General features: G+C 39.6%; 1 protein-coding gene across 1 annotated transcript; it reads left to right on the plus strand.

The window, feature by feature from the left end:
- The first annotated feature begins 22,981 nt into the window (after positions 1-22,981).
- DKK2 (dickkopf Wnt signaling pathway inhibitor 2) lies at positions 22,982-60,399 on the plus strand. The gene is made up of 4 exons (XM_014878356.2): positions 22,982-23,960; positions 56,672-56,822; positions 57,977-58,126; positions 58,653-60,399. Exons 1-4 carry the CDS (start codon positions 23,703-23,705, stop codon positions 58,901-58,903), a joined length of 810 nt encoding a protein of 269 aa, XP_014733842.1. The 5' UTR covers positions 22,982-23,702; the 3' UTR covers positions 58,904-60,399.
- The last annotated feature ends 11,690 nt before the right edge of the window (positions 60,400-72,089 follow it).

A 72,089-nucleotide genomic window follows, 5' to 3' on the forward strand; every position in this document is an offset into this window, starting at 1 on the left:
GTTAAGCAATCCCAGAGAGATGTTTTGCACTAGAAATGTGATGGAATAGAAGGAACACAAACAAGTCAGGATATTAACACTGTTTCAAAGAGTACAACTATGGGAATAGATAAGAAAAGACAAAGCAAAGTTGGGAATGTCTTAATAAGTAGGGAAAACTTCAATATGCACTCTTCTGTGATCTCTGTTCTGACTTCCCTTTAAAAAAGACTGTAGACATTTTATCCATATGTGATGGAACTGTTTATTAAAGAGGGTAGCAGAGTGTGAACAATGGGGGTGGAAACGATTGATCAGTAACAGGATAAACATTTACCATACAGAGATCTTATTTCCAAATAGGCTGTATGCTTTCTGTAAAAAAAAAAAAAACAACAACCTCTGGATGTCATCTAGTCTAACGCCCGGCCAAGACACCTAGAGCAGGTGACACAGGAACTTGACCAGGTGGGTTTTGAATGTCTCCAGAGAGGGACTCCATGACCTCCCTGGGCAGCCTATTCCAGTGCTTTGCCATCTTCAATGTGAAAGAGTTTGTCCTCACATTGAGGTGAAATTCCTTGCATTTTAGTTTATGGCCATTTCTCTTTGTTCTTTCACTGTGAACCACTGAAAGGAGTCTGGCACCCTCCTCTTGGCACCTGCCTTTGAGAAATGTATAAGCATTGATGAGATCCCCCCTCAGTCTTCTCTTTTCCAGACCCCAAACCTGGGCCCCAAAAAAGGCCCAGCTCCCACAGTCTCTCCTGATAAGAGAGATGCTCCAGACCCCAAATCTCTTTGTGGCCCTTTGCTGGACCTGCTCCAGGATCTCCTTACCTGTCTTGTACTCAGGAGCCCAGAACTGCACACAGGGCTCCAGATGTGCCTCTCCAGGGCTGAGTAGAGGAGAAGGATCACCTCCCTCAACCTGCTGGCCACACTCTTCCTGATGCAACCCAGGATACCATCAGCCCTCCTGGCCACAAGGGCGCTGCTGGCTCATTTCAAGTGAGAGGTTTCTTTAAATTATGCTGCTTCAGTGATGGTTTTCCTTGTCCCAGGTGTTAAACATGAGGCATCACTTGAAACCTAGGATGTTTCAGAGTAAAAACCAGTCTTTCTTGTTTTCCTCCCCATGATGCTAGAGTGTGAGACTTTGAGGTTACTGAGTTTTGGGGAGTGATTTTAGGAAGGGAACATGCCATGTGTTGCTTTGTTTGGTTAAAAATGATGACTCAGGCATTTTACCTCCAATTCCTCAAGGGATGAGCTCCCACAGTTGTGTACATCCCTACATAAGCTCTGGGCAAAATTGCTGGTATTGCAAGTGTCGCAATTTCTCAAATCATGAGACAAATACTCAGTTTGGGTTGCTTTTCTGATATTTGAAATTACAGAGGCATCTGCTGTCCTATTTTTCTGTTTGTATGTTAAACCCCCTCCAGTTTACCTACATGCAGGCTGGGACATGCCATGTGGTGTCCCTGCTGGTATTCTTCCTCACTGTGAGCAAAGGGGGTTTGTTCTCCAGCTGTCTTCTGCTTCCCTCACTACAAGAGCACTCAGCTTCCATCCTATACCTTGGAGCAGGATGTGGCTGAGGCAAAAACCACCAAGGGTGATTTTACAGCTTGGAATTTCCCCATGGCTGTTGTGTCCATCTTCTAAATATAGCAGCAGAAAAACATTCAATCAGCAATTGCTTTTATTAAGAGCTGATTTTAAATGCTGAACACTGCTGTTGTGAACTCAGCTTCATGTCATTGCCATGATGTACCATCATTGGTTGAGCACCAGGCCTATCTGAGCTCACAAAGCATTTGGACAAGGCTTTTAGAAACATGTAGTGAGTTTTGGGGCTCTGCTGTACAGTGTTGGACTCTATGATCCATGTGGGTCCCCTTCAGCTCAGGAAATTCTGATTCTATGATAACTGCTCACTTTGTTGTGTTTTGCTGAGAGGTTTTTTGGTGTCACATATATCTTCAGGGGACTAAAATACTCTGTGTGAGCTGCTGTATATTATTTTTCAATTTTTCATGGCAAATACAGTGCTTGTTAAACCTCAAATGCCTCTGTTAGGATGAAGTTACAAGTGAAGTTACAAGGCAGTATTTACATGTCTTCTTCATGTGAATGAATGTATTGGTAACTTTATTCCAATAATAAATAAAATCAGGACCTCTCAAGTGTTAGCCTTAAGCAGAAAACCAGACTCTTTTACATGAGGTTGCAGAGGTGTCAGAGCTAAATTCTTGCAATTCAGAAGGGAAAGCATTTTAAACAATATTAGAAGAAATCTGTACCATTTTTCAAGCCTCTGTTTAAGTATGCTTCTTACTAAAAGAGATTATGTGATTCTTGGCCTCATTAGAAGTCTAGTCAAGCAATTTTAATTTCACAGCCAAGTGAAACAAAAAAAGTGTGCTTTCTGTTGGTAAATTATAGCATTTGTTCTGGCAGTTCTAGTCTAACACACCTTAAGAAATGCATTTAAACCTTTATTTTTACCAGTTTTAAAAAACTTTTTGTTTCGTTTTTGTGGCGTTTCTTTTGTTTGTTTGCTTTTGTTTTTTTTTTTGTTTTTGTTTTTGTCTGTACATGCAGCTATGGGTGGCAGCTGACATAGCAAAGCATGTAATCAGGTGTAGTCAAAATTGCAAAATTCCTCACCAGGATGAGAAGCCATCATCTCTTAAAGCTAGAGCTACAAATTTTAATCATGAGTTTTTCCTAAGCAGTGCTAAGTATCTTCCCAGCTCTGCTTCCAATGATATTCATAGGACTTGTTTTATCATTAGTAACATGCATTATTATGTCTGAGAGCCTGTGATCACAGACAGCCTTCCCTGTACCACCCATTGCTTGGTCTTCTGACTCCAGCAGTTTCTTCTACTCCCATGCTGGCCCCCAGTACTGCTGGTGCTCCTGTCATGTGGCATGGCAAATGAAGTAGTTGGCCAGCCCTGGCCTAAAATAACCCTTTTTCTGCTTTCATCTGTGTAAGATTATTTTTGTAAACATTCCTAACTGTTCATGTTTGTGTAAAATTATTTTCTTTTCCTGGTTTTTCACATGGTCCTATGGAAAGCTGAACCAGCTCAGATGAAAGATAGCATGGCAAGAAGGGAGTATGAGGAAGGAGTTGCCTAAACTGGCCCTGATGCTAAAAATTGAAAAGCTGGGCTGGAGCTTCAGTGTATAGGTCTATAGCATAGTGGCTTAGCTGGCAAAGCCAATTTTCTTGTTCCTGCTCTGCCCCACCAGCATTCAGAGACTTGCCCTATCTCACGTGCCAACGGAGCTATTTTCCCAGGGTTAGTAATAACCTTGCTACTATGCTTGTGGACTTTAAAACAGAGCATGTAAAACATTAAATTGGTCTGCATTCCTATGAGTCGTTATGTGTGAATTCTTTGTCTTAAATGACAATTTTCGAAGTATTGGTATTGAAGGAAAGAAGAGCTTTCTGGATGTTTTGTGTCTAGTGATCATCCTTCTAGCTCTGTTTATTTTACATATCAATGATTTTACATAAGAAACTACAAAATGAATGCATGCTTTGTGTGCACTAAAGGGAGCAGCAGACTGGACCTCAGCTATAAATGGTCCAACCATTGCTGCATGGAGCCCTCTGGGAACTCATTTACCCTGCAATGCAAATTTGTACTCTTTTGCCTGCAGCCTGTGCTTTGCTTGTACTACAGGACTAAATATTGACCTTCTTCATTTCCTCTCTTTGTCAGACTTTGTTTATGGCTCAGAAGTAGCACATGGAGGGTGGAGAAGTGTGCATTTTTTTCCTGCTTGTATTAGCCATTGGGTCTAGATCAAGAAACATGTGATCAACATTTATTAAACATGATCAATTACAGACAAGTAAGTTCACATCACTTCCACTAACATTTTTCCATTTAAACTCTTAATTCTCCCTCTTGTGACCTCAAAATGGGAATTTATCACAATCTGCTAGCATTTGAACATTTCTAATGTTCTAGACAGAGATTTGTGGGTGTCCAGGGTCTAGAGGATCTCAAGCCAGACCAGCAGATCCTAGATCTGTTAATGTAAACTTTAGGGACTGTTTTTTACAAAAAGAAGCACTCATTTCAATGAAAGCTGACTCTTTTCTCAGGGTTACAGGCTGAAATGTGTGCCTGTACTGAGCTGTGTAACAAGCAGAGCATGTGGAAACTCCCACTGAATAAGCCAGTGCAAAGGACCAGGGAGACCTCTGCTCCAGTGCCTTGATTATTTTATAAGAACCTGTATCGTATTATACCTGGTGATTAGTTAAATTTGCATTCGAATTTGAGTTCAAAGCTGAAACTGTGGCCAGCCTAAAGTCCCCTGGAATTTTGCATTTGACTTCAAAGGGCTACACTTTTTATCAGTTCTACGGTTACTGAATGATTTGAAGGAGTTCTTTTTTAGCCCCTCTGCAGAGACAGGTCTATTTGATGTAGAGCTCTCCACCATGGCAGCAAAATCCTTTCTCTATGAGGTTTCTGTGCTCTTCTCACTTATTCCTTCCCCTGAAGTTATAAATCTCTGCTTAGGGCACCAAAATCTTTCTCTGCAACAGCTGGTACTGATTTCAAGGATGCCCCAGGTAAAGAAAGAACGTCAGCAGAGCAATATAATTCCTGTTGGCAGGCATTTCCCCCTAGATATTAAAAAAAGAGAAATGGATCTTTTCTCTCTGTCATGCTTCTTTGTTAGAAGAAAAAGCATGAAAAAAATATCACTTGCATCCCGAAAGCAGTGACCAGAGACACTTGCCATCATCCTCCATCCTGTCCCTCTGGGAAATGTTGGACAGGTAGGAGAACTGCAGAAAATGGTGGTGTGGAGGGATGCAGGACTTGCCTAAGGAGTGATAGGGTAGATCCCTTTTCCTGTGGATTTTAAATGTCACCTACAATAACTCTTAGAACAGTCCTGCCTCACTGCAGTCCTCCTGGCTGAAATACCTAACTATGCAAATAGGCAGGATACTTAACAATTTTCCTTCTTCCTTCCTCTCCTCCCCAAAACTGTTATGGAGGCCCTGGCTGTTCTCTTAGCTCAAATAATGTTTGACAGTTCAGTAACAAGACAAAAGACAACCTTCTTTTTATAAATCCAGATAATTTAATACAACAAAGAAGCAAAGACATCAAAGCAAAGAAACCATATACATTGTACAAAGCGTTGGGAATCTGTTCTCTTTTCAAAATTTTGACATATGCTATGTACTGTGGTTATAGCTATTAAGAAAATACAGACATCTTTCCGTGCAGCCCTCTTGCTATTTAAAACAATAATGTGAAATCTGTTTTGATGCTGCACAGAGACACACACACAGCTTTATTGCTGACTTTAGTGAAGGTGGGTACAATACGTTGGCCTTGTACTTCATTAGAGCAAGAGCATGGCAGTTCAGTCAGAATGAGAGACGTGCATTAGATTTATGACACAGTGCAAGTTTTGTGTATGCAGACTGCTTTCTTGTTCCATCTTCAGAGCTCTGCTTAATTTCTTTTGAAGCATGTTTCATTATCCTTTATTGCCCGGGAGAGTGTTTTCAGAGATTTTCCTGCCCTACCCCATAGGACTTAGGCAGGAATGCTATTGGGACATAACATGGAAATGCACAGGATCTACTCTTATGATCTCTCATATCTAGAGGACACCATGTAAGCCTCTACCAGCATCATCTCTAATCAGCTCAACAATTCCTGAAACAGTTGGTGGAAGCGACAAATGTTCCAACATTGCTCACAATTTTTCAGAAAATGTCTCTTTTATGGACCAGGTGATGTCCATAAAAGCTCCCATTTACCTTCAAGCAGTTACATTTTTTACAGACTTGAACACAGCGAATTTAGTCCTCTTGAAGATGCTGAGCTGTAAGTCATCTCTTCTACTGGGATTCCAAATACAACTTACTGGCTTGTTTATTTTAGAAGTTGAGACTGAGTTATCTCAGTTACCATGTTGATATGCTTAATAGGTTCAAGTTGTTTTAATTATCATCCCCATAAGTGTTCTACAACTGTGGGGAGATGGTTCTAGAAGATAACTAAATATTGAATTAATGAGAAGGGATGGGATACTAGGTTTCAGATGAGGAGGGATGAATGGTCGTTGTTGGGCTGTATTATTTAGCAGTTCATAAATTAATTATTTTGCCATATTATGTTGCCTGTCTGCAGGTTTAGGCAAAATTTGATTGTGAAAATAACATTTCCACACAAATTTAATAGACAGACAGTGTCAAATTCCACAGTCCTGCTTCTTGCTTAGGTAGGAAGATGAGAGAACAAAACTGATCTTAAAAATAAATAGGTATTTGTGAAAATGATGTGTGAAAACACCAGGTCAAGACTCTCTTGAGAAGATTTCCAACTCCCTGGGTTATCTCAGGATCATGAACTTTCTAGTAGTTTGTAGGGATATATGGTAGATAGGAAAATTTTATAGACCATTTTTAATACAGGAGAGAAGCTTTTCTTTCCTATCAGGTATAAATGTAGTTGTACTTTCCTCTGAACACATTCTGATCTCTGCTTCTGGGTGAAAGCTTTGGAAATAAACATTCATCTGTTATGAAGGCTTCTAATATGAAGAGTAAATCTTTGTGGGTTTTTATCCCTTTGGTTATGAACCATGATGGGCTACACAAAGAAAGGAGACCATATTTGGTAAGGATCAGACTTTGTTGTTAGCAAATTTTATTCATATAAATAATATGACTTATTGCTATAAAGTATTGACTAGAGAGACAGGCTAGACATTGACTAAAGAGATAGGCATCCATCAGCAACAAAACTGTGAATCAGACCAAGGGAATATAAGCAAAAGAATGGGGTTGTTTTCATCTTGAAACTTTAGATGGATTCCTGAGATTATTTAGTGCTCTTTTAGTTGCTTAACTTCCCATTGAACTTGGATTTTTCTTGATCTAGTCCATTCCAGACATCGTTACTTAATCCTTTACATATCCCAATATGTCATTTGAATTGCTAACCAGACTTTTTTATGCTGTCAACCATAATTTCCCCTGGAATAACTGCCTTGCTGCATCCAGATAAACATCTTCATATGAAGAACATTTATTGTTGCCCAACATGGAGAAAATCCAGCTCCTACTCCAGTTGGGATGACGAGATTTTCAGATAGCAGTAGTAACTTCTAAGTAAACACTTACTTAAAGGATATAGACTCATATTAAAATCATATTTATAATCTGCAGATATTCCCTGTAGAAAGGGGATTTGAGGACTGATGCGTCTCTTTGGGTTGGTGAGCCCATAATGTCAGGCTGAAATACATTCAAGTTCACCTGCACAGCTGAACCTGACACAGCTAAAGGAGGACTTGGGGCAAGTGTACAGATCACAAGTTAATAGTTGGAAAATATGCCAAAGTCTTAACAATTGGAAAAGACATTTGCTATGCTGCTTTTTGGTATGAAGCGGGTAAAATGGAAAAGGAGGGAGTGACAGTTACTTGTGTTGCATAACTGGATACAACAGTTCCCAATTTTTCACAAGAAAAATTAAATTACCATTTCAAAAAGATATTTTATACTTTTCAGATGAGACTGGGATTCCGAATGTATTATAGAATCTGTAAGTCAGAAATTCATTTTTCTGATGTGTTATGTCATTTTTGAGCATATCTAGATAAACAGGATTAATTTGAAATTTCTCTCTGTCTTTTTATTTGTTCCTGCTTTTGGTATAACTGTACTGCCATTTTTATTAATTATGGAGAATGATAATCATAAAACAGGAATCCTTTGTTCTGTGTATCACTAATTTGCATCATGGGAATAGGATACTTCATTATTACCACTGGCAGTAGCAACAGCAAGTCTTATTCTTTTCATATGAAGCAGGATTTATTAGCATCAGACCAAATATTATAGATTATGGAAAAGTAAGACTCTTTAAGCATGTGGGTAATGATGCATTGTAGGGGCACGAATGAGAAGAAAAGAAACTGCAGTAAATTTTGGGTTTACTTTGTGTTTTAATACAGTCCTGTAAAGTTTCAAGCACATGTTAAACTTTGCTCATGTGAGTGGTGCAGCTGCTGGCTAAGAGCTAAATTATCTATGGAGGACAAGAGCACGGCTTTAAAGGCGAGCTGCCAGTCTGTGGCACAGGAGGCACATGTGACCTGTGAAATATCTCCACGTATCTGAGAGCACCCTGAAGAAGGTGACTGAGTATCCTCCGGCCAAGTTTTAGCCTGGGACAAACCTGCTTGCTGCAAGCACAATTTCCTTGACACCAGCAGGGCTCCATTTCCAATAGCTACTGCCTAAAAGGAGACAGATGAGCCCTCCTGAAAGGGCATGATACAGAAGATCCTAGTCCAGGTCGTCATGCTGGAAGACATTCAGAGACGTGCCTCGATCCACTTCACTCAGTGGCATGTAAGGAGGGAGTGATTCTTTCCAAAACAAGGAAGAGCACGTCCAAGCCATGATGGTACTATGTATACTAGTATATTTCTTGCAGCTTCTGGGCATTTATTTATTAGGTTAGATTTTTTTTTTTCCCAAAGAAATATCAAAGCTCTTAGGAAAATGTTCTTGGTACACTGTTCCTTTGATACTTAGCTGAAGCTACAGGGCTTCAGTAGTTTCCAAGTCTAGCTTTGCTTTAAATACTGCTCACTGGACTAAGTATTTATTCCCTAATTCAGAACATTTTGTTTCCTGGACTCAAAAAAGGAACTCTCAGAAAACTGGAAGGTGCAGAAGGCTTGGGCATAAAACACTACGAATACCTTTGTGAGGAAAACAGCACATGGTAGTGTAAAGAAGCATCTCAAATGAGGTGACACTCTCCACCTACCAAGATGTAGTTGTTGTGTAGCTCGCTAGAGGGCATGTGGCCGTGCTTTATAATTCTGAAGATAAAGAAATTCTTATTAAATAAGGGATAAGGGGGGAGGAAAAAAGAAGTATTAATCAGCTCTTGCTCCATTGCAAACAGAAAATGTTAGGAATTGCACCCCTTAATTCAATTGCTTATTTGAATACATTGTTTGGAAAAGAAGTTTAGATTAGTCTTGCAGTATGCATATAACGGCTTTTCTTTACCAGGGAACGGAAGCAGAGGTATGTGCTGCAATTTACTTTGAATTCAATTTATCCTATTCTTTTTTTTACTGTTTTTCCTGCTGTTTCTCTGGGAGAAGAAATGTAGATACCATAATGATCCCTTCTTATGGAAGCTGCCAGAATAAGCAATTCAGATATTTGCCATAAGTATTTCAGAATATCTAGCATTTCTATTTGTAACCACTTAATCTTGTACACATGTTAAAGGAAATCAATTTTTAAAAACAATTATTTTAGATTTAAGTTTTCTTTAGGCAATAGAAACTAGAGGACCTGGTTATTTTTAATATGCCTCTACCTTGGAGCTTTAAAATATAGAGACATTTGGGTCATTGTTTTCATTTGCTGCATAAACAATGTATAAATCTCCTGAATTTCCTAAGTATTTCCAGTTGTTTTCAATTTTGGGGGTAAAAAAAGGCATAATCCAAATAAGTCTAGCAAAACCAGTTTCCCCCTCATTTTTCCATTGTGTCTTGTGTTAAGCCTGAATGCAAAGGTCTTTGTCCTTTACAAGTGTAGCCAGTTTGCATTTGCTGAAGTAAGAGGACACAGGTATAGCACCTATCAGTTAAGTATGGATGCAGAATGAAACATGGAAGAGGACATTGCTTTGGGACCCTGGGCCAAATTCTGGACTACTTCACTTAGCTTTTGTTTTAGCTCAGCCTCTAACTAGTACAAACAGAACTTCGTTGAGCAGTGGCCTGTGTTTTTCCAAAACATTGTTCCTCATCATCTCCTAAGACCTAGATCTAAAAAGGAACAAAAAAAGAAAAAAAAAGTCCAGGAGTTCTATAGGACTAGAAAAGGAGGGGCATAGCAGAAGGACTCTAACTTTGTTGTTTGCTGAGTTTTTTGTTGCATCTGCCTTCCATGTCTAAAGAGGCAAGTGGTGAAATGTTTTTGTGGTCCATGAGCGGCCACTGGAATCTGTCAGCTCCCCTCTGAAATGCAATCCAGTTGAAATATAGCTGCTGATTTTTTCTCCCTGATCCATGCCACTATCATGGCACTGCTCGTTGGTTTTTTGTGTGCTCTGGGTACTGGTTTCTGGTCAGCATCCAGCCCCACCTAAGCTTCCAAAGCTCTTTAATTTGCCTTCCACCCCTTATGTATGCACTGTTATTTTTCTGAGCTCACTCCTCTGTTCAGCCACTGCATCACCCCAGATCTGCCTTCACACAGCTCACATAGCTTTTGTCTCCTGCACTGTTAGTGTAGCCTTTGTGAAGCGATAGCTCTGAGTTTCATGGGGGAAAACCATAATGCATCTGAACAGAGAATGTTAAAAGCAGAAGGGAGAGAAAAAGCTAAAAATTAGAATACATTACCTTCCTTTATAATTTCTCAAGGTTCTCTATTTCAGGAGTGCCTACAGAAAGCTCCTGAAAGATGCCATGTCAGAGGAGAGCAGAGCTCACTGTGGCTTTAACTGTAGCAGAAAAAGACGTAAAGCACAAACATATGAAAACCAAATATCAGTGGTTATATACTGCTCTCATATTCTTCATATGCCATTTTGAATGGTCTCCTGTTTGGGCCACAACCTGTGGTGACCCCTGGACTGCAGGATGGTGGCTTTGAAACAGCGAGGGTAAGGGTCACACCGGTGCTGGTAGCAACTGAGGTGGGGCAGCTGTTGGGGCAAACCACAAAGCCTTTTGGCTAGCAGGGCAGGTTCACCTGCTTTCTGCTGAAGCCAGCACCGGCCAGCCTGCTCACAAACAGCTCCTGTTGGTTAATGAGACATTGCCCTTTGCTCACCTTGTCACATCTGCCACCCGGAGAAGTGATGTGAAGCTGGCAGGTGGCTTTGGCAACAGCAACATCAAATAAAAATCTGCTCTGGGAGATGGGACAGTGGTGGCAGAGCCTCTGCAGAGCGTATTTGTCATGTAACAAAAGTACCTTTTGAGTATATTCTCCATCTCATCTGCATTAAGACAAAAAACAGCCGAGGTTAAGCTGAGGCACTTCAAAATTGTATGTAAAATCAGCTAGTTACACTAATGAAGTACTAATACCAATCATCTCCTGACATTACCTTACATTCTAACTCTGGGAACACAACAAACCTGATGCCGTTCAGCCATAATTAAGAAATAAAAGTATTAAAAAAAAAAAAAAGCAGTCCCTTTGCTGAAGAAAATAAATTTGATGTATCAAAGTAGCAACAAAACTTTTTTTCCCCCTATATTGTTTCCCTTACTAAAGAACCCTATTCTGCATCTGCCATGAAGATTTGGATGGTGGGTTGAGATCACACTGAAAGTCAGGGTGGCCTACATCAGAAAAGTTGCATTTCACAGAACATTTGCTATTGATATGTTGAGAAAGTGTCAGACTTGTGGGAGGACTGGAGAGTATTTGCATGATACATTAATAAGAAACAGTTTAGTATACTAGATTACTAAAGCATGGTTAATTTTGAAGCCAAAGCCCACACATTCTTAACTTTGTTTCCCAGCTGAAGAGCCAGTGTGCTCTCATGTATCATACAGAAACCAGAGTGTTATTCTTTGAAAGAAAACCCAGTGTTTAGAAAACTGAGCTAACAGCCCAGCATATAGGCATCACACAGGATGTTATTTTAAGCTGTAAAGGAGAAATATCAGTACAGTCAGTATCTGTATTTGCAGCATGTGTGTTTTGAAAAAGCAGCTTACATACGTTCCTGCTTTACAAGTCCTGAGAAACTGAGATAGTTTCATTTGTCTTGGGAAATTCAGTATCCGACAGGCTGATGGGAGGTCTGCTCAACAGTTCTTAGAGGCTTTAAAAAATATAGGGACATATGCACCAGTTTTGATGGGGAGCTGCTTTTTGAGACTGTGTTCCTCCTCCCAGGAGTATTTTGAAACAAAATTTTTAGAGCTTCTGAGCTTAACTGACTTTAACCAAGTTTGCTCTACCACATCCCCAGCTACTGTACTTGTCTTCTGGAAGCATTACTCATCTTCTTCACCTTGAGAAAAGCACTGGGCCTATAGGAATGTATGTTTTCTAGAGCTATTTTTAAATATAGTATTGAAAATGTGGTCCTATTTCCTAAGATCATATGAAGAATTAGAACTAGAGTGGGTTAAGTATCTTCTCATTTTAGTCAATGCAATAAAAAAAAATACAACCTCGAAGTCAAAGTTGGAGTGGCATTGTTGCTGGAGAATGAAAAGCTATCAAAAGCTGCTGTGATTAGCTGGTTACCAGTAAATTCAGTGTTTAGGAACTGAGAGATAATAATATTAAAGTCAGAGAGACATTGCATGTGAGTAAGCTTTTAATCATCTTGATTATTTTTATTTTTATTTTTTGGGAGGGATTTTTCTCTCTTTGATTATGAATGCATAATAACATTGAATCTTTCATTAAAGCAGCAGAGCTCCACCACCCAGATGCTTCATGCTGAGCTCTTGCCTTACAGTTAATGTCACTGTTGCTCTTGAGTTGTAAATGGTGTCCCCTCAAAAGTACCTTCTTGCTCCTTTGGTTTGTTAGATTTTTTACATCCCTTTCTGAAAAATACCTAACTCTGGGAGTAACCATCTGGACTGCTTTGATGGTTTGTTGCCCACCATGTGGGTTGTGTGTGGTAGCAAATGAAAAGAACAGTCTCTTAGCCACGAATAAACAGTACTGTGCAATTTGGAAGGGGGTTATTTCCACAGAGAAGCTCCCTGCTCCTGCCCCAGAGATACTGAGTTGATGATCATCTGTCAGCTGGTGAAGACAGAGATAACAAAAAATCTCACATAATAAAACTATGTGAATGTTAAAAAAATAATAAAACAGATACATCAGTAAACCCAAATTATTTTTTCTTTGATTATGTACAGAATCCCTGTGAAGAACCTTCTCTTGTTCAGTTTTGGATAAAGCATTATGGTTTTATCTCAATAGTGTTCTTGTGATATATGGTGGCATGGATAAAAAAGACTTTTTCAGTAAGCCTATGCAGAATTTATATATTTATGTCAAAATTGATGCTTTCCTTTAGTAAGAACTAAAAGTAGAAGTTAGTACTTTATTTTTTTATTCATCATTCCCCTTGTTTCAATGTTGTGGGCTACTTACTGTTGTTTTGTGAAAACTTCCTAACCAAGGAAAAGTAAGATTTAGCATGTATCAGTACCATATTATTTTTCACTTGGTATGTAAAATTGGGAAGATTGTATAGCCTAGACATAAAGTATGGGGACAAGTGAGATATTCTTTCTCACTAGCAATCAGAGCCAAGTCTAGGCAGATGCATAGAAGTAAAAAATTGGAGATTTGGAAAATATAAGTTAAACGTCCAAAGTTGATCAGACTGGTGAAGAAAAACAGAGTCAATGTATTCAGCTGCAGGTTTGAAACCTTGGGGACACCACCTGCAGTGCTGTGTCCATCTCTGGGGTCCCTACCAAAGGAAGGACACAGACCTGTTGGAGTGAGTCCAAAGGAGGGGCCACCAAGTTGATCGGAGGAATGGAACACCTCTCCTATGAGGAAAGGATGAGAGAATTGGGATTGTTCAGCCCAAACCAGTCTGTGATTCTGTGACTCTAATTAAAACCTTCTCACCCCCTCCATAAGCCATACTTAGACTATTATCTGGTTTACTTTTAGTGTTGACTCTCTTAGTATTTATTCTGTTTCCCTATTAGAAATTGCTCTCTTCCTAATAATTTGAATTCCACTGTTTGAATAATTAATGTTCTCTCTACTGATACTTATACAAAATTGAGATGGCTAGTAGCACCTTTTGTTACATTCAGTCTTTTCATGGGGATTCCAAAGCTATTATTATTGAACTGAGCAATATCAGTGATTTTAGTACCTTCTGTGTCAGGACAAAAGTTTATATTTTAGACTATGAACTAATGCTTCAAACCTCTCGGGAAGAATAAAGGATCAAGTCTGGGCTGAAAGAATCAGAAACTTGAAATGAGAATCATTCTAAAACCTAACATTTCCATGTTTCCGTTAATTCATTATGTTATCCAAAAAAAGGAAAGTAACATTCCAAGGCCGAAGTCCACATAGTTTTCTACACACAAACTAGCATTTCATCTAGATTATACATGTAAATAAAGTTGCAGCTTGCTCCTAAGATGTAAAAAGCAAAGGTCAGATGATGGAAATAAAGGGAAAAACATTGTAAGTCTGTTCTGCATTTCTTGGCAGCTAATATATTCAGTATTCTGGTACTTGTTATGTAGAAAAATAGAGCTGCCTATTGTGGATAACAGCAAATAAGGCAAAGGACCAGTTTTGTCCTCTTGTAACTCCATCAGCGTCAATGCACTTAAACCGGGAATTCATTTAGCATGGGTCTCTGAGTTACCAGCTGAGGTTCAAATGCTAACTTCTTCTAAGACCCAGAAAAGTTACACTGAATAAGGCTGGCAAAAAGGTTCAATTAACTCTTTTAGGTGGAAAACTCTGGGACAGAGCAGGCTTTGGGGCACAGTGATAGAAGGAGCCAAGCCTTGGGAAGGCAGCTAAGGCTGAGGTTTACATAGTCATTGTCTTTGAATTACCAAAGGCCAAAGTGAGGCTGGGTTACCAAAGGCCAGAATGGGAGTAAATTTAGATGCTCCCAGGATTATTTGTGCTTTGAGCAGTGAAGCAAGCTCCTTTCTTGCTAGCAAACTGGGCTGCACACCAAACAGGAGAGCCTCCCTTACTTCCCTTTCTCACCTTTATATGTCATTTTCTTACAACAAGAGAAAAACGGAGAATTAGCTGCAGCCAGGGAGCTGAGTATAAATATACACTGCAAGAGAAAAAACACAGCATGTTGTTCTGACCTGTAACCATTGAGGTTCACAGTTGCTCTCCATCACCTGTGCGTTGAGCCAGGAATGAAGCCTGAATAGTTCACTAAATGGCTATCCTAATTTTACCTTCTTCTAAGGTTTTAGGGAGAAAAACATACCATAATCCTGCATTTTGCTTCTACTTTATTTAGCAGCTATATAGACAATGTCTTTAAAACAATATGGACTGAACTCCTTATTTTATTGCTGCCCACTTTCACTGGCAGATAGATCAAAGAGGCATGGTATCTTTAGTGCTGCCTTGAGGTTCTTTTTTCTCTGCTATACAAGCAGAAAAATCAATTACAGTTGTATTAACCTGTTAGTAGGACAGATTTTCAGTCTATTTAATGAACTAACCATTCAGCATAAATTCTTATACTGTGGACAAGGAGTTTTTGCCCTGTCATATTATCTCCTGATTCTAAAGCAATATACTTGTGCTACAAAAATTGGGGGGGGGGGGGGGAAGTGTGAAGAAACTTATTTAAAACTATTTATCTCTTTGTCTTTTAGTTATTTTTAAAAATAAAGATGGTGTAAATTGAACAGTCATACAGAGAAGGAAGCAATCTCACTTACAAAGCAGAGGGTCTGCTGTTACCCTGAGAGTGGGATATTTATTATAACCTCTAGATACACCATCCTAGTTCCAAAACCATTTATTTAAGTTAGGTTTGAAAGCCAAAGCGTATGAACGAAGATATTTTTGCATTTGGTCTTTTATACAATCTTCAGCTGTGACTGCTGAAGACAACATGAAATCTGTTTATCAGACAACATGAAATAAATGTAATAACAATCAGTTTCTTCAGTCCCTATTATAGCTAAGGTTGCACAATGGTTTCCATTCTAACCTTTTTCAACCTCATAAGTTTCTACTGCTTTCATTCCAGAGAAGAGAGTTTTCCTTATGGTTATTTTTCTTTGGAAAGTTTGAGTAACTTGGCTCAATATTTCTAAAAATATTGCAAAGAAAATGGGTGTATGTAGGCTTACTAATTATAGCTATTTTTCTTGTTTTAACAATTCTTCAACATATGCAGCTGGGGGAGGGAGAGAGGCTGAAATTTCAGCTATTTCCATATCAAGCCAGCCATCTTTCTGAGCTACCGCGGATTCATGTTTTGGTTTGTGAGCTGTGATCCTCTGGAAAACCACGTGCTGAGCATTCCCAGTGTAGCTCACATACATCTTCCCCATGGCTTCTGGTGCTGGGGAAAGCTCTGGTGGGGCCAGCAGCATTCCTGCTCGCTCAGGAACACAGGAAAATACTGCCTGGCCATTGCTGCTTCTCTTGCCCTGCACATGTGACTGGCCCCTGTCAGCTCCTGTCAGGAAGACTGGGGGGTTTAGCCTGTAGCCTCCCGGGGGGGACCTGTACCATCACTGTGTTTCACTGAAACTGTCCTTTTGGAAAGAACTTTGTCTGATCAGTGCTAAAATACATGTGGGTTTGGGAGTGTGGTCAGGTGGTATTTAGTTTACTGACATGGTGAAGGTGTTTTGGAGAAAATAATGAAATGGCTTGAAATAGTTTAAGATGACCTATTACTGCATTGGCTTTTGAAGCAATGTTTATCAATGGTTATTAATTCTGATGGACTGGGAGTGCTTCCCTTTTCTTTGTCATCCTTCCAAGAAGTTGGTTATTTGTGCTCCAAAGGGTTAATTGTTAGAGAGGTGGATTGAAATCCTGGCCTGTGAGCAACCAAGCTAGTCACAGTACACTGTGTTGTGAATTAACTCTGACACTATCCTGGACTGTTTTAATCAGGAAAAGGAGTTATTTATGAGGAATAACTGTAACATTCAGTACTCATATTTTTCAAAAAATATCAGCAGGAGAAAAAATATAAATAAGGATTTCAAAACAGTTTTATTGCATCATTTGCCTTCCTGCTCACAAGGAGCATGGTGTTAGGAATTAGACCCAAAAATACAGAAATCAAAGGATGTGATATTTCTCCTCCTCTTTCCGTGCCCGGGGTTGCACGCTGTGAGCCTGCCTCTCTTCAGGCTGCGGTCGTGCCTCCTGCTCGGGCTGCAGCTGGAGCCTCGACTCAGCCGGGTCAGGCGGCGATTACACCAGTGGCTGTGCTTGCTGACAGTTTTGGGGCGAGGAGAACCTTTGGAGAGGAAGAGGTGAGCTGGGACTGCTTGATGTGGCCGGGCACGACGTCAGCGGGGGGATGCTTCGCAGCCGGCATCCAGCCTCTGACAGGGGTGTTGTGGCGGGAGCCCAGCGAGTGCTGGCTGGCCTGCTCCCCGTGCTGGGAATGCCACCAGCACCTCCCTGCGCCACCCTGCAGGGCACCGACAGCGTGTCCCACCGCACACAGTCGTCAGGGATGAAGGCAGAGGAGGAGGAGGAGGAGTTTTACTTCTCTGACCCAGCATCCGCAGCAGAGTCTCCACGGCACTCTTGGCTTACAGGTTTATGGCTGCGGCTTTCATACACCATCTGTCAAGAGGGAAAAAGGAGGTGGAGGAGCAGGGAGACAGTTCCTGGGGCAGCAGTCCCACCTATGGACTTCAGTGCAACGTGGCATAAGCTCTAATGAGGGGTTTCCCTGGTGGTAATACAGAAATGTTATCTGTGGAGAAGGGGTTTGTGGTGGCCATGGGCTGCATTACTGTGGATTTCCGGACACCCATGTCATGGCTTCAGGCCCCAGCTTGTCCTCTGAGTGCTTTGCTGGGGCCACAGTCCCAGGCCATGGGACATTTGGTGGAAGTGCTGGAGTGAGGGATTCCTGTTTCCCTTGGTCCCCATTCCACCACCAGTGTCTGCACACTCTTGCCCTTCTACTGCTATGCAAAGCCTTTTCTCTGAGAAGGTTTGGTTGTGAGCTAAATATAAAAATGGTGGAAAAAGGAAATCAATGAACCCTAAAGTCATCCTCAAGGAGAGAGGGAGGACAGAGGAGAAAGGAGGAGATCCTTGAATGTACTTTAAAAAAAATTGTTGAGCTGTAGCCTTAATAAAAACTAGTTATTGGTTGATGGTCTTGATTGGATTTTTTAGTCAGAAATTAAATAAAAGACAGAGTAGGCCCCAGGAGCAATGCTAGGAGAGATTTGGCCATATCCAAATTGTTAGAGTTTATGTGAGGGGCAATGGAAATTCAGTGCAGCTGGTAAACGTAAAAAAATAACAAAAAACAATACACCTCTGTGTAATAGGATGTCTTTCGTATGACACGTATTCTTAAATGCTTTATATAGTATTAAAAACAGATTTAATTTGAAGAACAGGTAATTTTGTTTGTTTAAGGGAAAGAAAAACATAGGACATGAGACTTAACTAAAGCTGGTGTAAATCAAAAAGGGTTCAACTAAAGTCACTTAAAATACAGATGCTGTAAAATACACAGGATTGTAATCAGGCCCATAATATTTTACATTTACAGTGTGTAATTTTGCCCCTTTGGAGGAGGTCAGGTAAAGGATCTCCTCATTACATCCTATTTCCCTTTTGTCTTTAAACTGAGTTTATTAATTTCTTGTGTTCCTTCATTTCTTGCTTTTGTCTTGACTTCTGCTAGATTCTGCCCTTTCCAAATATTTTGTCTTTTAAAACTTTCAGACTCAAAGGAGAGGGAAGCAAGAGGACCAAAGGTTGCTTTTCTTTTCCATGTCTCTCCTGACACTCTCCCCCCACCAAATCCTATTCTCTTCCCAAGAAAAATGAAAAAAGGACTACAATTAACTTAGTGGAATTCCCTGGCAAAGAAAAACAAAGAGACAGTAGAAAATGAATTAAGATATTGATTTTTTGAATGAAAATACCCCAAATTTAAATAAATTTTATGCCTTTTTTGTCAAGAATAAGTTGTATAACTGGAAAAATTCTACAAAACCTTTGCTTGTTTGAGGCCACTCAGTTCTCTCATTAAATTTATGAATAATTTTAATTAAAAGAAACACCAAAGCATTTGTGAAATAGAAGTATGTGTTTGAACCATTAAACCTCCAACATTTGTTCAGGGTATGAATACCTGGTTTAGAAATTAAGAGAATCTTTATAGTGTGTCTCCTCTCCATGGGTGCAAGTGAGACAAATGAAAACCCTATGTTTCTTACAGAAAGCGTGCTAGTTTAGCTCCAAAGAGACTTCTGTATTGGAATAAATATGTTTTTTATCATGAAAGGAGAGCTGATCACTGGTGGCCCGCTGATGTAGTTCTCAGTGTTTGCACTGGAGGTCTCACTGGCGTTTAATAAGTGTGGCCCTCTTGGCTGTCAAGCTTCTGTGCCTGGGTTGTAACCAGCTCAGCCTCTCTCTCCTGCCTACTAGAATTCTTCAGGAAGATACAGCACTTAATGTGGAACATATCCTAAGTCGAGGGATAAGTCCCACCTCTGGAAGATCTCAGGAAGATTTCTGTTTATGTACGCAGTGGTGAGGAGCAGGTTCAGTCCCTGCAGGATGATACTTGGTTAGAGATTTCTTGTGACCTTCCCACAGGTGATGTGGGATTTGCCATTGACTCTGGTTTTTTGGGGTAGTGCTGCTTCCATTATTCTGTATGGTTCTGCAAAGGCTCCTTTTGGGCACAAAATACTGAATTGCTCTGGGTGGTTTGGCTAACCACACACAAAGTATGTGGGCCTTAGCTTCTCCAGAATAGGTATCCAAACTTAGTGGAGAAAGAGGTAAACAGCGTTTCTGTGTGATCTATAGTGTGACAACCTCTGCTGAGTGTGCTCTGTGCAGTTGGCCACGGTTTTTCTGGCTGGTTCTCTGGTAGAGGAGCCCCATGGAGAAACACAATGTGTCCCATAGCATTTTAATATTTTAGAAGTTCTTGATGTTTCTCAAAACCAAAGTTGCAGTCATGAATCTGAAAAGCAGAGATACTTCTTGATATTTTTGCCTTCATATTGACTTATGTAAGTGGATATTGTGAAATAAGTCTGTGTACAGACTCTGAGGGACATCAGAGCTGCTGCAATGAGGAGCACAGGAAATTTACATGTCTGTTTGGAAGTCTGTATTTGACCAGTTTGAGGAAGAAAATGCATGGGCTGAATGCTAGTTAAAGGAGGGTGGGGACAAAACAAAAAACTCCCCATCAAACTACCAAATAGCTTGTTTCTCTACAAGTATACCCATGTATCACACTTCTGTTAAGGGGAGAAAAATAAAAGCTCCTTCCCAATACAGATTTGGTGTCCTGCCCATCTATTTTTGCTTTCTGTGGTCTTGAGCATCCTGTTGGTCTGGTAGCAGCTGCCCTGCAGTGAAGTGGGTTGTTGCTTACTCTGGAGGGAAATGTCTGTGATGTATCTTCTGTAATAAAGCAAAACCTGTTCCCATTTCCTCAGAGATGCTGCAAAATATCTTCCCTTCATAGGAGTAAGTCACATAGGTCTTGCCCTGTTGGAAAGTTACCTATTTCTATTCCCACTAAATTTAAATTAATTTAAACTGGAAATTTAGTTGAATACAACTGACTGATGAACTTCATACTTCACTGAATCTGGACCGATTGACAAAATGAGTTTGGGGTACCTGTTCTGAGATAGCTGAAAAGCTTTGATCATTCCTTCCCAGTTTTCTTCAAATTTCTAAATGTTACGGATATACAAGGAGTTTGTTATTTGCATCTAAACACTTGTGACTTGCATTTTCCATTCATTAACATAAGTAAAAAAATTTTCGTAAGGTATGAATAGAACATATATTTATTTAATTTAGACAGAGTCTACTTACTATCTGATCCTTCAGGTGCTGTGTGCCTCTTTTAATACCATCCATGCCCATTTGTTTCAAGAAGAGCTGTATGATATTTGCACGAGGTCATTGTACTGTGTTTTTATTGTCATGAATTCTCTTTGCATGTCTCATCAAATTATTTTGTTCTCTTTGTAATCTTCCCTTATTCCAAGAAACTCTGGTGGATAATACTCTATCACTGACTTAAAAATTTGTCTTCCTTCCTGGGCAAGAGAAACAGAGAGATAAGACATGACCTTACCTATTGGAGTTTTTCATGTGAGCACAGATAGCTGTTTGCTTTTGGGTTTGGGAGGGCTGAAGCACCATGAGGGCTGGGTGTTAAAAGCCAAGTTAAAAACAGTCAAAAAAGACTGGCTTATGTCTCTTTCCTGTGAAATAGCAAATTGCTTTCTGATTTTTCAGAAACATTTCCTTAAAAATGTCTTTGAGCATTACTGAAGATGAAGTCAGAAAGGTAATTTTAGTTTATTTGAAGCTGCACAAAGATAGAAAAAAAGAAAATGCTTGTGAAGACAAGCTTGGGGTTTTTTCCATTCTTTGCTCTTTGCTAAGCTGATTTAAAATAAAAATTAATTCTGAACCTAAGTTTTTTAAATCAAGTCCAGTAACATTTCTTCCATTTTCAAACCCAGTAAACATGAACTTATCTGAAGCCTGAGTCAGACTAAGTGCTATACTCCGTAGAAGAGTTTAAAACTCAGTCTTGGCACTGATATGTCATTTCAGTTGTTACTTTAAAAAAAAATAGTAATCCCCTAAAGTAAGAAATCATATGATAAGGAAGATTAAAAAAACCCCCCAAAACTGCCCCAGGAGATGGGATTTAAATCCTCTCAAACAATTCTAAGGTTTGAGCTGTGGATAAAGGCACAAATTACTCCATTCTTCACGAGATGCTCTGTTTAATATAATACAACCCATGAGATTAGGACACATTGCTAGCAGTCACATGATGCTGGCTAGACAACATTTGAAAAAACATTATCCAATGTGGTGTGGTTCCTGGGGTATTCCTGCAGAGAGCTCCCAAGTGCCCAGGAAGGCTTCTGCTCACTGGAGGGAGCAGCAGCACTGGAGGCCAAAACGGTGCCTGGCTCCTTTCTGGTTTTTCTTGCCTTGGCAGCTGCTGTTTGCACAGCAGTTAATACAGAATAAATGAAATTTGAAAGTACGCATTTCTTGTTTCCCCCCCTTCTATGAAGGGCTAGAGTAAGAGGAAATGACTGATAGATTAGAGGAGGGACCCTCCAGAAGAGGGGAAAAGCATGAAAATTCTCTCTACTGTTCCCAGACAAGGTAATGTTCATACAGGAATATGTGGGACAGCAAGAACGCTGTTGCCCTCACCATCTTGTGTTCCCTCCACCCCACTTTCACATGTTCAGGGGAAGGACAAGGGCTTGTAGCTTCTCCATGGCAGGAACTGAGTGCTTCACGGTGATGTTCTCTGCTGCTAGATCTTTTGCAGGAAACAGTTAAGAGCTGTACCGTCCCGCTAATTTTATGCTCTGTGTCCCTGTTTCTGAAACGCACTGTTTTGATGCTGCAGCGAGGTGATGCGCTGGCTGGTGTGGGTGTAGTTCGTGGCACTGAAGGTTTTATTACAGTCGGATGTGCGCTCATGCCAAGAAAGTGGAGAAGGTGGATACGAAGAAAGTGTCTCGGGTTGATGGTGCCACCACTGTGGTACTGAGAAGGGTCAGGTGTGGCAGAGTGCAGCGCAGCCTTCTCGGCTGGACGTGCCCTTAACTGGGAAGGCGGACATCGCTGGCTTGGGCAGCAAGTTCGGCAGAATTCGACTGCCGGTCCCGCGGCCTCCCAGCTCTGCGGGAATGACGATCTTTGCGCGTCCGAGCGTGTCGGGGAGCTGGAGCACCTTGACACGCGTCCCAGTGCGGCAGCCCGGTGCCGGCGAGGGGGCACGGCGGGGCTGAACCCCCGAGCGGGGCTGGGCACGGCAGGAGCCGCAGCCGGGAGCGGGGCACGCCCGGCCCGGCTGACCCCGCCGGAGAGAGGGGGACCCCGCCAGGCTGGGGGAAAGGGAGGACGGAGGGGACGGAAGTCGCTGCGCGGCGTGTCCCCCCCGGGGATGGGGATTGCGGGCTGCGGAGGGGCCAGCGAGAGAACTTCGAGACCACCGGCTGCGAGGGACAGCAGCGCAGAAAGCCCGACGGGGGCTGTGCCTTTTTTTGGGGTCCCGGCGCTCCCGCCGCGAGTGGGGCCGGTCCGGGGCTCCCCCGCCACCGGATACCCAGAACCCTCGCCCCGCACCGGCCGGGCTGCAGGAGGAGGAGGAGGAGGAGGAGGAGGAGGCAGCGGAGGAGGGAGGGAGGAGACCGGGTGCTTTCACTCCTGCTGACTGCAGAGGCTGTGAGGCAAAAGACAGAAAAAGGAGGAGGGGAATAAAAAGTAAAGACGCGGGGAGAGAGAGTGAAAGAAAACTAAGCCCAGCTTTTGCCGGTGCTGCTTGGATTGGATCTGGTTTGAGTTTCCTCTCTGCTGGCTTGAGCAGCAAGAGAAGGAGGAGTGGGGGGAAGTAACTCGCTCACTCTTCCTCTGAAGCTTTACAAACGTGCTGGTGCCTGCGCTGGCCGGGAGCTGCCCGGCTGCAGTTTCCTCGCAGCTTATTGCTCTCAGTTTCTAGAGAACTGCCTGGACTTCTCGAGGACCTGGAGGAAAAAGATATCACAGACCTGACAGTTGCTCACTGCCTATAGACTTGACTTTTTTTGTTGTTGTTTTTTTTTGTTTGTTTGTTTGTTTTTTTGTTTGGTTTTTTTTCGTTTGTTTTTGGTTTTTTGGTTTTTTGGTTTTTTTTTCCTAGGGGATTCTTTTTTAAAAATATTTTTCGCCCGTGTTCTCAGAACAGCAGTTCCTTGAGTGGCTTTGAAATCCATTGCTTCCTTAATAACTTCGGGAGATATTTAAAAAAAACTTTTCCCCCCTCTCTTCTGTTTTCATTGCCAAAAAAAAAAAAGAAAAAAAAAAAAGGCGGGGGGGGGGGGGAAAAGAAAAAGGAGAAAAAGAAGCCTGTCCTTTTGGGGGAGGGGAGATGATCGTGCTGATGTGGAATAAGTGCTCCTGCTGTCTCCTCTTACTAGCCGCGGTCCTGATCGTGGAGAGCTCCCAGCTAGACAGCTCCAGCTCCAAGGTGAACTCCATCAAGTCCACCCTGATGGGGGAGGCTCCAACTCAGGCAACCAACAGATCTGCAGGCATCCACCAGGGACTGATGCTTGCTAGCAGTAAGAAGGGCAAAATGCTAGAGCAGATGGGAAAACCTCCCAAGCACTATCACCGGCAAGGAGAGGTAGGACATCACTTCATTGCTCGAGTCTGTCCATCTGTGTGCTGTGTGTAAATAATTGCTAGTCTTCCTACACACAATGTTTTCAGAGCTTTAATGTGCTAAATTAATTAATTTACTTAATTAGGCTTGCCTGGGACAATATAATCTCCTAACACGTGTTAAGAACTGTGCGAATGGGAGGTTTAAACCATTTATTTTTCTCTGTAGGGTTAATAACTGATGGAAGAAAAAGCAACCTAAAAAGCTATCATTCTCAGCATTTCTTTATTTGACTCCTTCAAAAGACTGCCAGAAGCAAATGACGAAATTTCTTGTAAATTCTCAAGATAGTAAATGAGTTGAATTTTAATAGGTTAGGAAAATTCAAACGTGAAGTAAAAATTCACAGCAGTGTAACTAATTTGGTTTTAGATTTCTGTTAAGGTGACTTCTGTTATCTTGGTCCTTGGTGAGAATAAAAAAGCATGCTATCCCTGTGGCATAGTTTAAGGTACAATCATTCATTTAATAAGACAGGAAACAAATTCTAGGTTCCTTGTCCAGAATATACTCCAGTGGTTGTGGAAGTTTTGTTTCGTTATGAGAGTTTGAATGTAAAGAAGATAGAAAAGGTTATAGAAAAAAAAAAAAAAAAAAAGAAAAAAGAAGGTTAGGGGAGGGGCGGAAAAAGACCCTGATTTGCTTGTGCAGTCTTCTTTCCTCTCTACCTGCCTGAAAACGTGGAAGTCTGATAGAAAATAATCTTCATTAAGCTATCTTTGTGCTAAACCATAAAGCAGCATTTTAAGCCATCAGTCCTGTTCTTCCCTCTCAAGTCTTAACTTGGATGGTATGAATGTTGCATGTTGTGATGTTGAAAGAGGTAGACTTCTTCAGAATATACAGATTTTATTGGGTATTATTAGAATCTCTAAATACAGCCATAAGCAACAGTGTAGCAGCAAGAAAGCTGCCAACATTCAACACTAAAAAGACAAAATACCCAATGCCTGAAGGGTGTCTGTACTTGCTTAAATTTTCCTTATAGCAGCAGAGAGGCTGAAAATTCAAGTAATCCACTGAATTTGCTAGAGTGTTTCACATCAGCTTCCTAATAATTAAATGTTATAATTTGGTTTTGTGTGCAGGCATAGTAATGGTAGTGGTAGTTTTGTTTTTTCTGTGTGAGAAATTTGTTTTTGAACTCCTCCAAGCTTTCTTTCCCTAGCCACTCAACTGCTGTATAATTTACCCAGAATTTGGTTGCCTCTCCTTACCTCTAAGCAAAGTTTAGCAAGAGATGATGTGATAAAGTTTCATATTACTAAAGTACTGTGCTCTTTTCTAGTTCACATTTTACTAATTACTATTGCATTACTATGTTGAATCACCTTGAGGAGATAGAGGTGCCCAATGTACCTTCTTATTCATTCTCCTTGGATTTTCTTTTGTTTTCAAAGTATTTGCAAAATGTCGAAATGCAGGTCCTATTTTCCCACTGAGTGTTATCAGGCTCATGAGTTTTGTGAGTCTGTGCTGCCCAGCCTTTTCCTTTTTGGGAAGTCTTGCCACCTTCCCCTGTGTACAACATCCTCAGCGCTTCACTGTGTATTCAACACAATGTTGAGAATAATTGTTTATAATTCACCCAGTTCCTGAAAAACAATTTTTGCTGCCCACCGGTTGTATTTGCAAGAATTGCCCCTATCTTGCCAGCCTGAACTGCTGTTTCTGGGCACTTCTAGTTACTGGCATGAGCTCACAAGGTGCACTTCAAGTGAGAGACAGCACTGTAAGTATCTGTAGTGGTAGAAGAGATGTCATGCATGTTAAGATTTCATGTTTGTAGTGTAAGCAACGGCCTCCAGATAATTGGTGGCTATGATTCCCAGGGAGTGATGCCTGACCTCCCATCAAGGGCTGTCAGTGCTGAATTTACCATCTCTCTGTCCCCAGATCCTGCATGGCCTCACGCAGATGTATGTGAAAATGACACATTTGAAATGACAGTTTTGCTCCAATAATTCTTGATGCTACGTTTAGCCATCTGCCTGAAGCAACACTGTTAATGCAGAATTGCAATAAAAAGATGAAAATAAGGGAAAAGACAAGGAAAAGAAAATGAAAGAGAGGAAAAAAAAAAGAGAGGAGAGAAAAGAAAAAAAGAAAAGAAAAAAGAGAAGAAAAGAAAAAAGAAAAAGGAGTATCTTTTGTGAAAATGTTTTCTCTTTGGTGATATCTCCAGCTGTAGGGCTAGTAAGCTGCTACGTTTTTTAACCGTGGTGTCATGCATATCAACCAATTTAAGACATGGCATTTTCATAATCTTTTTTAAAGTACTCTCTTATTAGGTTAGTGCTTAATTTGTTTTGATTATGGGTCTTTGCACTGAAGTTTGCCATGCCACTTGCAAAAGAGCAGGCCTATGCTTTTCTTTCTAAAACAATCTGTTGAATTAGTGGAATTTGTAATGTCTTAAAAGTAAGAGCATCTTTTATATCTTGGCAACATTAGATGGTGAGTTGAGTGCCTTGTTTACAACTGGAAATCGTTTTAGTAAGGACTAAGGATATGCAAGTTAAAGAAAAAATAATATAATTTTGCTGTTGTGAGGGCTCTGAGCTGTGCTTTCAGCTCTGCACATACACGTGGTGGAAATCACCAAAACCGATGAAAGGACCATCAGCCTACAACCTATTTGCTTTTCAGTTATGTTAATTCTCAGGACTAGGAGCAACTTGGGAGTGTTTAATCAACAATAAATCAACTGATACAATAGTTCATGGCTTATCTGGAGTGTTGATGTTTTTCAGCTGGTAGTTACAGTGCTTCTGCCCAGAAAGGGAAGATCCAGCACTCTTTTTTCAGGCAAAGTTCCAGTTTAAATTAATGAAAATACTCACATGAGCAAAGCAAGCTGATCCAGCTTGCAGAGAGACTGGCGGGGCAAATGTGGATTTTAGTAAGACTTAACAGTTTTACGTCTTTCTGAGGAATATTATTTATTTTCTGTTCTTATTCCCTTTACTGCCTTGGATCAGCAGAGAATGAGAAGCACTGATGTGCTAAATCGGTGAGATTTCATTCTTTTCACTGTTTTTTACTGTCACTGCTGCTTTTCCTTTTCTGCAAACTGTTAATGTTTCCCCAATTTCACAGAGAATCAGGAAGTATCTACAGCATTTGCACAAGGGAAAAATATGCTCAAAATTTGTACTGTACAGTGTATGCTAATCTAGGTTACTCTTGGGTGGGGGGGGGGAGTCAGGATTATATACTGTCAGCTTTTTATTTCCTTTCAAAACTTGATTTAGAGAAACTCTTCTAGGGACATCCAACACCTCAGTTCTGTGACCTGTCTGCTAAAGTATTCTGAATATATTCCCTCTCTAGGTAAATATGATACAGTGAACAGGGAAATGTTCAGTAACTGACAGTGAAATAGATTAATTTTTCTGTGTCAGCTATAGCTTCCATTGTGTTTGGGCAAGGTCTCCCACATGAGTGCTCTAGCTCAATATAGAGAATGCAACCTGAAAGGAAAAATAGAACATATTGTACAGTGCTTGAAAAGTATAGCCATTCCACAGATGCCTGGTTGATGATTTTGTAGCCTCTTTAATTCACTTCACCATCTTTTAGACTTCTTGCTCTGGGTTTTATTCCCCTCTCTCCTCTGAGATGTGTCAATGCTGGGGTTTGCACACCTTCACACTCAACCACGTTTAATTGTCTGGTAGACTGTGACCTACCAGGCTTTATTTCCAGCTGTTTTCCTTCTTTAATCTATGGGTGCTATTATCTTCACCCCTTCCCACCTCCTGGCCACAAGCTGTTGTTCCAGCTAATTCCGCATCAAGATGTGTCTCTCATTCCCTTTGTCCCTTTGCTGCTGCATAGCTGTTTGGGTTTGTGCTTCCCATTGAGACTGTCCCTTCCCCATCAATATGATGGGAGCAGTAGCAATGAAGGGAAGAACTGGGACATCCAGTAGAGGGAACTGGCGTATTTGTGGGGCTGACTAAGAGATAATGAGGTCTGGAAAAGGGAGAGAGAAGTGAAAAGCTGGGACAAGTTATATCGATGCACCACAGACAGCTATCAGATAAGCCTTAGTATTCCAAATGCACTTGGTTTAATGTTAAAGATGTGTTTATTTTTTTTGTAAATTCTATTTTAGCTTGAGCTAAGAGGTTCGGGACCACAGAAGCCAAACCAAAGAGGCATTTATTCAAATGACTAATTTGATACTGATCTCATACCTAATAACGCACGGACATACATGTGTTTCTTGGACAGGACATAGTTACCCACAAGAACTTGCTAGAAAATGTTTGGATGATGCTTTGTAGCAAGTAAAACAGCATGAGATGTAGTAATTGAATGCAGTGCCCTGACAATATTACAATAAAATGTACTAAAGACACCAAAAATGTAACCACAATATCTTAAATAGCTAGCAACCAAGACAGTAAAAATTATTTCTTCATGGGATTAAAAATAAATTAATTAAAATAACTAGAAATTACATCCAGCAATAGCTGCCTTTTTTTCTTTTTTTTTTTTTTAATTTGAAAAAATACAGAATTGCTAAATTTGCAGAGGCCACCAGAGAATTAATTCTTTGCTCTTGCTGCTTGGTGTTAGAAATCTGGGTGACATACAGGTTTACTGGCAGCTGTCTTGCTAAATAACCTACTGGCTTCACTCTTAATTGCAAAAAATGGGGTGCAGAGTGTTATCTCCTTCCTGGATCATGCTTGGTGTCCCCTTCAAATTGCTATTATTAAGTGATGTCATAATATAGAGCAAAAGCTCCTATAAAGTGGCTTTACTACAAGTATTTCCTATTAGCTTTGCAACAATGCCTAGAAAGTTTCTAGAACTCTGGTGTGCTGCTGTGTGTGCAAGTACTTAGGGAGAGTCAGTTTCTGTATGGAAAGTCTGTCAGAACTTAATGACAACACAGAAGATGATGAAGCATGATTACATTTTCCCCTCAGAAAAGTGAGTCTGATTAACTCATTATGTTTGATTAACTGATGCTTTGCAGATGCAAATACAGCACAAGTTTAATTTTGATCTTAATTATCTTAACACCGGATATCTTGCAAGCACTTTGTATCTCATGGCTTGTCAATAGAGCCTTTGGTCCTTTTACACTTGTACTTACAAATGCTTCACTCTGGAGATGTCGTTCAGGAGGAATTTAGCTCTGCAAAGGAGAAGCCCCATGAAGCTCCTGCTTCTGTTTGGTTTCCCATCTCAGCTTTCATCTCCAGGTTTTGTATATCTGCCTTTTACAGTATATCCGAACTTCTATCCATACTTTAACTTTTTAAAGTATATCCAAACAAGTTTTATATATATATGTAAAAATGTTAATTTGGAGAACACCTTCAAAGCAGAGCTTCCCCTCCTGCGTGTGATTGCCAAGGTCCCTACCAAGTTCCTGCTACTGCCTGCGTGCAAGCACTGGTTGTGGCTGGCAGGAATCAGGGTGTGGTGGGACACACCTGGAGCCAGCAGCCCCTGCTTGGCCCATCATTGCCATGGGGCTTGTCACCATGTCCTGTCCTGATGCTGTGGAACTTTGTGTTGGTTTTGGCACTGAAGTCATGAAATATTTATGATGGATTTGAGGAGCTGAAGTTTGTATGACACCACAGACATAGTGGAGAAAGCTAGAAGCCACCATTCTGCTTTTTCTGCACTGGTAAAATTCTATGTGTATTAAGAATTTTATATTTGCTATTTTTTTAGCAAACCGAAGATAATTTTTTTTCCAAATTTTTGTCTTTTACTGCTGTGTTCTAGGTAGTGTTTCTCATACTTTTAGCTTGAAATCTATAGGAAGCTTCTATGAGCTTCATACAATACAAAAGCCGAGAAGATCAGAAGGTTTGCTTAGCTAGTCTTTTAAAATGAATTTTGCCTGAAAAAGTTTTTATTTTCATTAGAGACCATGAACTTCATATCGTCTTTTTTTTCACCAAATATAGGACGGACATTGGCAGTGTGTGTCCCCAAACCATCACTTTTCTTCAGTGTAACTTTTTTCCTTTTTGGTTGAAAGTCAGATTTATTCTAATGGAAATTGTAATGAACATCAAGCAATTTTCAAATTGTAATGAAATGTTGAAATAGATGATTTATGGTACTTCCAAGCTAATTGCAGAATCCTTTGCTCTAGAATGGGGTACAGAAAGTAGTGTTAGAGAGCGAGATGGCTTAAAAGGATACATATGTTCATACTAAAGGACAGCATAATACTAAATCACAGCAATCTTCAAATAAAATAATGAGTTTTGTTCATCTTGGTTACAGTTTTTTTGGGATTGGCCTTAAATCCGTCTATGATTTATACATTTGTGTTCTTACAAACAGAACTTGAGTTATGAAAATAAATGAATATAAACACACAGTGGGAACATGGAGTTCACTCATTCAGCAGCTATTTTGTTCTTACTAACGGAAAGAGCAGAGAAATGCTACAAAAAAACCGCTTAAAAGTTGTTGGGTTTCCCCCCTCAAAGCACATAAGCACACGGTTCAGCCCCTTGGGACTTCCTTAAAGCTAAGCTTTGATATGATTGAATTTTCATATGCATAGTAATGAATCTTTGAGACATGCATGTTGCACATGTGTAGTGCAAATGGCACTGGTTTAGCATTTTTAGCTGTAAGCAAAGGCAGACTGCTTTGCACATGCTTGGGAATGAGGTGTTGCTTCACTCTGCAAGCCCTCTGCCTCATTCCCTGTGCATCATGTAAGTGTGAACCAGGCTGTGCATTCTTTTAAAAGCATATTTATCGGTCCAGTGAATGAGAGGACAGGGTTCAGTTCTACGTGTTTTGGCATCTTGCCTTGAGTAAAGCAGTGACTTGCTGTCAGCATGATCTCCTCTCTGCAATCTGAAATGACTGCAGTGGAGATCTCTTAAAGGAACTGCGAACACAATACATTGATTTTGCAGCAGGAAACTTTTATTCTTGGAATCTCATTCTTAACTGGAACAGCATCAGGGAAAGTAGTGCATCTGGTGGGGGAAGATCTCCTTTATTTTTCCTTTTGCACAGATCAAGGTGGCTTCCTGAATTGGGTTCATTTTTGGGGTTTTTTTGCTGTACGTTCCTACAGAAAATGGTGCACGTCTTCTTGACAGTCTGAAAAGATACTAAACTGGACATTCTACTGTGGCCTGAGCTGTCAGGATTAGTACATACTGCAGTGTACTTGCCATATTTATTTGTTTATTTTCTTTTGTCTTGAAAATGAGAGTTCAGAGCCCTCTCACTCAGTTTGTTGTGGACTCAGGATGTTGCTTTCTACCTCAAAAAATGAAAGTTTGTGTTTCTCTCTGTCTTCTGGGGTTTTAGGTTTCCCACACATAGACTGAGCTATGAGTTTTTACTCTCCCTTTGTTAGGAGTACTGAGTGGGTACTTCCTTTCTTTTTCAAACATCGTCTCCCTGTCATTCTTCAGGAGGGAGGGAGGACAGGACATATCAAATGGTCATGTTTTACCAGACCTGCCATTCTTAAATTTCAGTTTATCATCCACTCAAGTGGCAATAATGACACCATCTGGCTCACATAACCAACCAGTCTGTGTGAGCTGAACACTGGGGTTGCCCAGCAAGACTGAAAGTTGTTCTTTCAGACTTGTTCAGTTGCTGTTACTCCTAACAAAACTAAATTTCCATTTGTATATTATTAATAATCAATTCCTGTGGTAGGGTGAGAGAGTGGGTGTAAGTCAGAATTGAAGAAGGAAATTTTGGGAACCAAGGAAGGACCATGAAAACAGGAGGTTGGTATCCTCTCTCCACACTTTCTCCATGTGGAGCCAAATGTTGATGCTGCCTCATGTCATCTTATAGGCAAAGAGGAAAACTGCCTAGGATTAAAAGTCTACTTTATAGTTTAGTGGTAGTACTAAACTGCTTAGCTGCATACAATGTTTTTGTAATTGTTTAAATAAATACGGAGTTTTTTAAATGCTCTTCAGGAATGCTTGTAAACTTCTGTGCTTGGATTTGTCCCCATTGCTATCTTCCAGACATCCCACTCCTCGCCAGGAAAATGGCTTTTTAACAAGAAGAATCCTCTGGAAATTACTTTCTGAGGGGGTCCTGGCCACAGCAGCTGCAAAAAATTGCCACTGAACTTCAGTCCCAATTGTTTTTTATTGCTAAAAGGATAAGTGACCAAGTGAATACTTGTATTATAGCTTCACAACAGTGTAGTAAGTATCAAATTGTAGTATGTGATGCTGTCTAACCAGAGGATTAAGATTTTCTCTGCTGAGAAAAATTTCTTTCAGATTTTGTACCAAAGCATAAGCTGCAAGGAGGTCGGAAAGTTCTGCCAGTCCCAACTGTTCTGTGGTTAGGCTGGCTTAGGGTTTTCCTCTGCTGGGGCTGGTCAGTGATGTCAGCACAAGCAGAGCTATAACAGCGTGAGGCAGCTGAGAAGTCATGGCACCACAGTCCATTGCATGTTGGTCCTCCTCCTGCTGAGGAAACAAGTCCATGGGGGGCATTTCCTGAGCAAAAGGGTTTTGAGTAGCAGCACAACTGCAGCATAGCTCAGATTATGCTAACTGGGAAGTATTTTTGCCATGATTTTTCAAATAAGCAACACAGAGCCCAGGAAGGTGAATAAAGGATGGATCAAAACCTTGAGATGATACAGGAGACATGCTTGTGTCTTTGAGCAAGATTTGTCACCTGGAAAGGAGGTGCAGCTCTTCTTGTCGTCCTCTCAACCTCTCTGCTCTAACTTTGAGGATCCCTCCTTCCCCAGACATGCTGGCCTCACTGTCACTGCTGTAGGTTTGGGACTTGGGTTTGGTTTTGTCCATTACAGTTACAAGGATAATGCCTTTACTTAAGCACTATCCTCTCAAGTTATCAGTGAAGAATAAATAAGAGAATTTTTATTTCAGGCACACATGTGCACTGCAGGTGTGAAGGGAACTCTTAAATTGTTTATGAGCACACAAAGCCCCACGAACAAAGAGGGCAGAAAAAAAGAGTTTGTCATTTTAAGGAAAAATATGTTTTAAGGCCCTGTTAAAAAATAAAGCTGAAACAGAACAGTGAATGGGCTGCAGATTGTCTGTGTAAGAGGAATTAGCACTCTGAAAATCTCTGATTTTTCTGAACAGGCTTGTGCCACAGACGGTCCTAGTTAGCTAAGATATCATTTGACAATGGAGGGGATATCCACTGTCAGGCTCTTGTCTTGGAGAGTTACCCACAAAATCCTCTTCCAATAGGCACACACAAGCATGTAGGATAGCACTGCCTTAGCTCTGTTTTAAAGGTTGTAGATGACTAGAAGTCAATGGAGACATTGTATGAACAGGTATGATAGTGGGGTGTGAGTTCCAGATTTGGGGTGCCCTTGTCACTCTTAAGTTTGGTGGGATTGAAGTCTATTTTACTGTTAAAGGGTCAGAAGGGTGGCTAAAATGAGAGAAAACACATTACTTTTTTTAACGGCCATGTGAGGATATCTTAATTTGTTTGGAACAGTTTTCAGGTACACTGAGGGTAGCATCCATAATGGTGGTAACAATTCAGTGCCTAAACAAAAGTAATGTGACTCGCTCCCCTCCAGCACTGTTTTCCAGCAGATGCACCAAAAAAATTTGGCCATAGACACAAGTTCATGCTGCCGAGAAATGCTATACTTCAGCTCTTTGCTCTGCAAAATGTGCTGCTTTATTGCTCTTCTTATCCAAAAAGTGACACACTTCTGTACAGAAAGCCATCTCAAAGGTTTGGCCCTGTTTACCAATAGGATGAGTCTGAAATGTATTTATGTACCTAACTCCCTGAATGTTTTCAGTGGGAATTAGGTTCTTCATGCATTTAGGGAGTGGGGTCATGGTCTTTTCCATGCACAAGAGAAGTTCAGAGGAAGTCTTCTGTCTGAGACTCAGTGCAAGGCATGCTCAGGGACAAAGACCTCTCTTCTCTTTCCTCACCTGTGTAAGGTAGTCCGAGTTTGATCATCAGAATAATTTGTTATAATTATTATTACAGAAAAGCTAAATCAGAATAATTTATGCTGTTCCCTCAATGATGAAATAATTATATAAAACATTAGTTATAGATCGTATATAATGTAGCAGACACAGTTACACTGGCCCTTCTCTCCAGGTTACAATCTTCATCCAGAGTAACTTTTTTCTTAAAATATCATATTTTTCTTTTTTTTTTTTTCTTTTTTTTTTTCTGTAAAACTGGACAAGGCTGCAGAGATGTTGCAAGGAGAGCTATAGTGCTTGTCTTTAATGAGCTTCTTCCTGACCCACCCTATGTAAAGCAGTTGACACATCATGTGTTGTGCAGCTGGGATGGCTACCCTGGCACATCTCTCTCATATGTGAACATATTGACTGTGGCATTTTGGAAGCACTGGTCCCATGCTGTTCTCCAGAGTCGTGTTTAAGTAATTTCCCAGATACTGTGGATATAGGGCTGGTAGGAGCAAAAGCTGAAGTGGAATTCATGAATTCAGATTTAGCTGATTCTGTGAAAACAGATTGCACAACTCAGACTGACAGTTTCTGGATTTGATTTTCTCTCTTTCCTTGGTTTGACCTCCCGTACTCCTTCTGTCAGCCAGTCAGTATTTGGTTCTGAAGTTGTAGAGTTTGTGTGTTTGTGTGTGTGTGTGTGTGTGTCTGTGTGTGAATGTGGGGTTTTTTGTTTCAGTTTTTCTGAGGAGTTGTTTTTTTTATTTTTGCAATGTAGTCCTTCAAACTTGAATTTTGCCACTTGATCAAAGGGCAGGCTAGTTTCTGTGGGACAGCATCTGGAGGGCTTGAAGGATGCTGAGGTTGTGCAGGAGTGAAATTCAGGCAGGATGATCCACACTGCTGAACAGTCTGAGCAGATAAGAGCAGCCATGGACAAAGTTCATGTCCTGTCAGTGGTACAAGGCGTGTCTCTGTCCCTGCAGTACAGGGAGCTCAGCTGCTCCTGATGCTCTTGACTTCACTGGAAGTGTTGTTCTTGTATGCTTTGACCATTTTTTAGTAAAATGGTCACTGCTTTTACTTTCGATCGCCCTCAGCCCTAAATCACCCTGTTGTCAGGAAATGAATTTAAAGAGTAGCTACTAGAGGACATTTTGTGAACATTTGCTTCTTCTAAAGTTCATTTTAATGGTAAGTTTCACATTAATATTCTTCATGAGTAGTCTTATATACAGGACTGAGTATATTCAAATTTTTGAAAAGTCCAGTGCTTCCAAAGTTGTTACAGTTTTGATGGAAACTACTCTGATGTCGAGGAAGTACAGGTTTGGTTGACTCTGTCTACAAATAGATACAAAAAGTTGAGGATGAAGAGCAACTTGGGATTACAGTCAAACTCCAAAAATCTCCTGTTTTATCTCTGAAGTCAATTTGACTAGAGATTTTAGGAGCCTAAATAGAATTCACAGTGTTGTTAAGTGCTGGTATATATGTATTTGTGTGCATGTCTTTCCTTGCTTTCACCAGATCATTCTTTCCATCAGGCAAAAGTTGGATTTCACAAAATATTGTGTTCCCTCTGTTTTTTCCCCTTGCAGCAGTCTCTGGTCACCTAACTTAATAAGTATTGATAGTATTAAAAAAAAATTGTTAAACCCTCCTTTGATCTTCCCTTCCATCTGCAAGCTCCCAAAAGAGTTAAAAGCCACGGTTAACACACGTTTAAATACTTTGGCATTCAAACTTGAATTCCAACCATCCAGGTTCAGCAAAAAACTTGGCAGAGCTGCTGCCTCTCCACTGTGCTTGAGAGCAAGGTGTGACGTGACCAGTTGATTGATGTGAAGATACTTGATGCATTTATGGCTAATGCAGTACATGAATTTTGGTAGATGTGACCAAGTCCAGTCTGCTCCCTTCTCTAAAGCAGACGTGGAAAGGAACTTGTTATCCTGAACTTGTCTGCTTGCTAAAATCCCTGACACCATTCTTGCTGGTGAAAAAAATCCCAATGAATGGTGTGTATTTGTTCATTCTGCTGTTTTTGTGCATATGGTGTATTAGATATCTGAGTAGAGTGTTTTCAATGGCTGTGTGAAATAGTATTTACAAGGGCCACAAATGCTTTGTTGGTTGGACTTCAAGCATAATATTTGGTTGGCTCAGTCATCAGTTATGCTAAATTTCTATGGCATTGATTCCAAAAACCTCTCAGTGTATGCCATCTGAATTTCCCCATCATGTAGAATGCTCCTCTTTGAAACAAATATATGATATTTTAAGGAACTAAAAAAAAAGTTGCCATTTTCACAATTGGTACCGATTCTAAGCAGAACAATATTATAATTTATTGCAGAAAGGAAAAATATTTGTTTTGAGAACCTGCATTTGCTCTTGAATCAGGTTATGCTGCATTCAGTTTGTATCCTTCTTACTTTCATGCTCTCTCATCCATCTCTTTCTGATAGTACATTAAACTCTTGAGTGTATAGAAATTTAGGTTCCCAGGACTTTCAATTAGACTGGAACTCGATTCATCTGACAGACTTTTCAAACTGGGACTGTAATTCCTAGTTCATTTAGATACTTAATGATCATTCAATCTTCTGTCTGTGTTTCTACTTGCTCACTCACTTTTTACGCAGTAGGAGTCAGTCAATCTTCAGATCAGAAGCATATGGTACCCTTCCAGCAGACAAACATTTTCCACCAGCATTTTGAAGAGAATGAAAATCTAAATAAATAACCCCCAAGGCTGAAAGCAGCCTATTCACCAAACAGTAATTCCACAGGAAAAATAAATGTTCAGCAAAGTGATCTTTCATTTGAAAATTGGATCCAGACTCTACAAACTGAGAAGGGTGAGGAACTGTGTCATATGTGGTGCAATGCAGTTTGTCTGCAAAGTATGCTGCCACAAGGTACTGATGTTCTGCTTATGAGGAAATGCAATCTGGGCAAAAAATAAACAGTTTGTTTGTCAGCAAACTGTTGAAATCATGGTATCATGAACGTTATCCCTCAGGAATTATAAATAGTTAACGTGTATGGACCATCCACCAGCTAGTTCAGAATGATGCAATTCAGGACAGATTCATCTTTCAACACTTTGTTTTGAAAATGTAGATTTCTGTTCTTTGAAGAAAGATGGTAAAATCATTATGTCTGAAAGGCAAACAAAAATTAGTCCTTCAGGAAGGTCAGACACATAGTTGCATGTTTATCTTTTGCTCTAATATTGCAGTTTCTTGCTAAATTAATCATTGCTGCCTTGTTTTTTTGCAAGGAAAAGAATTCACTTCTTCCATGGAGCTACCTTTAGTAGTAGTGGTATCTTATTGAGGATGGAGGGAAGCAAAGCAGTGTAAGGACTTAAGGGCCAGTATCCTGTCCAAATGCAGTGTTATAACTCGGTTGCCTCTTCAAGCAGCTGAATGTGAATTTCAGCTTTCAATGAAAGCAGTTTTCAATGCGAATTTGAAATCCAAGGGTTCTTTTCTCAAAAGAAAAATCGCTGAAAGCTATTGTAACTTGGAAAACCTCATTTTTCCTGAGTTGCCCTGATTTTTTTCCATTTCCGCGAGTCATCTCAACTGAAAGGAAATTTCAACAATACAATACTTGTAAGTTTGTGATACTTATAAAGCTAAATCCAGTGTCTTTGTGCTTTGTGCTTCAGGCGAGGTGAATTTGTGCTTAAATTGATTTAGCAAGTGATCAATCAGAAAAAGATTTTAAGAGATTTCTACCTTTAAAATAATTACAAAATTTTAGCCAAGGACATAATTTTAGGGGTAGTATGGTAAAGACAATATCTATCATTTTCCTACCATAATAGCATATGCTAATTTGATATTTTTTATATTATATATGACTTATATATCTGTACATATATATATATATATGTATATATACACATATATACTAAGACCATTTATTGTATGTGGATTAAACAGGAAGTTTATAATTTATTTTCTGGGGGTTTTTTTGCCGATGCTGTGTTGTTATTAAAACTGCTTTTGCAACCTCTAGTATCAGGAAAAAGAAAAAGGAAAGAAAGAAAATAAAAGAAATTTAAGAAGTATTGATAAAGACCCAAAACCTTCAGTTCTTGTTAGGGGAAAAAGAATCCTTAAAGAGATTACGTCTTTTGAAAACTATATTATTCATTATTAAATTTTAAAATTAATTATTCAGACCTATTCAATGCTCAAAGCATAGCAAATTTTCTTTTCTAAATAGTTTTGAAGGGAAGGTTGGAGTTTGGAAATAAGGTAATATTAATATAACACAGATTGCTTTAAAAATGGCATAATGTGCTTTCATGTGTATTGTTTTCCAAAGTTTAAATTTAGTCAGTTCAGAAATGGGATGAGAATTACTCTGTCTCTTGGAGATTAAACTTTTCCTGTTTAGACTGTGTACTTTTTCTGGTTCATTCATTACCAATAGTAATAATTTTGTGATTGCCTTTTGGTCAAGAATTTTGCTGTTTATGCACATCCTAGAGAAGATTACTGTCTGGATTCAGGTTAATAGGTGTGATAAATGAGGGGAAATATTTACTGTGTTAAGGAAATTCAGAAAATAGCTGATTTCAGTTGGATCTGACAGCACAATTTAACATTATCCCTTACTTCAGCAACCTGATTTCAGGTGGAAACACTAATTAAGACATTTGTAGCAAAAAGCTAGTGTTTCTTGGTTTAAAGAAGCATTGTTGAAGCATAAACTAATTCGAACTTGAAGGGACTGCTTTGACTAAGGTCCCCCGCCAAATGACCACAGTAGTAATAAATGTAATAATGATCTCATATAGTTGTGCAAGAAATCTGCATTGTTAAATACAATCAGATTCCTTGGTACTACTTTTCATATTCCTCTGGAAATTAGTGGGAAATTACAAATTTCCACCAACAGCAAATCTGGCCCTGCAAATAACTTTATATTCTTTTAATTCCTATGTTTTTAAAAAACAATGGCACAAAACAAACCTGCATTAATTCTTTTCTCTTGTTGGTGTGCATCTCAGCATATCTGACATCTAGCAGTAGTTAGGAATGCCAGCCAGCCTTCAATGTCTGTTTTCCTGAAGCTGAATGTCAGTTGTAATGGCCCTACAAATATGTGTTGTCTTTGTCCTACCCCCCAGCTTCAGAGCCATGTTTTAAAACGTGGCTATAATTCTTGTTTGCTTGTATGAATTGATGTGTTAGCTGGTGTTTCTGTCCTGTGTTTATCATGAAAACTCTTTGGAAAAACTCAGTTATATCAAATTATTTCTAAACCACTTCCTACTTGGTAAGGTAAGGATGGGATTGATAAAACAAAGAAGTGTTCATTTGATGTGTGGTTTGGTGACTCACTGGGTAAAACTATTTATGCTCTGTGACTCCAGTAGGTTTTCAAACAACATCAAGGAGATATTTATTGGCACCGCTGTTTTTGTGGCACTGAGAAAAGAATATGTAAGTGTAAAGGAACAGCTGTTAGAAGTTCTAGGAGAATTTAAATCCCATATTTTCCAACAATGTGAATGAGTCTGCATTTGAATGCTAAACCAGAAAGGTTTATAGTGCATATGGTACCTATTTGAATTTTTTAAATGTCTAATTTCTGCTGTGGAAATGGGGGCCAGCTTGAGTTATTTATTGTGGGATGCAGAAGGAAATCACGACCCTTTTCAGGGACACGTTAGAATCCCTGCACCTTTCAGCCAGTTTTCTCCTGCCACACCTACTTAAATTTTCAAAAAGAAGCTTTAATGTATTGAGTGTGCTCTGGATCTTACTAGTTCTGAGCACTTATGACAGCTTTCAGAGATTCTGGTGGCTCCCAGTAGATTGTAATTCTAGAAACAGGAGTCTGATGCTAAGCATCACCACCTGTTCCCCATTATTTTCCTTCAGAAGAAAACGATGCAAGTATAAGATTACATACTAATGGAACCCATTTTCACTAAATAGGTACATTTGGTCACATGTTATTTGGTGGCCCATAAAAGAAAAAGAGGAAAATAGTATGCTGTTTTCAAAAGAGAGAAGCAAATAAAACTTAAATTAAGAGTTTCCTAACTAGGATAGCTAAACCAAATTCTTCCTCAGCAGGTATACCAATATGCAGTATGTAAGCACATACAGATTGCTTGTTGGAATATCTGTGTTTTCAGTTTGATTTGTTGTCATATCCTAAAAGGCTTTGGACTTCATTCATCTCTGTGTAAATCCACTATAGAGCTAGATTTGAACCTTTTTGGCATTTGCACTGAATTCCTATTTCTGCTTTGCTTAAAACAATGAGGTCTCATCTCTAACCAAGGTTTCTCTATTGCCCCTCAGTAGAAAAAATTATAAGCAGATTTAGCACGGTTATAATGATACTTGCAAATTAAGTAGCTGTTTTTTATATTCTGTTATCATTTGCCATACACCAGCAAATCCTGAACACGTCAGCATTCACATAGAACCTGTGATAGCCTGGCCTGCTTGGGGTACTCACCAGTCCTGGTTTTGGGTGCACACCAGCTCTAAATTTTATCTATATATCTGCTTCTTGGTACTTCTTGTTGCTGATTTTCCTTTTGCTAGTATTTTTTTTTTAAAGTTTTTTCCTGCTTGTGTTGCTTGGTGATTCTTCTCTCAGAATCCGTATCAGACTGTTGGTAGCCTTTCAATAGGCCTCCTTCTTGCAAACTCCTCGGTAAAAAGTGGTGGGTTTTTTGAGATAACATACTTTTTGAAGTGTGCTATTGCCTGATATATGCATAAAAGGTTCAGCAATTAACTGAATGGCAGCAAGTTAAGGGTGGTTTTACCCACTTCTTACACCTTTGGGGTGATGAGGTGTTATTAGCAGTGTTTCTTTGCTGTGTTCATGCTTGGGAGACAAACCAAATATTAATTTATTATTGATATATTATTGATTTATTATATTGATATATTGAATATATCCAAATATATTGATTGAAGCAAACTTCAGTCAATAATCCAATCAGAATGAATGGGGTCATGTGTGTGGGACACTGTAGCTCCTTAAAGTCATTTTCTGGAGTAGGTTTGGTGGCTGTATGAGGCAGCCTAAATGGAAGTACTATCTCAGCCATAATTACCAATGGAGAAAGACTTAGGATCAAGCCTTTGATCTGGTATATTCTCTTACATGTGTTTGTTCTGTAGTATTGGATTGGGTTCTTAACTCTGAAACTGGAACTGAGGTTTAGTACAGAGGAAGCAAAAGTAGATTTATGGAGTGCTCTATAGCTGCTTTTTCTGAATGAAGTACTGCTCTAATGAAATATATTCAGGGACTAGGTTTGTCTGCAAATCAGGTTATTTAAGCTTTTAAGAGTTTCATTTCAGATGTACAAATGGATTTTGGAGGACATTGTCAGACCATGACATTACTCAGTAATGATGAGTGGATGTGGTGTTTCAGAAAAATTGACAGACATGGTCTTAGCTTTTCTGTGATCAAAACAAAGCATTTCTATGCCTCTTTTCAAAAGTGTGTCCAGGTTGCTTTAAAATAACTGAAAGTGAATGCTTCCAACCAGCAGAAAATGTGCATTTCATAATTTTCCTTCTGTCACGTGTTGATTATTGGCTCTTTGAAACATTTCTCATCAAATCTTTTTCTGAGGTAAGTCTGTAATGAGTAAATCTATTGTGAAGCTCAGTGAAACCATGGGATCACTGTAAGGACTATTTACATTAGGGAGTGATTACAAGGTAATGGCTTTTTAGCCTTTTGATTTACCAAATAACTTTAAAACTTCATTCTGATTTTGGCTGCAAAAGCCCCTTTATTGGCCAGACACAAAATTTCCATTTGTTTACATCAGGTTTTTTCTCACAGAGCAGATAACAGCAGTGCTCATTCAACATCTAAAAGCTCTCTGGCAGGATGGGTGCCTGCACCCAGCCTGGTGAGTGCTGTAGAAATAGCTTTGCTGTTATTCATGTAGCTTGCTAATAAAAACAGTGATCTGGGAGAGTCATAAGCAGTGTTCTGCCTAATGGAGTCTCATCTAAACCGCAGCTTGCTGCTTTTATTTTGAACTTCTCAAAAGTCTTTCTTGAGTTATAATTGATAGGAATGATAAGGGTACTACTGCACGTTCCTCAGCAAATCTGTAACACAGGGTGTTTTTCCACTTGTAGATATGTATTTACATGGAAGTTGGGCCTATGAGAGAGTCTTGTTTCCAGACCAGATGTACTTTGACTTGAAGACTCTAAGATCATTAACTTTGATTTTTGGTGGATTGTAAACAACTGTGGCTTAGTCATGAGTAAAAAGCAGCTGACCCTGAAATGAGGAAAGAAAGTCATCAAATGTTTGTATAAATAGCTGAAAGAGGTGCTGGGGAGGATCCAGGCATTTGTATTTTGCTCTTAGCATGCACTCCCTACTGGCCATCACTCTTCAAATGGCTGGGTCTTAGTGGTATGACACATCATTTCACTGCTGCTAATGCTGATATTTGTCAGTGCCATCCATCTCCCTTCATGGAGTTTTATAATGAAGACTTAAAACTACAGCAGAGGAATAGGTCAATGATTGCAAGGGGGTGTGTGTAGACCACCTTTGTGCTCTGTTTAAAGACAAATGTACTAACTGCACTAGGATGTGCTTCATCCTTTTTTTCTCCAGGTCTCATGATCAAGCACGGTAAGTCTTGTTAATACAAGATAAGGAAAAATAAGAAAATATATGGAAAGGGATGTTTTGGAGGAGAATGATTATGTTCTCTCACAATGTGTTAGAAAAACATCAAAATAGCAATGTAGTTATATTTTTTGTTCAAGAAATATTCTGAAGTATACACGGGCCTATGACATGTTTTGCTGAGGGACTTCTCACTATCCTTGCTCATGCCCTTTCACAGTCTGCCTGTAGGCTTCAGCCTGATTGCATTGGTTTAACTGAGGAAAAAAATCTCTTTTATTGAAGAAACCTGGATAAATATATTTACATAAGATTAAATATTTGTAAGTACCCTATGTGCTATTTAAAGCTTGAGCTAAGTATTGAGTAAATAGTATACCCTATTGTTGCAGCCGAAGATAGCCTGACACCCTTAAACCAAGGATTTTGACTGATCATTTATTTATACTGACAAAGCTTAGCTCTCTAAAATACATTATCTCCTGGCTGTAAACCCTTTAAGATAAGCACTGACTCGTCTTCAGGCTAAGTCTCTAAGTGACATGCTTAAGTGAGGTTCTTTTGGCCAAAATGAGAGCAATGCTCCAAAAAGCAATTATGAATTTTCAGGCAGAAAATAGCAGCAAGGCTCTGCCCCAGTGCCTCAGTTTAGAGAGATCCTTTGAGTAGGCAAAGTGCTGGTTACTCCTATTTCATATGAACCTTTGAACTGAGTTCAAGGAAAATCCGCCAGATTTAGAAAACACTCTAACTTTTCAACAGTAGTACTTAGTGTTACTTTATGGGCTGATTTTCCTACTTGGGAGAAACTTCTTAGGACAATGGGAATTGTGCCCATTTTGGGAATGAGTGGTCTGTGGAAAAGAGGTAATTTTCTGTTTTGTTTTGTTTTTTTTTTTTCCCTCGTGTTTTTTTCACAAAACATGCAAACACTCAGGTGAATTTAGTCACTTGGGTATGCAGAGAGCTGCCTGGTGGGTTTTGCAGCTCTTTCAGCAGAGCAGGTGTAACCACCACTGATGTAAGAGTTGGATCAGTGCAGGTGGAGAGAGATCCTCAGGGCCAAGTGCTCATCAGAGCTAAAGACATGGCTCAAAGGGAAATGTGCTGTCTTGTTGTTTTAATTCTAATGTTTTCTGAGCAGTCCTGTCTCCTGAAGATTTAGAAGAGCAGAAAACTGAAAGAGAATTGCTTGACTTTGGAAATACCCTTCTCATGACTAAGGAAAACCACCTTAGTGTTCATTACTTTTCTGTGATTAAGTACTTTTAATTCATGCAAATCTAGTCTTTTTCTGCCTCCTTGTCATGTAGGAAAATAATCCATTGCCCAATAGGCGAATCACACTTTGTGTACAGTAAACTATTACAAATGTGCTTATATTATCAGAAGCATAAGCATGTAAGTAACATTAAGCATTTGAATAACTTCACTACTGCTAGATGAACTACCCAAGACTTAGTTATAAATATTTTTATCTGTCTAATTCAAAATTTTTTCCCCCCTGGAGTGTCATGTGAAGTATAGGGAAACAATAAGTCATATCTCCATATCTTCCGTATCTTCCAGCAAACACTGTAACAAAAAGTAAGGAAGGAAAGCTTCTTTTGTCATAATCACATAACTGTGGTCAATGTTTGGTTTCAGCAGGAAGTTTAAGGAGAACTCTGCACATAGCCATGCTCTAAAAGATTTTTGCCAGTTGTTAAATAGACTAAGTTTGTCTGTAAAATATGCTTTAAAAAATCAAGTTATTTCTCTAAAATATGCTTCCATGGGTATCACTCAAAAGTAGGATATATTTTTTCTTACTTGGCTGGTAAATGTGGCCATCTTGATTTGTGTTTCTGTCTCTGTAAAGGAGATAATTGTTACAGTCACTATTACTTATATTTAGCACATCTGAAAAGAAGGGTACAAATTCAGAAAAAAAGAAATAATCATACAGTTAAATGAATTATTCTGTAATGTGTACTTCTTATGTACACATTGGCATAGCAAGCCATTTATACCCCACTACCTTGGGTCCATCTGCTTAAAAGAAAGAAGAAAGAAAAAAGAAAAGGCAGACAAAACTAATGAAGTAAAACACTTGAAGTCTTTTCTGCCCTTATTGGTTTTGCTGTGTAGGCTATCTAGTGGATAAAGAACTGATCATATACAATTTTAAGAAAGCATAGCACCTAGACACTGCCTCTGGGCAAGGTTACAATGCCAACAAGAGGAGTTCAGATATAGGATAACTCTATGTTTGCAATCCAGCGCATATAAATGTGAAAAATGCCTGCTTACAAAGAGTGTAGTACCTTGGGGAATGCAGCTCATGCAGAATAGAAGTTGTCAAGAAGGTGGTGCAATATTACCATGGTTCCTGCTTCTCTGCCTTTCCTAACAAGAATCAGATATACACGGAAGTTTTCACTTCAATAAAGCTGAGAGAACTGAAAAGTAGTATCAGGTTGCTGCATCTGGCTTAGCTTTAGAAGTGGAAATATACCAATGGGATAAACGGAAGGGCCACCCACTATAAAGTGTGGGTGACCAGTATAAGGAAAAATTACCCCCCCTCCCCTTTAATGCTTATTTATTCCAAAGACTATTACAAAGAAATTGCTCTCAGTCTGATGTATTGCCAGGGGGTTAAACTTTTTAATGACTTTTTGTTGACCAACATCCAAGACAACTAGGAACAAAAGTGATTCTGTAATTCCACATAAAGAATATTATTTTCAGACGAGAAGACAGTGCTTGAAAATGTAAGTTCAGAAGATAGGATAAAAGGTAGCAGGGAAGAGGATAAATGCATGTCTCAGCAGCAGAACAGTTTATTTTGAGGGTGGAGAACAGATTTAGAGCTAATTCCATGTTAAATGCCAGAATTCTAGATAATTGCTTGCTGACAATGATTAGAATAGGATAATGTCCATTTTGACTTGTTTCAGAAATTGTGTAGGATTATTCTTCCCTTCTCGTCTCCCAGATGAGGTGTGGGGTTTCTTTCTTACAAATTAGCTATTTTCTGAAATCCTACGTTCTATCTCTTTTATGTTATGGTCCCTAGCACTGAGGGAAGTCTTACTTGAAAATGGAAAGGGGCTCATAAGATTTAGAAGAGGGTGTAGTCAGAGTACAGTGTCTGGAATGAAAGATGGTCCCCCAGTGACTATTGAAGACTGAAACTAAGAGGAGTCTCTTCTAACTCAGGGACAGCAGACATAAATAGTAGTCTGAAGCCACCCCGTTCTTTCCTCCCGGACTGCATGTACATGCTCTCTCTTCTGAGAATTGGGGTCTGAGTTTGTTTGAATTAATAGTGAAGTCATTACACTATGTAAATATGTTAGTCTTCATCTGGTTTTACTCACAAGCTATTCTTGCCTTGCTGTGCTGTTCCCATTTTCTTGTTTGTGCAAAATTAACCAGGAGCATTTTAAAAGAAAAGTTAGGGAAAGGGTGAATAGTGTTGAAACTTTGATTGCTACGTTATTTGCCACAGGCTGAAGTTTGGTAGGCAGTTCCAACTTAATCATATAATAAGAGTACAATGGCATTTTTAATGAAGCTTTTAGGGATCCTTTCCCTTTGTCATTTTTGGCCTTCTTTGAGTAAACTGTGATAATTTGCCTTAATAGCCCAGTATTACAATTTTTCATTTTACTCTTACTGAGGAGTCAGCTGAGCAGCAGTATGGGTCTAAGCACATCACAGAGGTTGCCTGTGCCCTCAGGGAGCTGAGACCAAGCGTTTTCCCAGGACAGCTGGTTTTTTGCAGGTAGTCCCACTGCATAAGCACTACTGGCTCCTCATCCAAGTACAACTGCTTCTAGAATGAGTCAGGATAAGAAGCTGCACTCTCTGCAATTTTTCCTTTTGCTATGAAAAGGAAAGCCCATTGTGGAGACCTTGAAAGGCACTCCCAATTAGAAAGACATCAGAAGCCTCTCTCTCAGCTGCCCTCTCTTGATAACGAATCGTGTTCTATCAGGTCAAGACAACCCCTGTTCTGTTCCTTAGGACAGCCCCCTGCTCTCTCCCTGTCCATCAGCCTTCTAGTCACTCCCACCCTGTTTCCCTGTTGGTCCCTGTGCCCCAACCCCATCCTTGTGACAACCCCATGTCCCCTGGTAATTGATCTCTGATACTTCTTTCCCCGTCCTACTCATTTCATGTACTTAACCCAAAGCCTCAGATCAGGCTTTTGCCTCTGCCTCTGAACGCTGGACTGTGCACACACGTGGCTGAAATAAAAATCTCTCTAAAACCCCTGCAAAGGCTCTTCCTGCTTCTTCACCTGCTTCACCTCAACAACGACCCCAACCACAACAGTCCCAAGCTGCATTATTGACTTGTCCTGTTTCTCAGTCTCACTCATGCAGACAAGTTGTGAAAACTGAAGAAATACCGACTTTTTCTGTTTCTTTCTTTTTCCTTAAAACTCATGGACTTCTGTGACAATGACTTTGAATCATCTGTGATGCAAGAGACTGGAAAGTGGGAGCTGGTGCAGGTGCCCTAAAGTTGGTTTGTTGTTCTGACATTAAAGCTGGATTGATAGATTTTTGATGTCTGATTTCAATTCCCTGTAGGTGCTTTGGCATTCTCAGTTCCCCCCACAGTGGAGCAGTCACAGCCATCATGTTGCAGAGGTGCTCACATAGAACAGGAAAAGAGGGAAGGTGTTTGGAATATCAGATGACAATGGTGGTTTCTGACAAATAGAGAAATAACTGGGGACTGGAAGAGGCATATGAGTCAGGTATTCTTACAGAGAAGACCATCAGGGAAGGAAGCAATAATGATGACATTCAGCAATGATGTTAGACTGTGGTCAGCAGTCTGCTGAGGTGGAGACTGCAGCTCATCCGTCTCAGACATATGACATCTGACTGTCTCTCCAGCTGCCACAAGCTCATATTTTCAGGGATGTCCTTTTGAATATGAGAAGCAGACAAAGCAGATTTTGAAAAATGGTGTCTTAAATACTTTGTATTCTCCAATGCTAAGTATATTCTGTAAGGAATACCAAAGAGTAATTTCTAGGGTAAGGACTACAGATGCTGCACAAATGTTTATAACCTGAAAGCGTTCTCTCTCCAGGAAGTGTTGCAGACAAAGGAGAGTTTTTGCACTAACTTCAATAAGACAGGTTTTCCCCCTTGTTTTTTTCTAGAATTTGTGAATGTTTGAAAGCAAAGGCAGTTTAGTTGCTTAGCAGGACTACTACAGAAGGTAAAGCTGGCATCTAATTTTTCTTGCTCTGTATACATGCTTGCAGATGCTCCCAATAAAAGCTCCACCTTGACAGTGTGCCATGATTTGTGGATATTCAGACCCAGGTGTTAAACAGTAACTTACTGCCAGTTCCCAGCAGTGTTATTCTACACCCAACCACATCATCTGAGTATTCCCCTCTGGTTTAATGCCTGGTACTTTAGAAGCCATAGGGTCTGCTAGCTGTTTTCATCTGGATAGTATTCTTAGTATTCCAACTGCTCATCCATTGCAGTAAACATGTTGATTAAAAAGCCATAAGAGTCTCATGCTGAAAAGGATGATAAATAGCCAATTAGAGACAAAACTAAAAAGCAAAACCATCAGAAAAGGGGTGGGGAAAAGACAGAGATAAAAGGGCAGGAACAGTCTGCTGAGAAGACTGGACATAGAACAAAGCACATGTTAACAAACCTTCATTCTTTGAGAAGCCTTTGTTGGCACATTTGAACATGACGTAAAATCAAGACCTGAAGTCTTCCTGTTGTATTGATTTAGAACTACACTGTTGACTTCAAAGATTACCTGACATTGTTTTGATGCTCTGTTGTGATGCTGCTGCTGGTAGTTCACCAGACAATATGAATCAGGCAAGTTGAGACAGAGCCTGTAAGATTTGGGGTCAAACTGAATGTTCCTCAGATTTTTGTACCTTCTTTAATCATGTCTTCCATAAGATCCAAGTTCTACAGAGCAGGAAGCTGCCTTCAAAATCAGAGTATGTAGTTTGTGATCTCTCCAAATGTAGAGGAGGAAACAATGCAGTGAAATACCATGGTTACAGTTCGAGGTAGACAGGGAAAACTCCTGCACCTCTATATGTACACTGTGCATGGGGTAGAAAACATAGTTTGCTTCCTCTGAGAAGACAGGATTCAGCAGAGTGATGCCAATTTGGACCTAAGGGTGATAATTTGTCTTAAAGATGGGATAGAATAGGAAGACTTGTAGCTGTGCTGCCTCAGGGACAACAATGTATATGCTGTAATCTGGAGCAAATTTAATGCTGTTCTGTAATAAGCAATGTAAGCTGTAATAATGCTGTAATGTAAGCTGTGCATATTTTGGGCATCCTGTGCTGCCCTTTGAGTTACTTGGAAATGTAACTAATTTCTAGTTTGACCTAAATGAGGAATTAAATGTGAATTAAATTGAATAAAATTTTAAGGTGGATTATTCTAAGTGTTTAAATGTTTGGGTCTTCCGTGACACATGTAAAATGCACTAAATTAATGGAGATAAGAGTATCCTCCCAGAAATTTTGCTGATCCACTTGCAGTCTTTCAGATTACCTTCCTCCATATGTCCTTCTGAAGCCAAGGCCAGCTTTAAACAGGTGCTACCTTCTCCCAGTAGGACACAAAATGTAGGTAGTTTTGTAAGAGAAGGTGTAGGTTTATAAGCTGTACAATAACAGGTTGGAATTATCTAGATAGTCTAGACCTAAAATGCTTGTTGAAATTCATTATGTGGGCTGAGAGACCCACAGGGTCACAGTGTGAGTGAGATCTTATTCAGGAAAAGTCCTTGGAGTTTTTTTCTGTCTGCACTGGGAGAGTCACCACTCACACTGACTAGTGCTGTGTGAAATAGGGCAACACAGCTCCCTTGTTTATTTGGAGGTGTTTGACTCTACTTCCACCAGGTGCAGCTACACACTCCCCCTGAGCACAGCTCCCTGCACAACTGCCTAGTGCTTGCAGAACAGGATGTTGTTTTCCATGGCATTATTATTTGGACAAGGAAAACTTATGAGAGGACCCCTGTGAGTCTTGCCTCAGTTGGTTAAGAGGGACTTCAGTGAGGTTTGTTTTCTGGTTGTTAAGATTTGAGTTTTCTTTGGCTCTAGCAAATCATGAGAGCTGGACTACTGCAGGTCATAGAAATGTTCTTTCCCTGGTGGTCTAGCAGTGGATTGAGAATTCCTTTGAAACATGAATATTTATTGTTTAATAATGCAGGCTTCTGGGGCCATTATCCACGCAGTTTGAAGGAATGATCTTTGGAAGCTGCAGTACATGTATCCATGATGTAGTGCTTTGTGAATCGGAGCTCATGTTAACAGCAACACTGTGTTAAATTGAAGTGTTAAAAATAAATTATCTTTTGAAGAAAGTGATTGTACTTAAATCTAGAAGCTGAAGATGGCGTTTTCCTCTTTAGGTCTGGCAGAGAGATGGGTCAGAGTTGTATTATTTTAACAAGAAAGAGGTTTGGTGAGAAAAATTGAATCATTAAACTTTCTATGGCAACTGAAAGAAGTAAATCTGTTTCATTGCAACTACTGTAAGTTTCTTTTAGGAAGGATCTGTGCCACAGCAGTCACTGAGAGTTGAGAGTTTCTGGTTTCTCAGTCTGAGACAGGATCCATGTCTGGAGCTGTCTGAAAGCACAGCATGATTTCCTCTGTGGGATAAATTAACCATGGCTTTGTGCTTGCACACAGTGAGATCCCTCGCTATCATCTATGCCTGTGTTGAGCTAAGAATAGGAAAAAGCAACATCAGCAGCGCTGTGGGAAAACTACATCACTCCAGATGGCTGCTGACAAATTCTTTTCTTGTTTGGGATTAATAATAAAATACTAAATAATGGTAATTTCTCATCCACATCTTAACCTATATGTCTGCTTAGCAGCTAGGAGAAAGTTAGGCTGAAGTACGTCAAAGGTAGATGTTTCTGGATACACCCGAGAAGCTATCAGTAAGTAGTTTAGTTGCCTTGCAGGAAAAAAGCCACAAAAAGCTGGGAGTTTGCTTTGTTGGTTATTAGAAAGCTTTGAATTCCCTTCTTACCCCCTCCATTCTGCTTTATCACATTCATGTGGTGCTGAATAAAGAGTTGGTATTTCCATTGTTACTAAGGTTTGTATCCTGTGAGATCATGTTAGTATTTCTCTCAGACTTCATAGAGAGGATTTTCACTCTGTCTCCAAAGAGGCAAGTGGGACGAATACCATGTGTGATGTATTCATTTAGCTCTACAGGCCACATGTTACATACAACTGTCCCACCAATGTTGATCTGTTAAAAGCCAAAACAAATTTGAGATCCCAACTCAGAATCAGGCCCAACTGGGGAGCCAAACAATGACTTGCATTCTTTGTAGTTAGTCTTGACAGCAGGCTATTTGGTTAAAGCATATGTTTGCATTTCCTAATTTATTGGCATGCTTTTAATTTAGATTACTAATTCTTCAGAGAAAGAGAAAAGAAAAAGAAAACATGGCACCCCTGTGGCTATTTCATATGTTTGCTCCATGGGGATCAAGTCCTTGTTCTGAAAGACAGTTCTGTCCTATCCAAAGCAGGATGGAAAGGAGAGGCTCTCACCATGATTGAGCCATTTGGTTGCTTCATTGTGCCTGATGGCTTTGGAATATTAAGCAATATGCCCAAGACTAAAGGCAAACAAACTCTTTTGTTCATCTCTCAAGTGGAGGTTGGAAACTGTCCTCTTGCCTATAGTTCAGGACATTTTTGATCCTCTAGCCAGCATATTGGCAATAGAGACATCAGCTTCCACCTCCTTCACAGTCATTTTTTTAAAATTTACAGATGTATGATTAATTGAAATAGAGAAGAAAACCTTTTTGCTTAAGTAACAAGTGAGTAATAAACTGAGTAGCAGTACCAATTCATTTGTGGTAACCTGTCTCACAGACATTGTATGAATATAAAAGGTTGTGCAGATGTGATATAGAAGAGATTTTGACAGCAGAAGATGTCTGTAGCGTGTGGTAGCACAGCCTAGTGGCACAGGTATTTGCACAGGATATTAATAAATAGGGATAGTATGTCCAAGACTAGGTAAGAGCCTAAATTTGTTTTCTAACATATGGGTGCTTAGGAAGCAAGGCCATTCCTGGGATTCTGTATGTGTCCGTTTCCTTGAGTCCCTTGTCTCACCTTTGCAGTATAGCTACTGCCTCTTTGCCAAGTGTGAGAGGATGTTGAAGGACTGACCTGTTAGCTCTGAAGAGCTCTCACTTTCTGGCTGTACAACTGGTTGTGGCTTTTCTCCTCTTCTTCTGCTCAGTCCCTACTATCATCGGGGAATGATTGTATGGACCAAATCTGGCTACTGTCATTTCTGTGGCACATGAAACTTCATCTGTCTTACTGAGTGCTGCTTGGCATCCACAGTGAAAGGCTAATGGGCAATCTCCATGCTGTTTCTTCTGCTGGGAGTGGTAGTAGCCATGATTTTCTGCCAGGACCGACTCTGCACTTGGACTTTATGATGTGTTTTTAAAAAAAAGTTAATTGCTTCTGGGGGAATCACTACTGATATCTGTTCCATCAGAACACCTATTTAGGCACAGCTCCTCTCAGCATTGAAGGTGGGTCTGAAGCCAGCAGTGTCTCCACTGCTTGTGTTGGATAAGTGATGACGCAGTCTAGGTAAAAATGCCAGTGGCTCTTCCTGCCTTTCACTGACTTGGTTAGCTAGTACAGCATGGAGTACTTCACCATAAAAGCAAATGAAACATCATAATATGAACAGATGAGAGCCTGGTGACTGAGACACTGGCTGGGAATATTGTCTTCAAATATTTGTTGGAGGCCATGCTGAAATTCAAGACCTTATCTTCCAAAACTCAATAAAGTATGCTTGCCATCACTCTCCTCACCCTTCAGCACATTACAGTGTCTGTTTTACTCTCCCCCTGGAGTGCTTCTCCATTACGTTTTATACTGCCAGACAGAGAGACTCAAGCTGTGTGACTTCTTAGCACAACAGTCTCACCACTTAATATTGCTACAGCTTGCAGTGAAACTCTGTGGTGCCTATAAAATATGTATGATAGCAAATGACTCCAGCAAAAATATCAAGAAAATGTCATTGCACTGAGAAAAGGGGCTAAGAGCTCCTCTGTGAAAAGGGGAAGACTAAAGTAAACATAAACCTCACTACTGCATGATTCTCAAATCTGGAGAATGATATTTACCCCTTTAGACTGTAGACAACAGTTCCTTACTCAGCCTTCCTGGGAAGTCAATAAAAGAAGGGAGATCTTCAAGACTTGGAAGGACTTGTTCAACTGTAAAAATCCCCAACTTTTCTCCTCTATCATCTGCATAATTTTCCTTGAGTATTTCTATCATTAATTAATGGAATTTTGAATATAAATTCAGGAAGGGAAGGAATATTCTCTCTCTCCAAGTGAAAAGTTTTCCATGTTCTGTGATCTGACTGGTAAAGATTAGCCTTGGTGGACTGATGCTGGTGACATTTTGGCACAGCACAAGCAACATCCATTTCAACATCTAGCCTGAATCCTTCAACATTGCAAAAATCCCTTTGCTATACATTTTTGGACAAGTAATCAACAGTATATTTTATACAAGGATACAAAACTAATTGGAATGGCTGAGGAAAAACCATGTCAGTAAACAATGCTCTTAATCAGACAACACATTCTGAAAATATGACTCATTATCACAGGCAAATCTAGTTCATGTCATGCTACGGGTGACCTGATTGCCTGTAAGTGGGATAAAAAAATAAGGTTGTTTAAATGCAGCTTCAGGGAGTGCTACATATTTTATCTGTTTCATCTGGTTTCCCATGATATCAAAGCTGTGTTTAGTGGATGGAGATTTACAACCAGAAAATGATACGTATAGCTGAAGAATGTGAATGGATGATGTGCCTTATAGAATTAGTTACCATTTCTTGGGAAGTAGAGCTGGTTTACAACTTGCTTCTTCCCTCCCCATCTGGGATGGATCTGTGTCTGTGTTGTATATAGGAAATGTTCTCTACAATTCTCTGAACGTAAAGACTCTGTTCCAGGCACTGTGATGTAGGAGATTTCAAAAACCTTGACTTATGCATAGATTATAGTTAACATGCACATTTTTAGACGTATGTTTTCTTTACCCTGTATTTTAAAGAAGTATACCTAGATTGACACAACTGACAACAAAAGAATCGTTATAGATCCATTTCCCTCGTGCTAGCCAAGGCTAAATACACAATATATTACTTTGTTTTATTTTTCTGTTTCTACAATGAATGCTACACAATAGAAATTACTCTGCTGAGAGCAGAAGTTATGCCTATTCTAATGAATGTCTAGTGACTAGGAAACAGACACAAGGCTATATAGACATTTTTGTTCCAAGGTCCCTGTGATTGATAGCCAAGCTATAAATGGATAGTGATTTTGGCAGATCAAAACAGTTGATGGCAGCAGGCATTTGCAAGAAAGTCTTTTGTATGGCTGACTGGTACTAGTCTTTTGAGTAGACCTGCTAGTTATTGTCTAAGCTACATGTAACAGATTTATTTTGTGATGTGCTGCAGTCATTTGCCTTAGGTAGGTCAGTTTTGGCTTACTGTCATTCAAAAGCATAATTTTTATTTAGGAATGACTCCAGACTGGGAAGAAAGTCTGGGTTCTGTTGATTTCCCTAGCAATTTTTGAAGTTGTCTTTTGTTACTTCTACCATTCACAAGGACAGAGCTTAGAGCTGACAATTAGGTGTGTATCTTAAAAGATCTTTTCCATGTCACTCAGATTAAAATCCAAAATCACTAAATCTGGTATGCGAGAGCATTCATTAGCACCATTCGGGATCAGGGAACTCTTTTTTTAAGAAGCTATTTGAGGAATTAAAATAAAACTGCAAGTAGGCTTCTTGCTGACAAGTTGCAGGTGTATGCCACATGCCCATATTGAAAAAAAGATGCGGTTATGAAGGTCTTGATGACAGACAAGGGTCTAAAATGCCTTCATCTCCAGGTTTCAGCCAGTCCATCTGTTTTTTATTTGCATTTCCTCCAGCTAGCACAGTTAGTATTTTCCAAACTCAGTATAACCAGTCACAAGTCTATAAAATTACCATTTTTTTTTTTTTTGCATTGTAAGATCCTTAGGTTAGTAAGGTATCATTTAAATCAGGGAAGTCTTACTTTTATGGTAACTATATAATAAATTTTACATCAGTTTTATTTATTATTTTTGGAAAAATTGAGGGACAGGAGTGATGAGGTTGAGGAAAGGCCACTTCAGTTCCACTTTGTTAGAATAAGTAGAAGCTTCTTATGCCTTAAGAGTACCTGTGTTATCTTATTGGTACTTCTAGCTTAGAAGATCTGGCCTTCTTTGATTTCATCCTCTTGAGGAAACGTTCATTCTTAAGGCTAAAAGACTTCCACATACTTTGGATTACTCCAAACAGCTGCACCCTGGAAAAATTCTCAAAGGCACACATTCAGAGGACAGAAGTAATGAGGCAACAGTACTTGGAAAATATCCAGCCAGCACTTTTGGTACTGTAATGTAAATTTTGACAAAGAAAGCAACTCATGAAGTCACATGAGAAATGGCATAATTTCCCCTCCCACTACTGTCATGTGAGAGATTTGTTTGGTTTTGTTAGAAGACCTCCTGTTTCTTATGTGATTCTCAACAGAATGGCATGAAGATAGACAAACAAGAGTTTCTCCATCTAAAGAAACAACTTTCAAAGTGAATTCTCAAAGACCTTGAAGTTTTTCTTTTCTGAGAGAACTGTAAATCTTGATTTCAAATAGGATTACTGAAAAGCAATCATTCTACACTGGAAATTAGTCCACTGGGAGGGTGAACAATTAATTGCAAAATAATTTTGAAGTACTGGAGAAAATTAGTTGAGGAAGTATAAACATATTTTTCCAGAAAGTGCATAAATTTATTGTCATCTTTTTTTATATAAAGAAATTCCTCAAGAATAATTTTGAGGAATGGAAAAAAACTATGTAATTAATTAAATAGGCAGTAAAATTAGATTCAAACAGATAGCACAGTTGTAGCTGTGTGGGAGTCAGCAGAAAGCATCCTGGAATGTGGCAGTGTGTGTTATTATAATCAAGAATCCTTTCTTTACCTTTTGTAGTAAAGAAGTTTTCTTTCTCTTTATGGAGAATGCAGTGCTTTTGGTTTGGTGGTTTTGTTTTTTTTGTTTTTTTTTTAAAGTCCGTTTTCCTGTGAGGTAGTGCTGTTTTTGATGAATATAGAAGAATTGTATACCCATGTATCTGTTTCTAGAGCATTATATGTACAAGATATTTTGTTCTCTATAATATATTCCGTGGCATTCCTTACCATAGGGTGTTGTTTAGCAGGTGACAGGTTTAACAAGTATACTAAGACCATAAGTGAATGAAAGGTTATCAAAGTGAAATGCTGACCAGTGATACTTGTTCACTTTCAAGGCGTCCCACTGGTGTGGGGCAGAGATGAGTGGTGCAGTTACAGACATTTGAATGAGTGTGATGCTCACAGATACTCACTGCGACAACACGGAGCTTGTTTGACAAGTGTCAAAGGAAAAATGCCTCCTCAAAGTTAAAAATGAAATTTTACCTATTGGAGGGTTGTTTCAGTATTTTTTCTGGTTTTCATGGCTGTGTTGATTGTTCAATGTGGAGTTTTAACCTCTAGCTTATGAATCAGATATCTGAATCCACAAAAATATGAAATCTCTTGTGCCCACATATGTTTGAGGTAAGGAAAGATGAAACCATGGGCATGCAGGTTCTATCTCTTATTCTTTAAGCAATGACCTGCAGCTGTGTGAGCTTAAAGACTGATGTGTGGCTGCAGTGGAGCATCCCTACTTGCATCTCCTAGCCCTGTGAATTGTTACCTCAACTATTGTTTTATTTTGGAGAATTCAGTGGTAGTTGGTTTTCTTGTTTTTTGCTTGTTTGCTCGTTTTGTTTTGTTTTGTTTTGTTTTTTTTAATGGAGTGCATCCATTCCTTGTGCAAAGGAGTGCCTCACTGTAAGCCTTTCTCTTCCCTACCAGGCGTACCCTTGCACTAACGACAAGGAATGTGAAGTTGGGCGGTACTGCCACAGCCCTCACCAAGCCACGTCTGCGTGCATGGTGTGCCGGAGAAAGAAGAAGCGCTGCCACCGGGACGGGATGTGCTGCCCCAGGAACCGCTGCAACAATGGTACGGCTGCCAGCTCTGGGCTTCTCTGCAGAAAATCAGCCTTTTGACATCATCTGTATCTATGAGTGTGCCCAGCAACAGTATTCTTACCTGGGTGATAGCTCTTCTTTTTCTAAGAAGAATCAAGAAAACTTAATTGTCAACTTTGTTCCACTCTGCCTAATTTTCTTTATTAGTATTTCTATGTTTAGGACTCAGCTACTACCAGTCTTTTCTTATATTTTGTGGTGGAGAAACACAAAAATGCTGCTGCCTAAAATCAGAGCTCTACATTCAGTGTGCTTTGATTCACTGGAAGGCTGCATAGAAGTCATATTTTAGAGGAAGCAAAGGAGACTTATTGAATCCTGAATCTACTCTCCCTGGGGAAGGCTATAACTGTACTGTTTGCATTCCCATGGAGACTGGAGAGAGATGTCTGTAAAGAGCTCTACAGGGGCTCAGACCATAAAGCAAGAGTGACAGAGAGACTGAAATGGGGTCCAGTGCACCCCAACCCTGGGATAGTGTGGGCAAAGTGGCTAAATAAGTAATAAAGGGATAGGAACGACTAAAGGGCTAGAAACTGAAAGCTTTAATATAAGGAGAAAAAAAAAGGGTGCAACATAAAACACAACCTGAAACACCTGCTCACAGCTACCTCTAAGAAATAAAGTCCTTGCTCCCTAGAAGTCTGATGTTTGCAGGTCTATAGAGCTCCTTTAGAAGACCCCAAAATGGGGTTGAGCACACACTTATATAGACTACAATGGAATGTTCTAGAAAGCTCTCAGCCAATCATAGAAAATTGTGTAGTCTCTATTTGCATGGTCACTCCCAGTTGTTCCCATAATCCTTTTCTTCCCTATCTCACCACAGCTTGACTGGATGTTATCTATCTTGGCTTCTCAGTGTCCAGGGTCCCGTGTTGTTACTTGCTATGTGGCCAGTTCACAGCCTGTCCCTTCCAGGGCAGACAGCTACAACTGTCTGACAATGAGTGAGCAGAGCTGTGGTGAGGCTAAGTGCTGGGAACCAGAGGTGAACATGTGATTAGAGATGAGCGTCACTGAGGCCAAACACCAGTGCTTTCATTATCCTGCCATGGCCAGTGCGTGTCTCTCAGCTGCTTTTTCTCTTATTCAGATCTTTGAGTGTCTGTCTTTCCCTTGCAGGTATTTGCATACCGGTGACTGAAAGCATCCTTACTCCTCACATCCCTGCTCTAGAAGGGCCACGCAACAAGAAGAATGGTCATTATGCAAGTAAGGATTTGGGCTGGCACAACCTGGGGAGGCCCCGATCCAAACTGTCACACATAAAAGGTAAGATCACATTTGGACTGGACTGCTCTGTTCCTTCATGCCATGAATCGTGTTGTTGCTGCTAAGATACAGCAGTGGAAACCAGAAATAGGCAGTAATTTCAGAGGGAGTGAATGTGTATTGTGAGAGTTCACAGTGTGACTCAGAAAGTGATGTAATGTCAGCCGGCAGTTCCTGTGATTGAAACAGCATCTGCTTTCTTCTCTGTATCAGATGTGGACTGACAATCATTTTGTTGGTTGTGTAAGACTGCAGACATCCTCCTCTTGTAACAGCCATGTAATTGAACACTTGTAATTGTGCTTACAATCCTGTAGCAGAATTTCTCCTTACTAAGTCTTATGGCAGGTCTCATTATGCCCTTGAACCTTCCTAATTAATTTCTTCTCTTGCATTTACATCCTTCAAACAGCCACAGGTGGAAATATCACCTCTCCTTTTTCTCAGTTTAATTTGCGTAAGTCTGCACTGAATCCGTACTTTCACATTTTCCCATGAGATGAAATAATTTGGCTGTTCTTTTCAGGACATGAAGGCGATCCCTGCCTACGGTCATCCGACTGTATTGAGGGACACTGCTGTGCTCGCCATTTCTGGACCAAAATTTGCAAGCCTGTGTTGCATCAGGGGGAGGTGTGCACCAAACAGCGCAAGAAAGGGTCCCATGGACTGGAGATTTTCCAACGATGTGACTGTGCCAAGGGTTTGTCTTGTAAAGTATGGAAAGATGCGACCTCCTCTTCTAAATCAAGACTTCATGTGTGCCAGAAGATCTGAATGAGGATTGGGAAGATAGTATTAAATGACTGTGGCTTTATGTGTTTAATGCATTATGGCATGGTGGAAAAAGGGGACTGCAAATGAAAGTGGAATGGCTAAATTAACAGTTAGAGTATGAATAGAAGTCACACAAAATGCATTTCTTTTTGAGCTGGTGGTAAACACAAGCGTAGCTGGAGTTCACCTACTGCGCAGTTCTGTAAATAATTCTACAGTTTGTGGGAAATGCTAGTATGCAAACAAGTAGAGTGGAAATGAATGTCACTTACCTTGCTGTGTTGTCCCATGATGTTTCAGGGGTTCAGTGTTAGGGCTACACTGGGTCTCCAGTGTGGTAAGGATTTTCTACAGAAATTGTATACATTGTACTCCTATAGGAAGCAGTGGATGCCAGGAAGACTCATCTGTCAACACATCATTGACCACGTTGCAGGTGTGAGAAATGGAAATAAAGTTACTGCGAATGTTCACATGTGCTGGTTATTCAGGCCTGACACTTCAGCAAGGAAGCACTCCTGCAGGACAAGAGTGCTATGTTTGGCATGGCCCTTATGAAAGAAGGTAAAAATTGGCCATCTCAAAATTTCAAGAGAGCAGCAATTTATCTAAGAGGAGGCATGTAAACAGGGTTTTGTTTCCTATACATGGGTAAATTGAAATGCTTTATGTATTCAATGTCATAGTAAGGCACTTAATCACTTGTATTTGCCTCAGTTTACTGCTAAAATACATTGGGTTGAACAGATGAAGCAAATGCGTGTGAATACTGAATCCAGAATTATATACAGGCAGTTCCTCATTAGTTCTAAATATACTTTCCTTGCCTAAGCATTCTTGCATTATAAACATTTCCAAAAGAAATAGCAGAGTGTTGAAGTGCTTAATATGAAGAGCTTTGAAGTTATTTCTCTGTTGCTGTTATAATATAATAACATCTCAACATTTGTTTCAAGTGTTTCAAGTATACTGCTATGAACTCAAATTTTTACATTTTATGGCACTCTGCAGCAGGATAATGGATTTGTTCTTGAGACAGCAAAGAAAGAGGAGTTGGGTCTTGGGAGCACCTCCTGTCCTGCAGAAGAGGATGTAAGAAGATGGCATGACCGCAAATGACTTGTTAAACATCATGTGGTGTCTCAGCATACCAGCCTCCAGCATGCATTCAGCCTGAAACTGATGTCCTCTCACTCTGGAATGTTCTGCCAGGAATGACAGAAATGTATAGACTGTGGAAACAGCTGCCAACCCTACATTGTTTGTGTACTGGTTAAAAAAAGGACAGCCTCTGTCCTTTGACTTGTCTCCCAGGTGTCTCTTCAAATTTTTAAAATTTTACTTATTTGCAAATATTCTTTTATATAAACTTCGGTGAAGAGACTGATATTACTTTAAAGAAGTCTGATTCTGTAATTGACCTACTGCTAAGTTGTAATTACGCATTTATAATTACCTATTTTCATGTTCTATAATACAAGAGACTTTTCTGTTTATTCAGTTCTGCACAATATGGGTAGGCCAGTATGTAGTTTAACACGTCACCATTACTGATACATTTTTCCACCAGTGGGATGCTTTAAAGCTTTAGCATAGCTACACCACTTGATTCAGCCTGCCTAATTAGAAGACAGACCTCAGCTTCATTGCCCTTATCTTTCATAAGAGTCTAAAGCAGAAGCACACCTCTTTCCCTACTGGAAACAATTCTTACTCCAGCATTTTCCAGTGTCACTGGAAGAGGAATAAGAAATTTCAGAATTTCAGAAGAATTAAGAATTCTTAATTCAGAAGAATTAAGAATTTCAGAAATTTCAATACATTAAAAAAGTCCAGGAACCAATTTTGCAAGTTTTATTTACTCAGAAGAAGAACTCAAGTGCTCTCATTTTCACTACATATAAAAGAAAATGATACCCAGCATGAGCAGAGGGGTTGCAGAAATGGAGTCCCAGCATTTTTAAGCTCTTCTAATTGGCCCACCCACCATTTTGCTCTTGCAAAACACAGTTATTTGGGATAATTTATTTACAGGAAATGTTTAATGAGATGTATTTTCTTATAGAGATATTTCTTACACAAAGCTTTGTAGCAAAATATATTTGCAGCCTGTTGACTTTAATGTAGAAAAATGTATAATAAGATTAAATATATTAAATTTCCTTTCACATTCCTCCCCAAATATTTTACCCACATTCTTTTTCTTACCTGCTGCTTAAGAAGAATAGTTCTTTACAGAAAGACATGCAAATCAAATAGAAAAAAATCGTATATCTTAGCCATACAATTAAAAACATCTGATTGTACTTGTGTCTATGTGTAGGCTGAGTTTTGGTAGAGAACATGAAGGTCATCTTAAAATATCCATATGTCACTTCTACCAAACTGGTTTAGGTGACAACTACCTGTATGCTTCTCTTGGTCGTTTTGCACCTAAACACTCAAGAATACATTTTATAAATAATCCATCTGGTTCTGTAACTAAAATCAACCAGGTTAAGTAGGAAGGTATCCAGACAGATTTCCTGGATAGTGTTACATACAGAGGGACTCATGATGGATAAAGGTTGTATTCAAATTACACAGCATTTTGTTAGAGGCTACAGCATACAAATGCACTCCTGCAAAATCTATAACTAGCAATTCTGAAATGGCAACTTACAGCATTCAGCTCTAATAACATGAAACAATCCATGTGACACAACTGAGAATAATGTTAATAAAACCAGCCAAGTTTTGATCCCAGGAAAACTCCTGCAGAGCACAATAAATATTGCAAAATAATGGCTGTGGTTATTGAGCAATGGTCTTGATATCCCTGTTAGTTGTTTCTAGTAACCCTTTGCTCCAACAGATGTACATTTGGGGGATGGAATGGTCTCCAAGTCACACAAGTGATTGTATAAAATGAAAAGGTTTAGCTACTGTCATTTGCAATATTTGGTTGGTAGGCCCTTGAAAATTCCAACACTTTTAACATCATCATAATAAAGTTGTGAGCATTTTCAGAGCCCAATGACTTCAACAGAGACTGCCAAAGCCTTCAGAGATTTAATCTGGGAACAAAAACAATAGGCATAGGCAGTTCCTTGCACACCACAAATACTGAGCCACATAACTGAAGGGAGTAGCATGCAAGCAGTTTCGTAAGACTGAACTTTGGGTGCTTAGAAGACAGTCAGTCAATGTTTTGTGGAAATATACATCAGTTTGAGAATAAAAGAACAGCTAAATTTGGGGATAATTGCTCTCACTCACTGTGTCACTCATCACGGGAATTAAGAATGAGTTTGGTTCAGTAATGTTTCAGAAATCTGCTGTCATGACACAAGTACACAAGATGTTATTCCTGAACAATTCAAATAATTCTCCTATTAGCCTAGAATAGCCTCAGCAATGCAACATCTCTTTGGAAATACTTATTAACGTCCCTAAAAATAATGTATTTCTACTCTATAACTACATATATCTGATTTACAGTATAAATGTGGGTGTGTATCTATTACTGTAGTATTTGCTTTGTCTCATGTTGTTTGTAACCTACAGTATTTATGATTTTAAACACTTTTTTAATGAAAACAATTACAATAGATTTACCTGCTTCTATAACAACACTTTCAACACCATACATCCAGCATCTGACACCTAAGCCAGAATTCACTGTAATTTAAGCCATCTGCATATTCTGACTTTCCAGCTCATTGTTTCAGCAACAGCAAAACAGCCCTCACCAAACACCATAAAAGATCTTGGGCAGAGGCTGAGACATTCCTAAACTATTCCTTGTCACCAGCCCTCTCTGCTTTCACTTTAGAGCTCTGCATCATCACCCCCACTAGCAAAAGTAAGTGCTATCAAAGAAAATTTGTATTTTTCATCCCTTCCAGTTTGCTTTCGTTTAAGGAAAGCCATTTAAGAAAGAGATCCTGAACGTAGAAACCAGCAGAAACTCGTATAACAGAGGCTCTAAGCTCAGGCTTTTAGGAGTTTTGAGATCTTAAAACTTAATTGCTAGAAGAATTATGTAATACCAAGACCACATTTATAAAAAAATAAAGAAACCTTTTTCTTCGAGTTGTCATTCACATGTTCGAAAATAACTGCCTAAAGTGGGGGAGAAAAAACACTTCCTCCTCAGCCAGGCAACCTTACCTATTGTCCCTGACAAAGGGAAAGCAGTTGTTTTGGATTTCTTTTGCTCTGGGCACAGTGTATAAAAAGGAATCATTAATTTTGTTTTTAAATCACTCTAATAATAAAGTTATAGTTTCTTACCTTGCTCACTGGTCTGAGGTATGATGTTTCTCTTTTGCTGCATTAGACACGAGTGAAGAAATGGCTTCAAAGTCTGTGCTCCCTCATTTCAATCCTAGTGTTTCACTGAGATAAACTGACTTTCAGCTCAAATGCCTTATCAGCTAATACAGTTAAAAACAGTTTTTCACAATTTTTTTTTAAAAACATGCTCACCAGTACCAAAGAGTGCTTACAGTACAACACAGACCCTATATCCATTCTTACCATTTGTTTAGGTTCAACTTTACATGGCTTCTAAGAGTTACTGAGAAGCCCCAGATGTCTGCTGCAGGCCCCTCTCACTGCTCTGCCAGCTTTACACAGCCCTGCTTGTGGCAAACAGGCAGGAGGCAAGGGGAAAGCCCTGAAAAACTGGAGGAGGCAAGCGTGGGAGCCAGCCCAAGGCTTGAAATGGTGGGCACAACAGGCAAGCTACCTCAAAATGTTGTTAGACGCTATTACAAACATTGTGAACATTACTTGTATCCCACACAATAATTAAGAGCAGGGGAAGGACAAATGCTCTCTCTTTGTTCCTGAGCCACGACCCCACAGTATTGACTCAAAGAGAGGAGGTGTGTTTTAGTGACTCAGGTCCCTCAAAAGCTGAAGTGTTGAGCCTATTTCCCCTGGAAGTAGTATGCCTCTCACCTTGGTCCTCTGTGTATCCAAATCCCGGTAATTCCAGAGGCTTTGGACACACGTTGTTTGGATAACATTGCTATAGCTCAGAGCCTGCCCGTGCCTAGGGATCCCACTGAAAGTCTGTGCAGAAGGAAGAGGCAAAAGCAGGAGACAGCTGCTCTTTACAGAGCTCCAGCTGGTCCCAGAGCTGTTATTTTGACCAACCACTGATGGGACTGATCCTGATGGATATATAGCATTGGACAGGGCTCGTTGCAAATTTGTTTGCTCTGGCAGCTCCCTGGGTTTTTTTTGGAATTGCTTATTGTTATAGCATGAGTGTCAATTACTTATTTACAAATGTCTGGTACCAATAAACTCTGCTTTTTGCAGTACCAGCTTGCAGCTTGATTTAGAAGTGGTTTGCTGCCTGCCAACTTCCTGAAGCAGAGGAAATAATCTTTTAGAGGAAATGAAATTTTTAATAAGAGCAGGGGTAGGTTTTGTTTAATTTTTTTTCTTGCCTTTTCAGGAAAAAAAAAAAAAAAAGAAGAAAAGAAGAAAACACCATTAACACACAAAGATTGCTTGACACAAATAGTAGTTTTAGGGTCTTTGGCAATGATCGTACTGTAATTCTCCACTGCTGTTATCAAAGTTGGCTGAAGAGTAGTTAACAAATCAGAAATGTATACCAGTATGGTTGCTACGGTATGGTTGTTCCAATTTTGTATTCCTCATAAGCTATTTATTTCTGAGAGTATCTTATTCAGCAATATTCACTCAAACTTGCAATTTTTTTCTAAAAAGCAAGTATTAAACATTCACTTATTCAGTACAATTTTAATTGAAGGGCTCACAAGTATTGTTTCTTTCCTTAGCGACAGTAATTTTTAATGAAGCCATCAAAGTATAGAGATACATTGAAAGTACTGAATGACACAATGAATTCTGGAAGAAATTTGTGGGGAATTTTGGAATGCAGCACACTAATGAATGGAATGACCACCCAAAGCTTTAGAAAAATCCACCTCAAAGTTATTTGGGCAATGTCTTTTTCTCAATAACTGACCAGTTTCAGATATTGCAACAGTGCTTAAAAGAAAATCCTAATGTATGTGCTCTAACAGGATAGTTAATTCCTCTGCTTCAAAAAACATTTAACTCTTCTGTGAAGTTCAGAAGAAGGTCATAACTCTCCTTGCCAATGCAGCATACTGCTAGCTGGTAATACTGTAAATTTGGAGACCTATTGGATCAAGGTATGAAAACTTTAATTACTTCAAAACCATTGCTCTTTATCCTGGAGCTTCCTTCCAACCTGTGTGGAGATGAGTGGTTATGGAGAGCATATTGTGTAGGTCATAGATGGTCTCCATTAGAAATTCATCAGGATGGCTGTAAATAACTCTGAAGCAAGAGGCCTTCCCTCTGCTATCACAGCTTCCAGTGAGAACTCAAAATGTATCAAGACCTATTAATTAATCAGATTAATTTTGATTTCTCTGCATCTCTGGATTTTTCATTTTGGCAGTCAAATATGAAGATGTCAAAATACAATTCTCATACTGTCTCCAGACTGACAACAATTAGAATCTCACAATAATAAGTGCCATTGCAGAACTTGTTTCCCTGAAATTTGCAGCTCAAAGAATAGATCCAAAACGTCAGAAGCTTTGAAGGAGAATACAGAATTCCTTATGTTTATTCAGTTACCTGAAACATGTTGAGATCCCATGTTAAAAGCTCTTGTAGAAATGTATCCTTATGTGATTGCCGTTGAATACCATAGTGTGCAATGCACAAAGTACATACTCAAAAAGCAGAAAAGATCATATTAATAAATTTTCTTTCCAAATTTGATGCTGAAAATGAAAAGTCACCCATGACAGAGTGCAATTATTTATCACTCAGCTTGTATTGTACAGGGACTATATTAATGATTCAAACCAAAAATAGAGAATTGTATTCGTACAACTCATCTGAATGCTAGAGTGACACCAAGACTGTAATACTATGTGTAATAGAAATATATAAACATATAAATATTTAAATATATAAATATAGACATATAGAAATATATATGTAATAACTAATCATCATGCCCCCCTCACTAACTAATCATTGCACTACTGTATACCTGTCTGCATTTACGGCAACAGGATTTCTCCCATGTGAAAATTTCTTACTGAAAATATTTGGTTGCAAACAGGCAATTCCTATAATGGTGCCATAAACCTGTCCATACAGTTTGTGTGTTGACAGTCACTACCATCATTAGTGGCAATCTCTCTAAATAGGCAGAATATGCCTATTCTCATATGAAGAAATGTTGCTTTGCATGCATTTATTTTAACAAAAGATGGAATTACTTACCTATAATAAGGGTCAACTTCCCTGGTGTTGCCTTTCCCATCTGGATAAAGAGGTTCATTTTTACATGACCAAACATTTAACGAGTTTCTCAGCTGTGTTATCAGAGAAATTTAGGATGTCCTAAAAACAGCACATTAGTTGGATGAAATTAGTTTTCATCTCTGAGTTCAAATCTGGGTTAATTTTTTATTTTTTCATTCATTTTTTTAAATTTTTAATTCACATATCTGCATTTTTTAAAAAAGATAAACTGTTATAATTTTCAGACTCTTTCAAGTTCATTCCACCTCTAATCCAGTTTCAGAATTTAAATCAAACTAATTGCATGGAATGTAGAAGTAAGCAGAACTGAATGGTAATTTCTAATTTATACTGAGCACTAAAAATTCCAGTAGACAAACTGTAAGGGAAATGTGAGTTGAAGCCTGCAAAAGCTTGAAATAAAAGCTAGAATTCCTGTTTATTTCAGTATATTCTAAGTGTTTCCTTAAATACATCTCTGATATAGAAAAGATTTGAGTATACAGAGACTGATTTAGCAATGATCCAATGAGCAGAAAATCCTGCAGAGGTCAGTTGCAGCAGCTGAGGTGCAACACTTCAGTAATGTTATCAAGTGTCCTTGTGTTACAGGTCACCTTTCCTGAAAAATAAAAGCAACCCAACAAAAACTCAATGCAGAACTGAAAAGACTTCAGTGACCAGAATTAACAACATTACAGGAACAGAAAATAGTTGCAGGAAAAGATTCATGGAGGGGAATAAGAAGGTTTGGTTCAAGGGTTGAGGGTTTACTGACTTTTTTAGAAAGAAAATTACTGTGAAGATGATGATGAAGTGCTATAAAGTAATGAGAGGTTGAAAGGTGGTAACCTGCTGCAATAATTCAAATTTCTTCATGTTAGAAAGAAGCAGTAGGTCATCATAATATTCATGTGCATAATGAGCTACTGTATTTTACCTACTTAGCCCATTTAAACAGTCAAGAATACTGTCCTAAAGCACAGTTCAGACATGATATCAAGTAATATTTCCCTCAAAGTAATTTCATTTTGAAATCACTAAGATTGAAGGTGGCTTGTTTCATGTTTAAATACATCTGTCTTATCCCAATTTGGTTTTAACTGGGTTTTTTTTTTCTGTCTTGGTGAAGAATGCACATTAGCCACTCACATTTCATTGCATCTAGGGAAATCCTTGAGACTGTTTGAGATGTTCACAGAAGCTGCTATAGTGATCAAATCATCTTCATTGACACTTAAATTAGAAACTGTGGAGACACTCAAATACTGTAGTTTAAAGCTCATCAGAACTAGAACTGGTGGCAGAGACCTTAAACTAGGAGTATGCCTGCTGTCAGTAAGTTGAAAGTAGGAATTTTCAAACCAAAAAAGGCACAAAAAGTGTTGTTTAAAAAATTTAAAAATAAAAATAAAGGAATACCTCATACTCTGCATAAAGGTGATCCTGATACAGGCTCTGGGAAGCTGTTCCACATTCTCAGCGAGAATGTGAATCAAGCTGTGGGTACCCTGGAAGACATACTGCAAACACAATCAAGCTGATGGAAGTTACTCAGTGTCTTCTCCCAGGGAGGTAGAACTGCTGGTTCTGCATTTGAACATTTCCATCTACAACAAAAATACTTTAAAGTATCTTGCCATCATACTTGATATCATGCTAAACTGCAGAAACTCTTATTATCTGCTGCTCCCATCCCATGAAAAACATGACTTCACTATACTGGGATTACAAACTGCTCCTAAAGCAATGTGGTAATTTAAATTCCATTTCCCATATGGACAAGGCAAACAAGCTGTAGATGGACCTTCCAGCTATTCTTTCTTTTTAATAACTGATGCATGATGGTCATATGCTAAACTCATTCGTCAATCTTATTTTTTTATCTATTGCCTGGAAAATACAGTAACTTAACCCTGGATGGATGGAGGGAGACTTCAAGCTGTGAATTAAAAACAGCCTGCTTGGAGGAGTGAGGACAGGTGCCAGCTTTGGCCAGCTAAGCAGGTGGAGGATCTGATTGTGAGAAGGAAGAGTCCAGACAGATCCACTAATTAGGAGGGTGGTAAGAAGAGGGCACTTTGTGTAGCCGGTTTCAAATCCCGTAACCTTTCCCCTGAAGTACCCTGGTCTGAGTCCAGCCATGGCCAAGGGACTCCACCTTGTCCTGATGATGTGCTGGTAATGGGCTCTGCACGCCCATGGTCGCTGGTCTTGGATCTATTCCCAGAGAAGTCGAGTTCTCAGCTTCGATCCAACTGGCAGTCTTAGTTCTGCTATAACGAGACCCAAGGTGGAAATAAGCTGGAGAGGTGCATTCCTTCTTTCCTCCTGACAAGTGCCTCTCAAAGGAACTGCTTGCATGCTGGTGTGGCCATGTGAGCTGAGCCATCAGCTCGAGCCACCCTGGGATGAGAAAACTGACACAACCCAGTCATCACACGGCACATGGGGAGAGGTCTCCTCAGGAAAGGAAGAAGTCATATGCACCTGTGGTTTTATTAGAAAAAAAAGCCTTAAGGACGTTGTTTCTATATAATTTTTAAAATATTCAGCCTCTTTTAAATGTTTTCAAACACTGACATCATGTTTCTAACAAAAAAAGTATAGTTCTACTTGTATTAGTTTAGTCCCTCAGAGACCTTTTGTTGTATTTCAAACACATCTGAGCTAGGAAAACCAAGGAAAAATTTTAAAAAATCTGTATTTAGAGACACAAATTGGAAAACAGTATTTTGGAAATGGTTTTTTGGTGAAAGGAAAGACAGTCACTTTAACAAAATACATAGAAAGGGTTTTGGAATATACTGGAAAATAACCAGGGTGAAGAAAGATATTATCACTACTTAGCTGTTCTCAAGCAAGGCATGTTCTTAGCCAGAGTTTAAAAATGCAGATCCTACAATCTAATAGACATATTTTGAGTTTAATAAAAAAGGCTTAAGCTTTTAATTTACTTTAATCTTATATTTATTATAAAAAATTTTCAAACGACAGATTTCTACTGTGTTTTTTTCCTGTATATGCAGTAAGTTGAACTAATCTTGTCTTTGAGGAAGATCACATTTTAAATGGTTATAATGATATAATCAAATGTACAATTCTAGCAAAATAAACAAACTTTCCAGTACTTTTTTCTGCAAGATGAGTGGTTGGCAGAGACAAAAAACTTAATTTAGTATTCACAAGTCCTAAGATTCCTGTCCTGAAAAGGGGGCATTTTTGATTTGTCTACGATATCTGCTGATGTTGAATTAAGTGAGACTTTCGGAAACATTAACCTTTTAGTAATACTCCTGGCTTTTAAGTTGAATTTTTCCATCATTTACATTTGATTTTTTTTCTTATGACTGCTGTAATTGTTACACTGCTGTTGCAACTCTTGTACCTGTCATATCTTTAGCGCATATACCTTCAGAATTGCAACTTGAACTTAAATCCTATTGATAAACTTCTAATAACCTGGGTATAAAAAGAGTCCATTTACTTTTGTAACACTTATAAATTCTACATATCATGCCACACTTCTTACTCGAGTGCAAGATGCACTCTGCATGCTTTAGAGCCTGACTTGGGTTGGAAGAGCAGCTTCTCAAGGGCTCAGTCTGGAGGAAAGGAGAGGGGGGAGTCCTGGGTGGAAGTCTCAAGGCACAGAAGCTTTGCAAAAGGAACTGCATGGTGTCAACAACCAGACACTGACACCAGCAGAGAAACTGTAGAAAAAGCTAAAGCAGGAACTGAAAATATTATTTCTATTCAGACTGGGCTTAAGCCATTCTTGATGTTTGATCCAAGCTTGTTCCAATCTCATCTCAGTCCCTCCACTTCTGCAGTCCTCTGCACTGCTCCACAGCCCTTCTTTTCTTCTCTTTCCCTATTGTTTACTACAAATTTCCCCTATTCCTTGTCTTTCTAATCCCTAAACAATATTATACTGCCAAAAGGGGAAAATTAACATGCCATTTATCATTACCACCACTCTCCCTCCCCCTTTTGTCTTTTCCTATACTACTCTTCAAGGCAGGAAGATTGCCTTTTACCCTATCCTTTGTATAGTGTCCAGCAAACTGTGCCTGATTTTGGTTGGTCCCTCATAAATAATCACTAAAGCCACTGCAAGAAGAAAACCAAGGAAACTTCCTCACCAGGATTTTTGATGTGATGAGGTATTTTCTCGAGCTGCACTCTGACAGAAAGTACCGTGGTCTCACTAAGTAGAAAATTATATTTTTAGTAATTTGACTTAAATGGGAGAGTTGTCTATATTCACAGCACAGGCTATAATTCTTCACTCGTGGCCTAATAAAATGCTTCAGCTTCTGAAGTTTACCACCTTTGAATTTCCCTTCACTACTCAGATAGTACAGCTACAATACTTTGTTCCTTGAAAACCTAAAAACTAGAACAACCCAGACTTCCATTTGTCCCAAACTCTTGCATGTCATTTTTCTATGACGTTTTAAAACAGAATAATTACACCAAGACCCAGATAATCTATGTAACATACTGAGAAACCAGACAGTATGAGAAGAGTGCAACATTCTGGAAACCTGTGAAACTTGTTTCAACGAAGCTATAAAAACAAACTGCCAGCAGTGTTTGCCAGGTTTCCTAACGTTCTTACCCATCATCAGCTTTCTCAACAGGCACTGACGGCTCTTCAGAGCTTCCACTTGCCCCGACCATGGTTGCTGCACAGGGTCCTGTGCCGCGGGAACTGAGACACTCCTGTGGGCACCTCTCGCTGCAGATCCATTGCTCAGCCACTCTGCCTTCCCTAAGCCAGGACTGAAATCTTCAGCAGAGACCATCTGACTCCTCAGCCTTCTGCCTTCTTGACTTGCCCTTCCCTGAACCGTCCCTCTTACTCTCCTGTGGACACTGTCCCTTTGTTATTACCTGCAATAGCCACAAGCCCTGTGGGTTTTATGCTCTTGGCCAGGCTTCAAGTTCCAGCGCTTCCCTTGCTTCTCACCCTCCACACACTAATCAGAGACTCCCTAGTGGGGTCTGGGATGTAGATGTCTGTTTAATTTCTGTCCTCAGCATTTCAAAACCATTTGTCAGGGCCTGGACTGTGGCCATCAGAATACGAGCACTGTAAGGTAAACAGTAACTCCCATATTTTCCTCACCCCCTGCATCTGGAAGACAAATAATGAGTCCCACAGTGTATTGTTTATTCTCATCCCATATTAATTTTAATTTTCATTTTAATGGTGAACTAATAGCCATTTCCCAGATATTAGGTGGAGCACAGCATGGTACCACAAAGTGTAGAGATGGGTACCCTGAGATGGGAGGATGGCCGACTTGTGCCTTCGCACACCTCACCATGTTCTGAACTTTATCTCCAATTAGCAATCCTGGACCTTGTCACTCTAACGAGATATCTGTGACAGTCTGTATTACCTGCAAAACAAATGCTTGATCCAGACCAACCTGTGGTCAGAGCACGCTTCTCTGAGTTAAACCCCATGAAATCCCCAGTTGATCATGGCTCTACCTGCATTGCTATAAATAACATCCACACTAGGAAGTAGCCCAACTGTTAAACTCAACTGCAAGCACTGTGCCTTCAGCTCATCGCTGTTAATTTATTCAGGCTCCCCTCTTCTTCATTTTAGGTAATGTCAGGTTGCTTCTCTCTTGGGTGAGATAATGCTCTGCTTACTAATTCCCAGCTTATGGGAAGGACAGAAGACAATGGGAGCCTGTAGAAGACAGAGACAGTCAGAGAAAACTTGAAGACAATCTGCAGTTCTCCTGTCAGCCTCAGGCTGGAGACTATTGGGGTCTATTGGTTTGCTTAAATTTTCTTTTGGCAACAGCCCTTTCCTTCATTTCTCTGATCATTTACCAAATCACTT

Source organism: Sturnus vulgaris, chromosome 4, assembly GCF_052056855.1.
Source record: "Sturnus vulgaris isolate bStuVul1 chromosome 4, bStuVul1.hap1, whole genome shotgun sequence".
NCBI lineage: Eukaryota > Metazoa > Chordata > Aves > Passeriformes > Sturnidae > Sturnus > Sturnus vulgaris.

Coding starts and splice junctions, on each gene's coding strand:
- DKK2 (XM_014878356.2), top strand. CDS start 23,703: ATGATCGTGCTGATGTGGAATAAGTGCTCCTGCTGTCTCCTCTTACTA. Junction 23,961..56,671: donor ACTATCACCGGCAAGGAGAG/GTAGGACATCAC, acceptor CTTCCCTACCAG/GCGTACCCTTGCACTAACGA. Junction 56,823..57,976: donor CAGGAACCGCTGCAACAATG/GTACGGCTGCCA, acceptor TTTCCCTTGCAG/GTATTTGCATACCGGTGACT.